This window comes from Lithobates pipiens, unplaced genomic scaffold (assembly GCF_037356315.1).
Source record: "Lithobates pipiens isolate NorthernLeopardFrog02 unplaced genomic scaffold, aLitPip1_a1.2 Scaffold_19, whole genome shotgun sequence".
NCBI classification, from domain to species: domain Eukaryota; kingdom Metazoa; phylum Chordata; class Amphibia; order Anura; family Ranidae; genus Lithobates; species Lithobates pipiens.
This window is the reverse complement of record NW_027507764.1, coordinates 474,160,078-474,232,166: the sequence shown is the minus strand read 5'-3', so window position 1 is coordinate 474,232,166 and position 72,089 is coordinate 474,160,078. Positions and strand designations below refer to the sequence as shown.

The 72,089-nt window shown below is 42.3% G+C and overlaps 1 protein-coding gene across 1 annotated transcript; it reads right to left on the bottom strand.

Moving 5' to 3' along the window:
- Window positions 1-14,182: 14,182 nt before the first annotated feature.
- PI15 (peptidase inhibitor 15) lies at window positions 14,183-61,484 on the bottom strand. Its single transcript, XM_077493957.1, has 6 exons — window positions 61,341-61,484; window positions 60,636-60,974; window positions 22,973-23,091; window positions 17,611-17,743; window positions 17,400-17,515; window positions 14,183-14,690 (listed from the first exon to the last, which is right to left on the bottom strand). The coding sequence occupies exons 2-6, from the start codon at window positions 60,906-60,908 to the stop codon at window positions 14,555-14,557; spliced, it is 777 nt and encodes a 258-aa protein (XP_077350083.1). The 5' UTR covers window positions 60,909-60,974; window positions 61,341-61,484; the 3' UTR covers window positions 14,183-14,554.
- Between the last annotated feature and the right edge of the window lie 10,605 nt (window positions 61,485-72,089).

The following is a 72,089-nucleotide window of genomic DNA, read 5'->3' as shown; positions in this document are numbered from 1 at the left end:
ATATCCACATCTGAGTGCCTCCGTGAGGTTTATTTTTTGTTTTAACACGGGCTCCTCCCAACACCATTATTGTTTTAAATGTCCTCTCACCTCTCGGGTATTTAATAAGGTATTCCACTTTATAATTTACGTCCGGGCTTAAGCTGTATTGCGGGTTATTCCTCCTCACGAAGTAGAGCTCTAGTCAGACATTACTGTCCTACTAGACTCCGCCCACTGCACCCCATCACCAATCTTTCTATTTAAATAACAACACCCTGAGGAGAAACTGCTGATTGGTTGTTGGCTTCTGAATCCTGACCATTGTTCTGTTGCTCTGTGCTTGACCCGGATTGACCCCTGATTCTGTTGCATCCTGATCTTCTGCCTGCTGACTTGATACCTCCTGATCTGCCTGGTGTTGACTCCAGCCTTGCTTCTAACCCTGCTTTTGTATTTTACTGCTACCTGGCTGTGGCTGATTATAGTTCATCTTTACATGACTCCTGTGCTTCACCTGTGTCTGCATTCTGCAGCAGATCTGGTCTGCACATCCACAGCATCTCAGCAGTAACTTTCTTGCCCTCAGACCATCCACTGTGTCTGAACCCACCATAGGCACCTATGCCACTCCACATCCTGTTACGCCCTGTTACCAACTGTAGGGGGCAGGGCCAGCACAAGGAATGGGCAGGAGGGGCGGCTACCTTGGGTGCAATGATTTCTTGTGGGGATGGGCCGCCCTGACCCTTACCCTAAGGGGGGGCACAGTTTGGCATCTTTGCCCTGAAGGACCTTGTCCTGGCACTGCCCGTGGGTACTGGACAAGAGGTGTAAGGAAAAGACCTCACATCAGCTTGGCCTCTACCAGGTACAAGACAGCCCCTCACCATTTATTTGGCACTTGCAGGTTCACAGCATTCCCTGACTACCGGTGTATCTTAATTTTTATCCTCACACAAGCCAGTGCTGGGCACAAATCCAGTTTTGCTTTGTTCCCCCTTTCCAGTGTTGCGTGCATGTACAACAGTAGTAAGGAACCAGGACAAGCAACTAAGGCAGGTAGATCAATTTTTACCAGTGTTAAGTGCCATTTCAGCTCAGATTTGTGCACAGTCATTAGAGGTGAGTTGGTAGATACTTCATAGCTCACAAATGTCCCTCTTTTGGACAAACTGTGTCTGTTTTTGAAACAAATTACATCTCTCCTTCATGTACCTCTTTTCTCCTTAGTTATTCAGCTACGTACAGACATGATGATTTTTGTGAGCATGGATGTATGCACGTACCTCCATACAGACTAAGATATTAAAATAGTTTTGTTATTTTTTTTCTCTTACCTTCTCCAAGAAATCACAGAAAATATCTGGTTTTCAGCCCACTTTAATAAATTCCAAACTTCTTTTAAAAAAAATAATAAACTCTATATCAGTATTGCCCTTTTCCTCCTGACTACCTGGGAAGAATTTCAACATATTTCAATAAGCCTTTCTTTGACTATAATTAAAGTATAACTTTAAGGCAAAACTTTTTTTTAGTTTTGGATAGAGTGGAGAGGGATTGGAATGCCTGTCAGTTTTTATTGCAGCCTGTGACCTCTCTATTTGTCCTGTTTACCAATTTAAATAAAAGTGAAAGTAAAAGAAAATTCCAAATTTTGGTTTGCTCCCAGAAAAGTAATAGAGGGGAATCTTCCAATGGGGACACTAATTCTGGTTCCTTTAACTTCCAGGGTTTTCCACTCACTTCTTGTTTGGCTATGGGACAGAAAGTGAAGGGAAATCTCCACAATTGGTGACAGAGGTTATAAGAGTTTTATAGTAGTGGAATTTTGCTATAATGTCTCTTGGAGGTCCATCTGTTTGCTTCCTTGCTCTACCCAATATGAAAAAGAAAAAGTTTTGCCTAAAGGTCTACTTTAATGTGACACTAAACTCATTTTTTTTTTTAAATAATAATTCTAAATGATCAAGTATAACATGGCTCTACATTCTTTTTAAATCTCTTACCTTTGTTTTTGGGCTTCTTTTTTGTTCTGTGCATGCTCACCACAGTCTGTATGTCTCCCTCTCATAGGCGAACACAATGTTTTATTTTTAATTGGGGCCATCTTTCTTGCATGTTATTGATCATAGAGACTCTCTGGAATGTGTCAAATGTGGGGCTTCACCAGGTGACCCAGTGCACTTGTGGGGTTGATTTTCAGGGGTTGGGCTTGGCCCCTTCGTTCCAGTGAAGAGAGCTTTGTGCAGGCCAGTCAAGTTCCTCTTCCCCCAAAGTTACTCATCCATGTCTTTATGGATCTTGCTTTGTGCACTGGTGCACAGTTATGTTGGAACAGGAAGAGATCATCCCCAAACTGTTCCCACAAACTTGGGAGCATAAAATTGTCCAAAAAGTTTTGGTATGCTGATGCCTTAAGAGTTCCCTTCACTGAAACTAAGGGGCTGAGCCCAACCCCTGAAAAACAACCCCACACCATAATCCCCCCTACACCAAATGATTTGGACCAGTGCACAAAGCAAGGTCCATAAAGACATGGATGAGTGAGTTTGGGGTGGGGGAACTTGACTGGCCTGCACAGATTCCTGTCCTTAACCCGATAGAACACCTTTGGGATAAATTAGAGAAGAGACTGTGAACCAGGCCTTCTTGTCCACATCAGTGCCTGACCTCACAAATGCACTTCTGGAAGAATGGTCAAACATTCCCATAGACACACTCCTAAACCTTGTGGACAGTCTTACCAGAATAGTTGAAGATTTTATAGCTGCAAAGGTGGGGCCAACTCAATATTGAACCCTACGGACTAAGACTGGGATTAAAGTTCATGTGCATGTAAAGGCAATTGTCCTGATAGTTTTGGTAATATAGTATATGTTTATGTTGAGACTTGACACTTTATGTGGCCTTCTGAACTCCAGTAACTTGTGTACTACCCACCATTTATCTATAGTGCCTTGAAAAACCCCTTGACATTTTCCACATTTTGTCATGTTACATCAAAAATGTGAATATATTTTATTGGGATTTTGTGTGATAGACCAACACAAAGTGGCACATGATTGTGAAGTGGAAGGAAAATGATAAATGGTTTTAATTTTTTTTTACAAATAAATATGTAAAAAGTGTGGCATGCATTTGTATTTAGTCCCCTTTACTCTGACACCCCTAACTAAAATTTAGTTGAACCAATTGCCTCCAGAAGTTACCTAATTAGTAAATAAAGTCCACCTGTGTGTTTTTTAATCTCAGTATAAATACAGCTGTTCTGTGAAGCCCTCCAAGGTTTGTTAGAGAATCTTAGTGTACAAATAGCATCATGAAGACCAATAAACACAAAAGACACATCAGAAATAAAGTTTAAAGCAGGGTTAGGTTATGAAAAAAATATCCCAAGCTTTGTACATCTCACGGAGCACTGAACAATCCATCATCCAAAAATGGAAAGAGTATGGCACAACTGAAAACCTACCAAGATATGGTCATCCACCTAAACTGACAGGCCGTGCAAGGAGAGCATTAATCAGGTAAGTAGCCAAGAGGCCCATGGTAACTCTAGGGGAGCTGCAGAGATCCACAGCTCAGGTAGGAGAATTTGTCCATAGGACAAATATTAGTTGTGCACAAACCTGGCCTTTATGAAAGAGTGGGAAGAAGAAAGCCATTGTTGAAAGATAGCCATAAGAAGTCCCATTTGCATTTTGCAAGAAGCCATGTGGGGGACACAGCAAACATGTTAAAAAAAGGTGACAAACACAGGGCAATCTTATAAGAAAACCTGTTAGAGTCTGCAAATAACTTGAGACTGGGGCGGAGGTTCACCTTCCAGCAGGACTATGACCCTAAACCTACAGCCAGAGCTACAATGGAATGGTTTTCCATCAAAGCATATTCATGTTAGAATGGCCCAGTCAAAGTCCAGACCTAAATCCAATTGAGAACTGTGGCAAGACTTGAAAATTGTTGTTCACAGACGCTCTCCATCCAATCTGACAGAACTTGAGATATTTTGTAAAGAAGAATGGGCAAAAATGTCACTCTCTAGATGTGCAAAGATGGTAGAGACATATACAAAAAGACCTGCAGCTGTAATTGCAATTGCAGCGAAAGGTGGTTCTACAAAGTATTGGCTCAGGGGGGAGGACTACAAATACATGCCCCACTTTTCACATATTTATTTGTAAGAAAAATTGAAAAATATTTATAATTTTCCTTCCACTTCCACTTCACAATTATGTGCCACTTTGAGTTGCTCTATCACATAAAATCCCAATAAAATACATTTATGTTTTGGGTTGTAACATGACAAAATGTGGAAAATTTCAAGGGGTATGAATACTTTTTCAAGGCACTGTAAATGTAAGAGGAAGCAGATATTTTGCAGGATAAAAGGGGTAAAAAGGCATTATTCCTCATGGGGATCATCTCTCAGCAGCTACTTGTCTTAGTTAGGTCAGGGTGATGGCTGATCCTGAGTTTTCAAGTCAATCTTCCCCAGACCAAAAATGAGAGCAAAATTAAAGTGACACTAAACTTTTTACATCAATCATTCTAAATTATCAAGTATCCCATGACTCTACTTTTTTCCTCCAAATATTTTTTTTTCCGGCTTCCTTTTGACCTGTGCATGCGCCCTAATCTTCACTGGTACATCTTACCTCTACTAGTATAGAGCGAGCAACTGCCATTATTTATGGTCTAATGCTCCACTCTATGTGTAGTATAATTCCCATAGAGTTGAATGTGCCTGCAGGTAGATGTGAAGTCCATTTTGAGGCAGTAGCGGCCCGGCCATACGGGGTGCACGGGCACTGCCATCCATATCCATGTGCCTGGCCCCCTAATATACATGCGGGGCATGGATTCCAATTGTTTTTTTTTTTTAAGCATGTAATTAGGCTCTAATAGGTTTCAAAAAAGGGTGAACCCACCCAGTTTTTTGACAATAGCGAATTAATATTTGCTTTTGTCACACTAACCCGCCAGTCAGGAAATGAGTAATGAGACCTGTTTGCCAACTGGCTGAGAGAAGCGTTCCAATTGACCTAAGAGTAGGAGGGAGGAGATGCCATGATACAGATGAGCAGAAGCAAGGGGAAGCCGCCGCCTGTGCCATAGATATGGGGTAAGTTCCGGGCTGGGAACCGTCCAACCGACCGTGGGTGGGTGGTTGCGGGTGACCTAACCAGGGGGGAGGTGGCTGTGGGTGCACTGTTTGCCCCCCCAGAAATATACCACTAACTGCCACTGCTCGGGGGTGAGCAGGAAAGGGTGGCTATATTCACATACACAAGTAGGGGCATGAACAATAAATGTAGCCAACCTAGCACAGGAAGAACTTAGAACAGAAGGAAAAAGCTTGCATTTGAGATGAAAAAGGAAGAGAGAAATAGAAGGTACATTCTACTTACATTTAAATATTTAGCATTTATTTTATTTTATAAAATTGGAAGTTTAGTGCCACTTTAAATTATGATTCACAAATTAAACAAATATTTTAAAAAGTCTTAGAACAATTTCGAAATTCAAAAAGTCACAAGCCAGATTTATTTACATCTGTTTATTCTGCTGCATTTAGTTACATTCAGAATTGCTTACATGTCATTGATGGGTAAATGTATTATGTACAAAGGAACTCATTTATCAACACACAGACAAAACTAATACAATGATATTTCCTGTAAAAATAGATGATAGCTTTCAGTAAAGAAAGTACACATTTGCCTTGCTTTGTACTAGTTTTTATGAAAACTTCTTTGATAACAAACATTACAGTTCACGTCTCTAAAGATTGTGGCTTGTGTTACCATATGCATCAACAACAGCAAATATGAATAAGCTTTACAATTCTATAGTTTATAATAATGGCAAATATACAAGTATTTATCTTTTATTATTGGTCTTGTTGGAATGTATGCATTTAAATGTGAAATTTCTAAACCTAATAAATACTTTCTATATAAAAACACGTTTGAACTTAAATACATAACAATACTTATGTCTGCAAAACGTAATTTAAAAAAAGTTTAATGTACAATAAGATTGACTTTCTATACATTTTCTTATACAACACACACACACACACACACACACAGACAGTCACGTACTAATGCCCCTCTAATTAGTCCTGTTAATGACAGGGTAAAAATTAATATGTGTATAAGTTTTTCCATTCTTCAAAAGGTATTACATAACTCTAATGTAAAACGGGACCTACCTAACTAGCCATTAATACAGAGCTCATATACTGTCTTACAGTAACTGATATTTGTATTTGGCAGAATAGTGCAATATTTCTTTAAAGGTTTCTCCATCAGAGCTGCAGATTGTTCTTGCTTCAGTATGAGTTGTCTCTTATAATAGTTATAGTTACAATACAATATACAGAAATCTTTCTCTTCACCTATACCTGCTTAAGACAAGAGACACTTTATCTGGACACAAGTAAACTCTGCAGATGGGTGAAGCGCCCCATTCAAATTCTATACAATCCTTAAAAATTATGCAAATTTTATACATTATTCTTTTGAACACAGTGGGGGAGATTTACTAAAACTGGAGCGTGCAAAATCCACTGCAGCTGTGCATGGTAGCCAATCAGATTAGAAGTTCAGCTTGTTCAATTAAGCTTTGACAAAAAAAAAATGGAAGCTGATTGGTTTCTATGCAGAGTTGCACCAAATTTTACACTGCCCAATTTTAGTAAATCAACGCCATTTTATATATGAACCTTTTCGCAAAAAATTATTTCACAGCCTTGGTGGTTATAAATGAATAAGATGTGAAGAGTCCAACAAAATAACATTAGCAATATATACTATGGGGGTTATTTACGAAAGGCAAATTGAAGTGCAGTCATTGTAAATCTAAGGGGTAGATCTGAAATGAGGGGAAGCTTTGCTGATTTTATCATCCAATCATGTGCATGCTAAAATGCTGTTTTTTTTTTTTTTTTCTTTGCATGCAGTGTATTTGCCTTTAGTAAATAACCCCCTATATGTCAAAAAAATTGTGGACAGGGATCGGGATGGATCCCTTGGTTCAAGTAAAGGGTACTATTAATGCTACAGCATACAAAGATATTATAGACAATTGTGTGCTTTCAGGCAATTAAAAACAGTTTTTGGAAGGCCCCTTTCTGTAGCACAATGACTGTGCCCCAGTGCACAAAGCTTGTACATCAAGACATGGTTTGGTAATTCTGGTGTGGAGGAACTCACGTGGCCTGCACAGAGCCCTGACCTCAACCCTACTGATCACCTTTAGAATGAATTGGAACCATGATTGTGAGCCGTTTTCTCTTCCAACATCAGTACCTGACCTTACAAATGTTCTTTTGGCTGAATGGGCAGCAGTCTTTGGGCCTGCTGTATTTTGTTGGTTAGTGTTTTAGCTGAACCCCAGCTGAAGAAGAAAACACTTACACACACATACCAAATGGAAGACCACTGCATGTTTGGTTAGCATTAGTGCTCTGTCACAACAGGCTCCTCCTCTAAAAGTGCTTAAACAATCAAACGTCAAAAAAACTAACAAAAAACAGGTATTATTTACAATTCTGATTTGCACACAACAAAAGAAACCATGCATCAGCAGTTGACTTTCTTATCCATCTTTCCTTGAAAAGTTATATATTTGGCTTTCGTAATGTAGCCCATAATTTCAAATTAATTCCCTAATTGCAAATAATCATAAATATGTTGCTATTAATTGTGCAGTGTAAACAGTTAAGCAAAGAGTATAAAAAATAAGAGCGCAGTGGAAACTGAAATAAGTGCTTAAACTCACGTAACAATGAGACTTCATGCACACTGGAAGTTTTTTTGACATTTGTACAACATCTGTTTTTGGCTGTAGATGTTTTTTTCTACAGTCATTAAACGCTCCATAGTGTTATACTATGTGTCCATGCCCACATAGGCTGTTATCAGCAGTTTTGGGCAGTGCCGTTTTTGTGCAGTAAAAAAAACAAAAAAACTAGTGGGTTCTGAGAGCCGTTTTTCAGCTGTAAAAATGCTCTAATACTGATAAAAGTCGATAAACGCTCAAAAACTTCGCTCACCAGCTTTTTTATGTTTTTTGATCCATTGAAAAAAAAAGCTAAAAAACGCTAATGCAGAAAAACGCTAAAAAACGCTATTGCAAAAACTTTGAAAAAAGTTGAAAAACTCACTGCAAAGCTACTGATATTTTTATAACGTTATTTTAACGTCCAGTGTGCATGAGGCCTAATCATTTTAAAAAAGCAAAATTATTAGCAGTTACATATTCTCCACCAGAATGATCACCCTGCCAATTCCCTAGGTTTTAATTGACTAGTTCAAGCAGGATGTTGTATCAGCTAGAAAAGAATCCTAGGTAAGCCATCACCACTGCAATACTACTGACAATCTGTAGAAAAGAACATGCTATAGACACCTGAATACGTGGAGTATACAGAAAATGGTTAGTAAATAAGAATGCAAAAGATGCAATTTAGTATTTTCTACAATGTGCTTTAGGAACAAGTGTATATTTGTATTAAAAAAGCCCTTTATGGGCCCCTTGCCTAGGTATTTTACCTTGTCTACATTTAATTAGCTTTCAGTACCTATGCTGCAGTGTACAGGCATGACTATAAGCTCCATAGTGATTGATGGGAGAGATCATCTATAAAACTATATAAGTCATTGAAAGCCAACAGGAATATTTGACTTTTTTTCATTTAGGTGACACTACATATTTAAAAAAAAAATGATTCTTGGCATCTACAGATATTGTCATAACAGATCCATATAATTATCTTTTTCTATGTTGTAGAAGGTTACCATTGGATGTTGCCATTAGTGGCAGGGAACATTTTAAATAAATGAGTTTAGATCACAAGAGGCACCCCTGATTAATTATACTCCAGGAGATGTCAGCATAAATGTCAGTAAATGTGCCCCCAAAACAGGTGGTAACATCATACCTGCATGTCCAATCTTTCTTTTCTATCAGCAATAAGCTATCATTCGGAAGATATCATTAGACATCGTTGGAGACCTACTTTAGTCCCTTCATGTTATATGGTCAGAGGACAGGCATTGTTTCAGAGATTTATCTTTCATTGAATTATATGAACTGTTCCCCATGTAAAGTGATTTCTACTTTAACTAATTACACTACTAATTATCTTTACGTGTTGACCCTGGTGTGTAAATAATTCTGTTTAACTCTTTGCTAAAAATACTACATAAGGAACTTTGGTTAGTTTTCCTTATAAAAAGGGTTTTCCAATAAAATGATGTGGCTCTGAAACATATGGTGAGAGATCCTCGAATACTGAATATGAAATTTTAAACCAACAACTTAAATTATCACACCACATTACCCTTACAATTCAATTGAACCTTCCATTACTCATTGTTTAACAGATGTCTCTTTTAATGAAAGGATAAAAAGTACACTCTTCTTAGGTATTAAAAATAATAGCATTTAGGGTTCATATTTTCTCAGAAACATTATTATTGGCGTAACTAGGGAAATATGTTTATAATATACATGGGGCAGTTATGAAGGAAGATTATTTAGACTAATACATTCCTTGTATATGTGGTTAAAACTGTTTATATGGCCTATCAACAACTGATCATCTCTAATTAAAAGTACTGCATGTGATGTTTTTATACAATTACTGCATCTGTTTTTGTATGTGGTTACTGTAAAACTACTCGTTTTGTCTAATAAGCAATGTGAATGCTGCACATAGGCATTGAACAGCCAGATATCTAATATGTAGATAGATAGGGCTGGATCTGCTCATATACTGCCAATGTAAAGAGTCCATCCGATGTAGGAAATGCATGTCAATTGATGCAAATGCATGTACATGTATGTTAATGCATTAAAATACATGTAAACTTATGCAAATAAAGTGATATAAATCCATGCTAATAGATGCAAAACTGCACTGAGTAAAATTCAAAAACATAGAAACTGAGGTCAAAAAACACCAGGTTTGCTAATTTCTGCAACACATTTCCACATGCTAAAGAAGAGTACTTGGGCTGGAATGAAATGTCTAGATGCAGCTGCATAAGACTTACACATAAGAAAATGTCTATTTAGATATGTATACGCACATAGCACCAGAATTTTTGTTAAGCACCTACTTTAAAGTGATTGTAAAGTCTAGTTTTTTTTTTTCTATAAAAATAATAAACATGTTATACTTACCTGCTCTGTGCAGTGATTTTGCACAGAGCAGCCCGTATCCTCCACTTTTCGGGTCCTTCTTTGGCTCTCCTGGCCCCTCCCTTCTGTTGAATGTCCCCACAGCAAGCAGCTTTCTACAGGGCACCTGAGCCCTAGCTCTGTGTGTCCATTCAGACACAGAGCCCTGGTTCGACCCCACCTCTTTTTCCTAATTGGCTAACTGACTTTGATTGACAGCAGTGGGAGCCAATGGTGCCGCTGCTGTGTCTCAGCTAATCAGGAGAGAGAGTCCAGGATGGCCAAATATTAGGAGGGCTGGGGGGGATGGGGGTGGCTGCTGCACACAGAAGGCTTTTTATCTTAAGGAATAGAATGCATTAAGATAAAAAAAAAATCTGCTTTTACAATCACTTTAACTGCCTGCACCATATTTGATTATACCTAGCTATCAGAGGTCACAATGTTAAAAAATATTAAAATAACATAGACATACTGCATTGCTCAAAATCTATGTCTGAGTATAACATTAAATAACTTAGTTAGCACCTACCAAAATTTATTGTAAATATCATTTTCTTTTTTTTTATGAGCAAACACACATCCCTTCATAATAGTTAAAGTTTGTGCTACATTTTCACATCCCCAAATTATGTAAATGTGACAAATCATTTTGAATGGTTACATCCTCTATGGTGATCTGATTAATGTCTGTATCCCTGATGGAGTATTTCCACTCCCTTCCTATCTTGATGACTGCCTCTCATTAGGACAGAAATCTCCCGGGGACATGTTAAATGTGTTTTAGTCCCATTGGCATCCCAATTTGAAAGATTGACCCTTATTTCCCATATTAGTAATCACCTGATTCATTAACCAGAATATTAGGAAAATTCCCCCAAATGGAGAGACAAACAAAAATACAAATTTTCACTTAATCCAAGGAAGAAAAAAAATGTCTCAAGTTTTACATTTTATGCATTTATAGTTATTATATTTTAACCCTGGTCCAAAGGTTCCAAATGTTGCTATGCATGTTAAAGTTTTTTTTAAACTGTATGATTGGTAGATATAATATTATCTATGTTCAATGGTCAAATATTGTTGACAATAAAATCTAAAAATTAGTAAGAAACAATTCAATAGTACTTTTCAGTTATACTAGTATGGTGTTGTCCCAGTATAAATCACTTCTAAAATATGTGGAAAAATGATGTGTCTTCACAATTAAAAATATACTTTGAGAGGACAACTAAATTAATCACACACAAACCGAATGAGAATACTAATTTTAGAAAAAAAGATGTCTTAGGGGCACCTTTGTTAACATGTTTAAATATATCCAAGACTATTATAAAGATCTGGCAACATAACAGTTTCCTCTATAATTTAGGAAGAAAGAAGGGGACATTAGTTACCTATGGGTCAAAGAAGATTTTACTGTTAATTTAGGAAGGGGTTCTCGGCAATGACAGTGGTTAAGCTTTGGAATGCCTTGTTGCATAAGGAAAATATGGCAAAAACAGAAGAATATTTTTAAAAGCATGAGATAGTTCTTAAAACCAACTACAATATCCAGAGCAGCCCTCAAAAATTGGATTTTGAGGGCTAGCGAGCTATGGGTGTCTGGCAGCGGGGGGGGGGGGACACCGCCGGCAGGTGGGTTGTATGGGAGCTGTTCTCCCAGCAATTGGAGGGAAAGAGAGAGGAGAGCCTCTGCCCAGATGATCAGAGTGCCAGGAACATTACAGTTTTCAATAGCTGTGTGTTACCCGCTGTGCGCTGTCACATACAGCCCCTCCTCTTTGTCTGGGCAGTCTGATAGACAGATCACCCATCCAATCCTGGGACGGGTGATCTGTCTATCGAAGTTCCCCAGACAAGGGGGAGGGGCTGTATTTGACAGGGCCCGGCGGGGAACACACAGCTATTGAAATGAAAGCTGTTATGTTTCCAGCGCTCTGATCATCTGGGAGGCGGCTCTCCTCTTTCTTCCCCTGCATGGGTAGGCTGCACTGGGGACACAGGCTGCATTGAGGACACAGGCTGCACAGGCTGCACTGGTGGGCACAGGCTGCACTGGTGGGGCACAGGCTGCATTGGCGGACACAGGCTGTGTTGGCTGCACAGGTTGCGTTGGCTGCACAGGCTGCATTGGTGGGCACAGGCTGCATTGGGGGTGCAAGCTGCATTGGCAGGTGCATGCTGCATTGGTGGACACGGGCAGACTGCATTGTTGGGCATGGATACATTTGTTGCTAATATTTATTTTTATAACTTAATTCTGCATAAAACAGTTAAGTATCATTTCATGAGATAATTTATGAGGGCGAGTTTAGGGGCGGGGCAGGGTAGAGGTTGGGTGGGGCAACTGGTGGCGAGTAACCCTTGAGGCCTGGCTAGTAGCTCAGGACTTGACATTTTGAGCCCTGATCTAGAGCCATTATTACCAAAGTATAATATGGGGATATTCTGATCTGATTCCACCACATTTTGTGACTTAAGAAGGAATTTGAGTTTTCTCTTGTGTGGCAAAATTGGTAGCAGGAGTAATAGGATGTATACATCAAATAACTATGGCTTTAATCAATTAATACCTAATTATGAAGCAATTTTCAAATAGTGTATCTATGGTTTCTGTTAGTCAAAAAGTTGAATGTTCATCTATGGAACATATACTATGGAACATTTCATCCTGTTTGGAACTTATTTGTCTCTTATACCTGGCCTCTAGTGAAAATAACTGCTTGTAGAAGATTTTGTAGTTGTGGAAGTTATTGTAGGGGAAACAATGGTATATTCATGCAATATCATAGCATAGCAATTAAATTAACGTGCATTTTTTCTCTGCAATTGTCATTTTAAAGTAGTCACAACAATAAGAGATGAATCATTCTAAAACAATGGATAGAGCTTCTAAGTGCTTCACAACAATTTTAACCTAAACATTTTGCCAAATGTATAACAAATTATTAGGAAGCCAGACTGTAAAATCCTTGCACATCTAGACCCATTAGCAGTAACACAGTCTACTATGACTTCTGTTAACTACTTGAGTTGAAAAGTTATGACCTCCTCGACCACAGATTCCTGGATGAAACCTATAGCAACCATATTAAATGCAGAACAAGGATGGAATTGGACAGTGCAGTTTCTTTGTGTAGGCCCTGAATGTAAGTAGACATCTGATATGGATTCCACTCAATTTAAAATTTCCTGTGCTAGGTGGAATATCTTTTAAGCCCAGCCTTTGAACCATGTATAGCAACCTTTAAAAAGTTTCACAATTACCTAAATAAGAAAAATAATTGCTAATGATTAAAGTTACTTAGCCATAATAAGCTAAATACCTGCAGATTTTACATAGTGCAATGATGTCATAAAAATTATTTAGTGAGTCATGAAGCAAAAATTGAGTAAAGATGGAAACTCTTTGTATTCATCTGATGACTGATGGAAGTCTCCATTTTAGGGTCTGTCTTAAAAAAAATTAAGAAACAAAACTGAGAATACAAATGGTATTTTTTCTAATAGTGACCAATCAGGTTTAATGTTTTTTTGTCTATGAAAACTTAACAATGGATTTGACTGGTCACTATGGGATAATAGCTGTTTCCAATTTTTTTTAGCTAGCCCTTCAGAACACAAATCCGGTTATAGATGCAGTCTCTGCAACCCTTGTTCCTGAGCCACTGGAACCGCAATGATGTAAAAATAGAAAATAAGGTCCGACCCCAGTGGACTTCCCAGATTATGTATGACTGCGAACTACATCCCAAAGTGTCAGAAAATGTTAGACTTTAATTTAAAAAGATTGAAAAAACCTGACCCTAATCATCTAAAAAAAATGTTAGCCAGGATTTATATTGGCTTCTCTGATTCTCTGAATGATGTTACCTTCCAATATATATGAGAATGAATTGTAGAAAAGTTTTGACATTTTCATAACTATTCCAAGCAGCCAGCTCATTATATATATATATATATATATATATATATATATATATATATATATATAATCCTTTTAGCCCGTGGTATTAATATACACTTACAAACACCACATAGAATACAATTGGGTTGAGAAACTGTAAAACGCTAAAAAACATACATGTGTTCGTAATAGTATCTAAAAGATCTTTCCTTTTGTATAAATACATATGAAATAGTAACTGAATTCTAACATGAATTCAAAGGTACCTATAATGTACCTGAGGTGTGTTAATACATTGCAACAGTTTCCTAATTTTAGTACTGGAGTGGTGAGGTCTCTAAGTAATTAGAAGTGATACTGATACTTTATGCTATTAAAAATGTTTAGTCTGTATCTTTTCTCGTGATTTATATTATTAAAAATCACGTCAATCTGAAATTGTTTTGAATCATCCTGCGACACAGCAGTTCACTTAAACCAGTATAAGTAATTTGATGTCACTCCTGGAAAGCACTGATTATCTGTACAGGAACCTCCATAACTTGGAGGACAGGCTGAGCAAGGTACGCCAACTTTGTAAGGGGCTTCTCCAATCCAGTTTCCCCTAAGATGAAAAAAAAAACAAGCAATATTTAAATATGAGAACTTTTTTTTTGTTAGTATGTGCATTTATCAACTTGCTAAATAATAAATTAGAGCATTAAACTAAACACCTGGCACATATACAAACACACATGAATTCAACTATGTGTTTATTTGAATAAAAATTTATTTTTAAATGCAACTTGTGTAAATCTCAAATCTGTCTTATGCAGGCCATACATGGTCGAATTTCGAACAAATTTTCTTTTCAAAATCATAAAGTTCGTTTTTTTTTGTGATCCAATGATTGATTTTTGAAATTCGGCCGACCAAGCCTTCAATTTCACCTCATGTTGCTACAGAAAATAATTTTTGTGGTCGGGAATCTTCTTTTCTCTCCGTAAATTTTCTTTTCTTGTTACAATTCTCGCACCATTCTCCCATCATTGATTAGAAAATCGTTTGTTTTTCAAAACATTTCCAACATGTCCGATTCCTCAAATTTGATTTCTGCGCGAAAATCGGCTGCTACTGCAGCCCACTAAATTCGTACGAAAATTCTTAGATACGATTTTCGAAAGATTTTTTTTTCGAAATTCGAACCGTGTATGGCCAGCATATGTTTAAGCCACTTGTAATTCCCACTACGGCATTACACAAACTAGAAGAAGGAGGCTCAGCACTTGGGACCAACCAGATATGCTACATGCCCATTTACTGTACCAACAAGGAATGTGCTGACAGAAGGAGTGAGCAGAGAGATGACCTTATTAGCCTGTTGCTAATCACAGGTAAGAGGCAGAAAGGTGACCTAGCTGAGATGCTTAACTGCGGCAGAGGAAAGGCAGGTCACCAGGCTGAAGGGGATATCAAGATCTCAGGACAGGGTAAACAAAAATACAAATAAGTTGCCAAGTAAAACAACACATATATACAGTATATGTTTTTCAGTTTTCTTCTGTAGTTAAGCTTTATTTGTGTTGTTTCCACACCTCTGAAATGCTTATTTTGTTGTGAATGCTGTTAACCATAGGCCTGGTACACTGCTAGGTGTACCAGGCTTATGCGGGCTGTACAGCGGGCTGAAAGAAACATGACAGCATAGGTCGGAGCCACTGTACTATCAATCCAATGTTACTTCAGTGATCTCCCCCGCAGTTCTATTGTGTTCTGACTGGGGGGTAGCCTTTGGCTGAGAGCACTGATAGGGAGGTGGTTGGCAGACCTTTTTCGGTCATGTCCCTTCGACAAAAGCCGACCGGCTTTTGTCGGACCAGCTGAAGTACACACGGGCCGAATGTCGGACGGTTTTTACTAGCATTCTCCTGTGTCTTCTTCCATCTGCCTGTTTGATGACGCATCCTCTTTCCTTTTATAGTTACCTGCTCGTGTCAGAGGACCGTTTATTGGATAACTGCCAGCTCCTCTCTCCAATCTGTGGTAAGTATATATATATATATATATATATATATATATATACATATATATATTATTTTTATTTTTTATTAACCTTTATTAATCTAACTAATTGTCTCTCATAATCCCATATGTGGTGGGGTGGGGACATTTTATGCCCCACCCCCCACTTTTATTCCTAAGGCCGCGTACACACGGGCGGATTGTATGGCCTACTTAGTCCGTCATACAATCCGACGGACAGTCCGTCATACTTTCGAATGAACGGACTTGACCACACACGGATAGCCAAACAGTCCGTTGAAAGCTTGCGCGATGACGTGTACAGCACGTACGACGGGACTAGAAATAGGAAGTCCAATACACAGCAATGCAACCTTCGGCCGTGTAAATCCTTTCTGAGCATGCGCCATTCTTAGTCCGTCGAACTAGCCTACTCACGAGCGGATTGTCCGCTGAAACCAAAGTATGACGGACAATATTACGGAAATTCCGAAATACTTAGTACGTCAGACTGCACGCTGAAAAAGTCCGCTGAAGCCCACACACGAGCGGACTGTCCGCTGAAATGTGTTTCGGCGGACTAAGTAGGCCATACAATCCACCCGTGTGTACGCGGCTTTAGAGTATTTGACCTCTGAGACCATATTATGTTCAGTTTGGGTGCTGCCATCTTTCTGTAAACATGTTATAAATGGGTCCAGGCTGTTAATCACATCTATGAGGTACAGACAGGAACACAAACCATTGGTGTTATTGAATCAGAGCTAAAAAGTGGGTACTGCTCCGAGGAGATATTGGTGGAAAGCCAATTGTCATCTTCTAGGAGGAAATCAAAATTTGCAGAAAAGGTGCGCTGAGAGTCCACAACTCATGCACATGAGTTACTGTACTAACTAACAACAATACATTTCAATACCAATGACCATAACCTTCTACACAGCTAACTATGTAGAGGTTTGTCATTGAAGCACAATACATTATAAGAAGGCTGATTCTTGCTACTAGTATAGTATGCATTGTTTGCTTGTGTTCTGCCCTGTTAGGTATTCTGTTCCTACATTATAGATGACAGTCTAAGAGCTCAGTTGAGTTCAGATAGTGCAGTGTCATATGGGAAGAACATATACACTGAGGTGCAGATCCAATTTTTGCATTAGCGTTCGAGACCACAATTCAAGTTGCCTTTTGAAGTACAAATATGACTGAAAGTTGGTCAATACTTGGTAGGAAACTGATTACACAAATATAAAATGCTGGTTCTGTCATCAGAACCAGAACTGCTGTAGGTAAATGTGTAAAAAATTGGACTTACTTTGGAGAATAATTGCAGACCAAGTACACAGCTCTTCTCCATACCGCTCCCCAGACGTTCATATTGTAACATGTATTGATTGCACACCCAATTCTGTTAGTTGTTGCCCAAACCATCTGGCCAATAAAACACATACAGCGGAGTGAACATTTTTAAACTAAAAATCAAATCATGCTGCAATATTATTACACATACTGAAAGCATAACAAACCTGTGTATAATGTGTGCACATCGGTCCATAACATCTCAAGGGACATCTGGGATTGCAGTCTTGAGGATAAGGAAATGCATAGTCCTTCACTTCATCATACCATGGTTTTACCAGTTGTAAAATAGATTGGTATCTGCAATAAAATGAGAATGTCACATATCTTTATATTATGTAATGTTACAGTATGTCTTTTCATTGAAGCCAATCCTAATTCCCTCACTGCCTATTCCATGCAATCCCAACAGCATTGGGTCTAGGTATACTATGCAAAGAGCAATGTTTTAGGTTTAACTTTGTACAAAGAGTGAGGTTGTATTTGGACCCCTGGGGTTGGGTAATGCCTAAACTATAACTTCTATTAAGATGGCTATATCACTTCTGGGTTCCGGTACCACATGAGGTAGCTGCATCTCACCTCAGCTCCCGCTCCAGGCACCCTATTCTCGGCCTATAAAACTGACCTGAGCGGCCCCCACATCCCATCCGCCATCTCCGGGTGTCCCCCCTCGCCCCCCGGCAGCAGATGGACCGGTTTCTGGAAAAAAACGGCGCCCGGTCGCACGCGGCCGTGGCGGCCCACCGGACAAGCCGCAAATCGAGCCTCTGGCTTCAGCCTACACCCACACCGCAGCAGACTCACAAGCGGCCAACATGGAGGTGAGTGGAAACCCCTCACAACAACTTATCGCCTCATCCACCATCCCACCTCAGGGGCCAGCTCCACCCTGCCAGCCTCATCAGGGGACTGTACCCCCACCACCCCCGCCTCAAATCACCTAAAGAGGACCAACTGTCCTTCCAGGACCCCTCGGAAGCAGAATCCTTTGTCTGCTCTCTACCGGCAGATACACTCCCTCATACGCCTTCCAAGTCTGCCTCTAGCCTCCACTCTCTGGAAGAGAAGCCCTCAAAAAGACTCTCCCAAATGTGTCTGGCCTTCTGCCCTGGACCATCGCAATCACAACTCCCTGCGTTGAAGATCTTCACACCGCTATTGGACTTCTTCTCCGCTATCACAGGTCCTATGCCTTTTTTTTGACGCACCCGTTGACTGTGATGTTCTGCCCTAAATACGTGTTCTCTTCTGTGGTCACCCAGAGTCCACCTCTGGTCACTGACCCCTGAATGGATCCCCAGGGCTTTTTCCCTCATTTGTTTTAATTCATTTGTTTCTTAATCTTATATGCTCTCAAATGTTTTATATTTGAGCTCGCTGCTTTCAGTTAACTCAGCGTTGTCACCATGCCATCTTACATTCTTTTTTTATATACTGGTCTCCACCATAATTTCTGTAAGTGACGTGTTTGGAATTCCACTTTAATAGCTAGGTGTTTATACTCACCTTTACCTATGCTACCCAACTATCCCAGTCTGACACCAAAACCTATTCAAGTATGGTTGAACATATTATATACTCCATTGCGTCTTACGGTTCAATGCTCACTGCTTTAAAGGACAAATTCCAGGACCAAGCATGCATCGCCTGACCTGTTTCAACAGGTAAAGAGCCCTAAATAGATGTGAAAGTGACTGGATTCTGGTGGGTGCTGCTCACAAAGGAGAACATTCTTTAGCTAGTTGTTGCTCCGATGTGCTGACACTTGTGAAGCATGTGTCAAAGCCTGTCCGACCTATGCAGACGTATGTCCTTGTTCAAACAGACCTATGTCTGAGCTAAGCAAGTAGTAATCTCTATGTGGGCAGACAACAGGTCCAGTCTGGTGACTAATGGAAGCAGTTAAGCAGAGAGGCTGAAACCAAGGCCGTGCTGTCTTTAGGTGGATTAGCGACAAAATAGACAAGAGGCTGAAAGATATTTGTGTTTGCTGTTATGCTAAACAACCCTTGTGTGGGCAGAACACTGTGTTACTTTGACTTTTGAATAAATAAAAATGGGCAACAAGCCCTAAAACATCTTCTTCTGAGTCATGGAGAACACTCTACATTTCAAGCTAAATCTCACAATTAGTGGAGGATGCGAATGGCAAATGTGAAGCTCCTTCTGCTTGGAGTTTGCTGATCCCTTCTGAGAAGTAGGTTTTCTCAGAGGACCCGTGCATGCAATTTGTTACAAGTACAATTGAAAGATATGGTACATCTTGTAGAATTTGTAGGCATGTAAAGATTACAGTAGGGGCACAGTAACCTCAGTTTGAGAACTGAAGAGTCTGTATCAGCAGTGCTTAAAGTGAAAGTGCAATATATTGCTGGATTTGTGCAAATTGATGTGCACTTTGTGAGTATGTCTAAAATATGGGATTCTCCAAAAAATACATTGGGGTTGATTTAGGCAAAATGGTATGTGCACTGCAAGTGCACCCACAAGTGCACTTGCTCTATATCTGAGGGGGACACACAAGGAAAATAAAAAAATTATAGAAATCAGCAGAGCTTCCCCTCATTTCAGAGCTACCTCTCTGAACTAAAGCAACTGCACTTCCAAGTGCACTTGCAGTGCACAGTATATTTTCCTTTAATCAACTTCATTGCTAAAATGAGAGAGATAATTATGTATCTAAAGAGGATTTCAACCACATAGGCAAGTCCCTCCCACCCATACTTAAACTGGATCCGCCAGTTTGGGAATCTGCCATGAACTAGTGTAAACATCATTTGGCAGTGGTGATCCCAGTTACAGAGAGAGCAGGGCAACTGTCAGTGCCTTAAAGAGCTGATGTCTGTCCAAAACAGGAGGAGGGTTCTGCTGCCCATAGCACTGTAATTAGACCAGCTGACTTTATGCAAAAGATATTAATATCAACTTGGGGGAAAAGGGATGTTTAAGGTAGTTCTGACTGTGACATCTGAATTATTTTATCAAGTGACAATAGCCCTGAATTGACTGGTAGAGGTAGCAGCCACAATAAATTTAAAAGCTATTGGAAAAGTTTAATAGTAAAAAATTATAAATATAATATTTTTAACTTCATGTAAGTGGCAAAACAGTTCAGTAGTATAGTCTGTGAGCTTCTTTTTTTGACCTACCACACTGCATTGTCTTTAATTTTGAATAAAATGTCAAAACAGAGTGCACAAAAAAAAACAATATTACATTCTCCAAACCCCCTCCCATCCCCTTATCCCCAATTATTCCTAAAATATTCAAATTTAGACTTCGGGTAGGTGCTTGGTAGGATTTGTCTAGTGTCAGGACGCAAGCCCTCGAATAGGCAGAAAACATAAAGAGACATGTTGGGTTTTAACTTGAAAAATAAATTAGAGTGTATTACTTGAGAGCCAATAGCCACAAATTGTTGGATAGTACAGGTCCAGGTGGCAGCTGACATCAGCATCTTGATCAGGCCAGATGTGTTTATTGCCACTTTAACCACTTGCAGACCAGCGCACGACGATGTACGTCGACAGAATGGCACGGGCAGGCAAATGGGCGTACATGTACGTCCCTTTAAATTTGCCGCCCTGCCATCGGGAGCGCGCCGCCGGCGACGCGCTCCCGCGCTGGTCGGGACCCCCGTGAGTCCGGTCGCGGGACCCGCGGACTCGATCACCGTGGGCATCCCCGCGATCGTCTCACGGAGCGGCCGAATGGAGAAGTGCCGTTGTAAACAACATTTCTCCATTCTGCCTAGCAACTAGTGACGCTGATCTCTGCTCCATGTGATTGGAGCAGAGATCAGTGTTCACTAAATGAAAGCCCAACCCCCCCACAGTTAGTAACACATCCCTAGGAACACTTAACCCCTACACTGCCACCCACTGGTTAACCCCTTCACTGCCAGTGTCATTTACACAGGAATCACTGCATTTATATAGCAGTGATTACTGTATAAATGACAATGGTCCCAAAAATGTGTCAAAAATGTCCGATGGGTCCCCCACAATGTTTCAGTCACAATAAAAATCGCTGATCGCCGCCATTACTAGTAAAAAAAAAAAAATAATAAAAAATTATTAATAAAAATGCTATAAAACTATCCCTATTTTGTAAACGCTTTAACTTTTGCGCAAACCAATCAATAATCGCTTATTGTGATTTTTTTTACCAAAAATATGTAGAAGAATACGTATTGGCCTAAACTGAGGGAAAAAAATGTTTTTTTATATATTTTTGGGGGATATTTATTATAACAAAAAGTAAAAAATAATGCGTTTTTTTCAAAATTGTCGCTCTATTTTTGTTTATAGCGCAAAAAATAAAAACCGCAGGGGTGATCAAATACCACCAAAAGAAAGCTCTATTTGTGGGAAAAAAAGGACGTCAATTTTGTTTGGGAGCCACGTCGCACGACCACGTAATTGTCAGTTAAAGCGACCCAGTGCCGAATCGCAAAAAGTGGTCTGGTCTTTGACCAGCAAAATGGTCCGGTCTGAAAGTGGTTAAAGTCACACCTGGCCAGATTTTTCCTAGTAGAAATGCAGTGACTTTCACTTTATTTTGTGACATCCCTATGCACTAAAGCTCAACATTGCCCATGCCCCAGATGCTGATTCCCTCCTTCACCTACTCCTCCCCTTTATCCTTCATCCATCTCTCCTCTTTTCCCTTCGCCTCATCTTCCTTCTTTGCTTCTTCTTCTTCCACCTCCTCCTCCTCCTTCTACTTGCCCCTGAATCATACATAATAAAGAACTGAAAACAGCCACAGGAGGTGAATGGCAGGCAGGAGCCAAAACTAAGCATACAACACTACAATAAAAATCTGCCTGTCCTTTTCCACCTTGTCTAATAACCACCTTCCTATGCCAGGATTTGCTGGAGTACAAAAAAAATGTCCCTATTCCCCCATGCGCCCAGCATAATATGCAGGGTTGGCACTTCAAATGCTGCCATACCAGCTGCCAAAGCAGCCATCTTCCTCTAGCTCCATCACTGGTCAGTTTCATTTTAATATCTTTACACCCACCATATCTTTTTAGGTTTCTTTTAGTAAAGATTATTTACAAATGTAAAAAATTTTTTAATACTTTTATTTTTTTTCCTTGTAGGAATGCCCTTGCTCTGGTCAAGCAAACACAGACAGGGACAGCAAGGGTGTAACTACAATACTTAAAAGCATTCATTCCAACTACTGGGTGTCAAAGATGTACCACTGGTTGAAGGTGACCCAATATACACTTGAGGCATTAGCCCGCCCTGCTGCACCTGTCAAATCAGAAACAGCCTTCAGTGCAGCAGTGGGGTTACTGATAGAGAAGCTGACTTTTATTAAAATGAATCAGACCTAGATCATAGATGGCTTCCAAACACCCATTGCAGAGCTTACAGATAAAAAAAAAATACATTTATTTTATGTACGTTTAGCTAACAGAAGACCAAAGGAGGGGGTGGAACTTTCACGGTGATATTATGCATTTGCATCCTCCTCCTCCTCTCTAAAGTAAATTAAAAAATATATATTTACCTTCCTGTCCTAACTGAGAGATTCTGACCAAGAAATCTCATCAAGTAAGGAGGTCCATGATCCCAAATGCAAGCGGCTGCCCAGGCTTCAGCGGACTTTGCCAAGGTGTCATCCCAGACCTGGAGGAGGCATAATACTGAATTAGAAATGTTCAATTGCTATAAATAAACATATACAATATGAATTGATGTCCTTTACAGCATTTCAAGGATGGGTCTTGACTGGTTAATATAGTTCCCACTATTGTACCTGCAGGAGGGGTTTATATTCACAGAAGACTTGGCAACATAAGTGGATTAGTAGAAGTTTGAGAGTGAGACAGGTGTCGAGAAATTTTTCAAGCTACTGAAATGTTGAGCACTACTGACAGCTGTGTCTCCATTGGGGGAGACCCAAGAGTTCTTTGGACTGTCATACCTGTTCTGTAGGTGCCAGCTCTGAGTCAGTGAGCACTATCTTGTTTTATTTATGCTGACAACAGGTTGACTTTATTTTCTTTATGCTGTTTTGAACAAAATCCACTTTTCAGTTTTGCTGCTGGACTGAAAGTAGTATTGTGTTTGCCTTTTGTAAAATAAAGCCTTTTCTATGATTATACATCTATTCTGGTGATCCCTGACCTTGCAAACTTTACATCTAGTGATCAGACGTGGGCAACAGCACTGCAGCTGTGAAAGCTGTTTAAGTTGAACTGACATTAAAAGGGACAGAGCATCTGCTGTAGACCAGCCAGCTACAAATACAGGTTAAATACAGACAGAAAGGTATGAGGACCAACAAAAGAGTTCCAGCATGTTGGCTGCCCAGGTTGTTTTTCAGCAAGTATTCATGCATGCTCAAATGACTACCCTGCCAGGGGCACTGCAGCAGCTCTGAGGACATGAGCAGGCAGCCATTGCTCTAGTAACCAGACAACTTTGAATGACAACCATCTGCAAAAGCTAACCCCAACCTATGATGTAGAAGTATTCTTCACCACATTTAGGAGGACAGCGGAAAGAGAGAAGGACAAGAAAAGAGCAGTAGGCTTGACTCATTGCCCCTTTTCTCACTGCAGATCCACAAAAGGCCTACTTAGACCTGCTGCCTGGTGAGGTCAAAAATTATAATTGACTGAAAGCAAAGGTCATGGCCATCCTTGAGGTGACTACAGCTATCCAGGCACAAAGAGTGTATAGCTGGAGCTGATAACAAAATCAGCCCCTGAGGACAAATATGATGACTAGGTACAGCTTGTTAAGAGGTGGCTGCAGTTGAACTCTCTGTCTAGCCCACAAATGGTGGAGCGGGTCATGGTGAACCAGAATCAGAAGTCCCTGTCTGACAGTCTCAACCACTGGGTCAGTAATGATGGCTCAAATTCTGTGGAAACCTTGTGGATTGCTGGAATAAATTGTTTGAATGAATAAAATAGATATGGGAAAGCATGACCACCCCCAACAAAACAATCATAAAACATATCTATCAGATACTAGAGAGAATCATCAATGCCTTTAGTGAAGGAATAAACTGTATTCAGGGTGCTCAGGCTCTGCAGAGAAGATTGTATAACCGTTCAGCCAGTTCCAGCAAAAGGGAATGTCATTTGGGTTACATACAGCACTTACACTTTTCAATGAGCAATGGATAAATCGCTACACTTTTCTCAAAAATGTACCTCAATCTACCAGAATGACATTGTATATTCTATACAGATTGATTCTTTGAGGAGAAGGGGTTTTCCTGTTAATCCTGAGAAATTTGCTACTGGAATGGAGACAGCAAGGTTCCTGGGATATTTTTTCATAATGAAAAAAGAAGATCCCAGCATTTATGGGTATAGATGGGTACAACGGAAATATTATACCCAAGTTCACCTCCTTAGCTGTACCATTCACCAACCTAACAAAGGGCAGAAAGTCAATGATGATTCAGTTTAGTTCTCATGCAGAGGATGCTTCCCCGAAACTTGAAGCAAAACTTCACTCTCTCAATCAACACTATTTGTAAGCCTTATGCTGCTAGCATTAGTAAATAGATAGGAACATGTATGATATCCACTTGTTTAAACTTTTCTTTACTTCACTTCTTTTATTTCTTCAGTTACTTTCTGGTTTGCAGGCCTAGACAAATTATGTCATACATCCCAGGAGTCTTCGGGAGAGGAGGATGGATTTTCTCAGCTAAACACACCCTCCTGCTTGCATGCTTGAGCCAAGAGCAAAAGGATTCCAGTAAATAAATTCTACATGAATTATCTGCCCTTATTTAAGATGGCCATGGCCAGAAATGCTAGGTGGTATTTTCATAATCAATTTTCATAATCAATTAGTTGGCCAATTGTTGTTTTGATTAATTGGATAAAAACCTCAAAAAAGTGTGGTGCATAATCTAGTTAATATGAGAATAACAGAAGAGATATACATATAGGTTGAATCTCATATCATCAGACTCAGAGATCAAAGTTTTTTTTTTAAAGAAAAATAAATAAAAAGAACTAAAACTGTTCTGCAGATTTTCAGACAGAACTGTAATATAATATTATGCATGACAGGCTCCCTTGTCATAGACAGGTAGCTTGATACCAGCTTCCTGTGCCTGCTGTCACTAAGACATTTAGTAACAGCAGCATGCTTTTTCTGTCACCTGTCATGATGGGGTTCAAAGGTACATATACGTATAGTACAAAAACAGCAGATAATCACTACTATAAGGGGTAATGTATACTGTGAAACAGTGAAAGTACCGCATGTATCGGCGTATAGCACGCACCTTTTCCCCCTAAAAATCGTGGGAGCGTGTTATACACTGACATAGTCCTGCCTCGGAGGGGAAAGAGGGAATGAGCACCACCAGATTAGACAGACACAGGGCCTCCTGTGTACTCAGCTCATCTCGGCTCAGCTTGGCACGCACTCACGCCCAGTCCCGCCTTCCTGGACAGATCCTAGCATGTCATATGTCCCAGATGGCGAGCCAAGTGAGCCAAATACACAGGAGATCTGGCTCTGTCTACATCTGCACTTGGCTACATTAACAGGCACTGGTGAGGCTGCATATAGTCACTGATCAGGCTGCAATGATGGGCAATGATGAGCAATAGCAAGGCGGCAGATGGGCACTGAGCAGGCTGCAATGATGGGCACTACTGAGGCTGAAAATGGGCACTGATCAGACTACAATGATGGACAATGATGTAGATGGGCAATGCTGAGGCTGCAATGAGCATTGATCAAACTACAATAATGAGAAATGGTAAGGCTGCAGATGGGCACTGATTAGGCTGTATTAATGGGCACTGATCCTTATTTTTCTTCCAAGTCCATTACTTAAAGTTTAAGTTTTTTTCCTGAAACATTCCTCTTAAAATTAGAGTGCGTGGATATATATATATACAGTATATATGTAGGAAGGCCAGTATGGTGGCCTGAATTTATGGGAGGAGCCCGGAGGGTATTTAACCAGCCCGCTCGCCTGTGGTCTTTGTCGGTTTCCGGTGCGCGGCACTACGTCACTAGGCCGACGGCTCGTGTTTCGTTTCCATGCGGACAAAACGTCTCTCTCGTGGTTTTCTTTCCCGTTCGTTTTGTACAACATCGCCGGCTCTGTACAACGTCGCCAGCTCGACTGCCGCAGGTAAGGGTCTCGATTGACCTTCCTGTACTATTTTTTAGGGTCGTTAAAACCTGAAATATCGAATCGTTCGTTATGATACCGGTTGTTATCACTCAATACGCTCCAAGTTCGCAGCGCCCTTCATTTCACGGGCGTCATTTCGGTAGATATTGCTGGTAGGAAAAAACTGCACTGTTTTAGTACTTGTTATATAGTCTCGTTACCGTGTTCCACAGTCAAAATCGTTGCCAGTCGTGTCCCACGGCACAGCGACTCGTACCTCTGCCATAGCTGGCTCACGTAGGTCATTTCATCATTTCACTCATTTCTGTCACGCACGGCGCTCCGATTCGAAACCAGTCGCATCCGCTAAATGCGCCGTTTCGTTCTGGTGTGCCCCTACTTGCTCGGCCTCATTTCGGTACATGCTCCAGAGCCCGCTCGTTGTTAAAACGACCCGGGTCTCTGTCATGGGAGTCATTTCACCTCACCTATTACGTTCGAATCGAAACCAGTCGCTTTTCTCAAAACGCGCAGGTTCGATCGACGTGTCCCAGTTGCGTTGGCCTCATTTCGGTACATGCTCTAGAGCCCGTTCGTTGACGGTCGCAGGTTGCGTCCTCTCCGATTCGTAGCTCTATCATGGGAAACATTTCATTGTCACATAGTACGTTCAGTTCGAATCCGGTCGCATCCCCGTGCATCGATTCGTCCGGACGGCCCCAGGTTTTTTTTTTTTTTCGGCCTCATTTCAGTACATGCTCCAGATTCCCGTTCGTTGTCAGTCGCAATCGCGGCACGACCGGTTCAGGCCTCTGTCATGGCAAACTTTTGTCACTCATTTCACTGTCACCTACCGCGCTCCGATTCGAATCTAGTCGCATCTATGATGCACCGATTCGTTCCGATGTGCCCCAGTTGTTACGGCCTCATTTCAGTACATGCTCCAGAGTCATAATTCATTGTTGGTTGCAGGTTTCGGTTCTCTGATTCATGTCTCTGTCATGGGAAATCGGTTCACTGTCACGTATCACGCTTCCGATACGAATCCAGTCGCATCGTGCGCTAATTCGTCTCGGCGCGTCCCAGGTATTTTAGCCACATTTCAGTACATGCTCCAGAGCGTACACGGTTAACGGTCAGTCGCAATAGCGGCATGATCGATTCGTGCCTCTGTCATGGCAATCAGAATAATTTCGCCGCCACGTACCGCACTCTGTTTCGAATCCGGTTGCATACGTTATGCACCGATTCGTTACGGTGTGCCCCAGTGCTTTAACCTAATTTCAGTGCATACTCCAGGGTCCGGTTCCTCATCAGTCGCAGTCGCGGCACGATCGACTTATGCCTCTGTCATAACACATATTTCATTAATTTGACCGTCATACCGTGCCCCGATTCGAGTCAGTCGCATCCGTGAGGCACCGATTTGTTCCGGTGTGCTCCAATTGTTTTGTTCCGAATTGGCTCGGTCGCATTTCGTTACATGCTCCACAGTTCATCTCATCACTTTTCGTCTGAAACGTCGGTTATCGCAATCAGCCTATGTCACAGCAAACATTTCACTCATTCCCTGCGCACTCTTGTCACTTGAGTCTAATCCACTCATACCAACAATACATTGGTTCGCACCCGTCATGTCAGCATTATAGGTATCGTTCGCATGTTGCCTGTCATTCCTCCAAGTCCGACACTCACTATAGATCGATCCTTCGTGCTTCGAATTTCAGCCAAGGGTCTCGATTCGTTCGTTAAAACCTTCACCTCACTACTACTCCCCCTGATAGTCGCACAATCCTATGCATCTTGGTTTCCTTTCATACATCTTACGATCGGTTCCTATCAGGATTGTTACATATAGATACAAAGATTCGTGTCAGTTTCATTTTCATACACGCTACAACCCGTTTCAATTCCAGTCGCCCCAGCGGCAAATTGATTCGCACCGGGTTCATCCCGTACTCTCCACAGTCTCTTATATATTAGATTAAATTCATACACTCTAAAACGGATTTTGTCAGATTAATTTCATGCGATCGGCTCATATAAGATTCGGTTTGTTCGACCGATTCATATCGGATTCATTCCATACACATCCAAGAAACAACTTCTTGCAAATCACTGCTAGCATGCACCCAAGCATACGCTCCCTGCAATCATTGCAAACATGTTCCAGGCGCAGATTTCTTGTAGTCGTTGCAAGCGCGCGTTCAAGCATGGACGTCTGGCAATCGTTGCAAACACGCATCCAAGCATAGACTTCGTGCAATCGTTGCAAGTACGCATCCAAGCATAGACTTCTTGCAATCGTTGCAAGCACGCATCCAAGCATAGACTTCTTGCAATCGTTGCAAGCACGCATCCAAGCATAGACTTCTTGCAATCGTTGCAAGCACGCATCCAAACATAGACTTCTTGCAATCGTTGCAAGCACGCATCCAAGCATACACTTCTTGCAATCGTTGCAAGCATGCATCCAAGCATAGACTTCTTGCAATCGTTGCAAGCATGCATCCAAGTATAGACTTCTTGCAATCATTGCAAGCACGCATCCTAGCATAGACTTCTTGCAATCGTTGCAAGCACGCATACAAGCATAGACTTCTTGCAATCGTTGCAAACACGCATTCGAGCATAGACTTCTTGCAATCGTTGCAAGCACGCATTCGAGCATAGACCTCTTGCAATCATGGCAAACACGCATTCAAGCATGGACCTCTTGCAATCATTGCAAACACTCATTCAAGCATAGAACTCTTGCAATCATTGCAAGCAGATGTCCAGGCACAAGCTTATTGCAATCATTGCTAGCAGGCAGTTCTGACTAGCTCAATAGATTGCTTTAGGAAAGCCTGGATACTTTCCTAAATGTACATTATATAACGGGGTACTTATGTTTATAGGTAAAGTTGATCCAGGGAAAAATCCGATTGCCTCTCGAGGGATCAGGAAGGAATTTTTTCCCCTGCTGTAGCAAATTGGACTATGCTCTGCTGGGGTTTTTTGCCTTCCTCTGGATCAGCTGTGGGTGTAGAATTGGGTATGTTGGGTTGTGCGATACTTTGTTTATTTGATTTGTGGTTGGACTGGATGGACTTCTGTCTTTTTCAACCTGGCTACCCATGTATCCTACCATAACTCCTTGCTATCGTTGCAGGCACGCATCCTGGCATAACTCCTTACAATCGTTGCAGGCTCACATCCTGGCATAACTCTTTGCAATCGCTGCAAGCACCTATCCTGGCATGACTCCTTACAACTATGGCAAGCACGCATCCTGGGGAACTCCTTGCAGTCGTTGCAGGCACGCATCCTAGCATAACATCTTGCAATCGTTGCAAGCACGCATCTTGGCATTACATCTTGCAATCGTTGCAAGCACGCATCCAAACACACGTTCAAGCACAACTCCTGCAGTCTTCGCAAAGCACATGCGGTAACACGAATTTCTCAGAGTCACTACGAACACATCTCCAGTGACAAACTCCCGTGCCATTGTCGCAAGCACATGTTTAAACACAACTTTTGCAATCGTGCCAAGGCTCGCGACTTAGCATAACTTCTTGCAATCATTCTTTTGCTAGCACATTCTCAGTGGCCCACAAACTGGCTACACGTTGTCTTCAGCAGCACTTAATTGGCCACTTGTCTTCTGTGACTTTTCTTACAAGCCATTCACCGTTCCCTGTCTGTCATCTCTCCCTTAGGACAGTTGAGTTCAACTTCCGTCCTGCACCGGGATCGTGTTGACACACGCAACTGGCTTCTTCTTGTTACACAGTCAGGCTATACCTAGCCAGCGTTCAGCATTTCTTATCATTACAGGACTCGGAGAGCCATCTGTCTTTACGGCCCATACAGTAAGATCCCCACTACGAGGCATCTAGAGGCATCAGCCCATAGCCAACGGCATACACTCGCCCATCACATCTGCCATCTTTAGGGACACATAAAATCCTCGCACATTCCCCAGTCTGGTCGTCCAAGCGGCCATCTACCGGGCCCTTTGTGGTTTTCACGGCCTACCCAGTTTATCGTTAGTAGCACTGACAGCCAAGTTCTACACAGACACCACCTGACGAATGGTCAAAATCTACAATACGGACCATCCCCCAGGGTCAATCTTTATGCCACGCCTCCTGGTCTCCCTCTCACGGACGCAGGACCCCGCTTAGATCCTTAATTTAGATGCCGTAGCATTAGCAGTCCTATCTATGTCGGAAGGTTCCTTACTGCATGGATTGGTATAGCGATGTGTATACCATCTACGATGCCCTGTCACCCCTGGTAGTGACGGATGCCGCAGCCTCCACAGGCTTCGCTGCAATTTTTGGCCACCACTGGCTTACAGAACCATGGCATCAGGGATACTCCTAAACCCCGGGTTTACCTGAACTTCCTCCCTCTTCAAGCTATACCCGGTCATGACAGCCTCTCGACTCTGGGGTCATGTCAAGACAGGACAGGCCATGGCGTTCACCACCGACAACTGGGCCGAGGTTGATCTTGTTGATGAAGCTAGGTCAGGACCGCTCTCGGTTAGGTCCTTCTACGCAGCCTACACCTCGACCCCGGTCCATAACGTGGTCACTCTTTAGTATTTGAGCACCCTTGGCAGCATGTTGGCCTGGGTCCCAAATCACGTCATTGAGAGACTAAGCAGTTGGAACCCTGCCTACCTCGCCCAGTACATCCCCAATCCTCGTGCGGAAGTGGCACAAGCATTCACCAAACTCGCTCATCTAATTTAGCTAAAACGAATAAAACTACACCCCTACCTGAATGTTTTTGCCCCCTTATTTTGGTATACCGACCATCAGACCAGGGCACACTTCAGGTCCATTTCATGTTGTTAATCCTATGGTAAAGTATATTGGTTCATATCCGTATCGGCCATAGGGCTTCGACCATAAGTAGGAAGGCCAGTATGGTGGCCTGAATTTATGGGAGGAGCCCGGAGGGTATTTAACCAGCCCGCTCGCCTGTGGTCTTTGTCGGTTTCCGGTGCGCGGCACCCACCCTCCCATCCCCTTTTCAGGGCATTTCTCAAATTCATTTCTCTTCACAATATATTAATTTCTAATCTAGGGTATGCCCCCTTATTTTGGTATACCGACCATCAGACCAGGGCACACTTCAGGTCCATTTCATGTTGTTAATCCTATGGTAAAGTATATTGGTTCATATCCGTATCGGCCATAGGGCTTCGACCATAAATATATATATATATATATATATATATATATATATCCAGAAGTAGGTGCTTTAACTGGGTAACTGGGAATCAGACATGAAGCTACATGAAGGGTGGAAGGGGGATATAAATATTTTTTAGAGCAGAACATTAGTTATTATATTATTATATATATTATTATTATATTAGTAAAAAACTGATGTCGACTGAGAGAAACTATGCCGTTTTGGAGCGAGAGTGTTTGGCCATAAAGTAGGCTCTGGAGTTCTTCCTGCAGTGCTTTCTGTTGGGCAGGGTATTTTGCTTGGTATTAGACCATGCTCTCTTGATGAGAAAAAATAAGTAATCAAACACTAAAGTTCCTCTCTCTCTAGGAATAAACACTCACTGGCCACTTTATCAGATACACCTTGCTAGTATTGGAGTGGACCCCATTTTGCCTTCAGAACTGCCTTTATTATTTGTGGCATAGGTTCAACAAGGTGTTGGAAACATTCCTCAGAGATTTTGGTTCATATTGACATGATAGCATCACGCAGTTGCTGCTGATTTGTTGGCCACACCTCCATGATGCTAATCTCTTGTTCCACCACATCCCGAAGGTCCTCTATTTGATTGAGATCTGGTGACTGTGGAGGCCATTGGAGTATAGTGATCTCACTATCATGTTCAAGAAATCAGTGGTGAGATGATTTGAGCTTTGTGACATGGTGCATTATCCTGCTGGAAGTAGCCATCAGAAAATGGGTACACTGTAGTCATAACACTGTATTGTTGGACATGGTCAGAAACAATATTCAGGTAGGCGGTGGCATTTAAACAATGGTCACTGGTACTAAGGGGTCCAAAGTGTGCCAAAAAAAACATCATTACACCACCAGCCATGCCAAGGTAGGATGGATCCATGCTTTTATGTTGTTTATGCCAAATTCTGACCCTACCATCTGAATGTTGCAGCTGAAATCGAGACTCATAAGACCAGGCAACGTTTTTCCAATCTTCTATTGTCCAATTTTGGTTAGATCTTAAAACAGTCTGCCTATTCACCTCTGACCTCGGAAATCAACAAGGTATTTTCATTTTCCTCCACACAACTGCAGCTCACTGGATATTTTCTCATTGTTGGACCATTCTCTGTAAACCCTGGAGATGGTTGTGTGTGAAAATCCCAGTAGATCAACAGTTTTTGAAATACTCAGACCAGCCTGTCTGGCACCAACAACCATGCCAGATTCAAATTCACTTAAATCCCCTTTCTTCCCCATTCTCATGTTTGGTTTGAACTTCAGTGAGTCATCTTCACCACATCTAGATACCTAGATGTATTGAGCTGCTGCCATATGATTGGATAATTAGCAATTTGTGTTACCAAGCAATTGAACAGGTGTACCTAATAAAGTGGCCGGTGAGTGTAGCTTTATGGTAGAGCATACACCCAGAAAACACGATTAAAATAATGATGCTCTCTCAAGTATATTTTAACTCATGGTTCCTCCCCCATCTCTGGGTTGAGGCGGGAAGGGGAGAGGGGATGTATATCAGGGATGCAATATATCTCCTTCTTGGATTATGGTACACCTCCTTTTGAGGCAGTAGAGGGTAAATGTACTGCGTTGGAAGGCGTTTAATTCAGGAAACTCCAGGGAACAGTTAAATTCCATTGATGGTTCGAATTTCGGCTGGTTCAGCAACACTAGCTGTGTTGATAGGGGAATCAAGTCATTTTCTAACCTGCAACCAGTGGTTGCAGGAAAGAAAATCACATCATCCATGTGCTGGTATAGTGGAAGTATGGGAGTGAGACAGGTCTCTGAAAAAATTGATAAAGTTCCTAAATTCTTGAGCTCTACTGAGAGCTGTGTCTTTACTGGCAGAGACCTAGGAGTTCTTTGGACTATTATACCCCTCCTGCGGGTAAAAGCTCTGAGTCTGTGGGACACGCTATTGTTTTATTTTTGCTGAAGACAAACTGACTTTATTATGCTGTTGTGTTAAAGAGCCATCTTTCCATTTTGCTGCTGGAAGCATTATTTTGTTTGCCTTTGGGAAAATAAACCCTTTTTCTGTTATTATACGGCTGCGCTGCGTGTTTGAACAGTTTATTCAAAATGTAGTGGATAGATCAATCAGCAGGAGATAAACCAAAATTGCCTCCTAGTGTAATTTAAGATGAACTAAAAAACAAAGAATTTGAGGTCTACAGTCTTGCACCCAAGTCCCTATTATTTTGAGTATAGTTACAAAGGTTTACATTTAGCCAAAAGCAACTCATTTTCTGCCATTGTATATATTCTTATGTAGACTATGTAGTATTATCTGATCACATTTGTTTTCTGAGTATACTGTATAAAAGAAAACTTACATGTGTCCTTGGAGATCAAGAGCTGCATGACAGGTATGTAATACAAAAATTAAGAGTTAAAGGCTAAGTTCACTCTTTCCAGAAAATAGCCTATGAAGTGAATGAGCCCCAATAGATATTAACAAAAAAAGCTCAGCTTTGTATATTACAAATTTGCATGGTATATAGCAGGTAAGCATTTATGAGTCAAAATTTTGAGCATAGTGAATACAGACAGTAATTTTCAATTTAAAAAACGCCTCAACTCTCGTATGTGACCTTTTCTTATATGTGTTAAAAACGGAATGTAATCTTTTTATATATCATTGTTTTTTCCCTATTTATTGGTTTACTCTCCAGAATATGGCTACTCAAATATTTTGCTTTCAATTAATCCAACAGTAGGTAAAATAGTTTATCTGATTACATTTTAGAAACACTGCATGCCTAGAATAGACTTGGCCTCTTTAGTGGTACCTAATATGTAAAAATGTAACCACAGAACAGTCAAAGCTAAGTTTAAGCCAGAGCTCATGGGGGCGGAAGTATAGTTATGCAACATTAACATTGCTGAAACAATGTATTAAATACAAATCAAAATAGTTAACATTCCGACCAGGCAGGGGCATTTTAGGCCAAAGTTAACCCCCCCCCCCCCAAAAAACCTACTTAACCTACTTGTTCATATAATTAAAAATAGCTTATTAGATAATTTCTGAACAGTGTTTGTAGAACATGAATATTACTATTTGTTTTTGTTTTTCTTAATTTAATTATTCTGAGATGTGTTAGAAAATACTTTTTTTTTATTAGTGGCACCAGATGCTCACTATTTGACCATGATCTTGGAGTATATATTGGCCGGTGTAAGTAGGAACAAAAGGCTGAACCTATGCCAGGAATGGATTTATCTATTAATTACCAAGGGAAACCTGGTGTGAAGAAGGGGTACAGAAGGGGTGCAGAAGGGGTGCAACAACATCTAACCAGATAAGTGTAATCCTCCAATATAAGAAAAGGAGATTAGGTGTTTGACAATGGTTATTGGAGCCCAAACAGAGGAGTTGAGATGTTTTTTTTATATCTCAAGGAACCCTAGTGATGAGCTCCAATAAATCTTAAATGCTAATGAAGTCATTATAAAGTCAAAGCACAAGGTCCTGCTTCACCAATGGATATTCCATTATAATAAATAATCAAATACCTGTGGGGTCCAGCTACAAAATAATAACACAGTCATTAAAGCTTTGTGGGTGGACATGGATTCGCAAACTAGTACAGGTCAACCTTTCCAATGGATTCTCCAACAAAAACAAGAAGCATGAAGGTTATTTAGTCCACTGGTGATTATCCTAAGGGTAACCCGACTCGAACATTGCCTGTTCGCCTATTTGGCGAACAGTGAACAATTTGGGGTGTTTGCGTCAAATTCGAAAAGCCACGGAACACCCTGTACAAGTCTATAGGAGAAATCTAAAGTGCTAATTTTAAAGGCTAATATGCAAGTTACTGTCCTAAAAAGTGGGGACCTGGGTCCTGCCCCAAGGTACATGTATCAATGCAAAAAAAGTTTTAAAAACGTCCGTTTTTTCGGGAGCAGTGATTTTAATAATGATTAAAGTGAAACAATAAAAGTGTAATATTCCTTTAAATTACCTGGGGGTGTCTATAGTATGCCTGTGAAGGGACGCATGTTTCCTGTGCTAAGAACTGTCCCTGCACAAAGTGTAATTTCTGCAGGAAAAAAAGTCATTTAAAATCACTCGCGGCTATAATGAATTGCTGGCTCCCCGTAATACAGAGAACACTCATTGATAAAAAAAAAAGCGTGGGTTTCCCCCAAATTCAATTACTAGGCCCTTCAGGTCTGGTATGGATATTAAGGGGAACCCCGCGTCAAATAAATTTTTTTTTTGCGTGGGGTTCCCCCTAAATATCCATACCAGACCCTTTATCCAAGCACGCAACCTGGCAGGCCACAGGAAAAGAGGGGGGGACGAGAGGGCGCCCCCTCCTGAACTGTACCAGGCCACATGCCCTCAACATTGGGAGGATGCTTTGTGGTCCCCCCCAAAGCTCCATGTCCCCATGTTGATGGGGACAAGGGCCTCATCCCCACAACCCTGGCTAGTGGTTGTGGGGGTCTGCAGGTGGGGGCTTATCAGAATCTGGAAGCCCCCTTTAACAAGGGGACCCCCAGATCCCACCCCCCCTGTTGGAAATGGTAAGGAGGTACAAAAGTACCCCTACCATTTCACAAAGAAAGTGTAAAAAATAGTTAAATAAGACAAACACATGTATGATCTTGGCAACCGTACTGCAGCCCAGTTTCAGGGTCTGGGCAATCTTCTTATAGCCTAGGCCAGTGATGGCGAACCTTGGCACCCCAGATGTTTTGGAACTACATTTCCCATGATGCTCCACTACACTGCAGAGTGTCTGAGCATCATGGGAAATGTAGTTCCAAAACATCTGGAGTGCCAAGGTTTGCCATCACTGGCCTAGGCCATCATTATGTAGAGCAACAATTTTTTTTTTCAGATCCCATTCTTTGCCATGATGTGCCATGTTGAACTTCCAGTGACCAGTATGAGAGAGTGATAACACCAAATTTAACACACCTGGTCCCCATTCACACCTGAGACCTTGTAACACTAACGGGTCACATGACAAATGGCTAATTGGGCCCAATTTTGACATTTTCACTTAGGGGTGTACTCACTTTAGTTGCCAGCGGTTTAGACATTAATGGCTGTGTAGAGTGTACTCACTTTTGTGAGATATTGTATATATATATATATATATATATATATATATATTTACTGAGCAAAATTACAAACGCAACACTTTTGTGTTTGCCCCTATTTATCATGAGCTGAAATTAAAGAACTATAATTTTTTCTATGTACACAAAAGGCCTATTTCTCTCAAATATTGTTTACAAATCTGTTTAAATCTTACTAAGTACTTCTCCTTTTCCGAGATAATCCATCCAACCTCACAGGTGTGGCTTATCAATATGTTGATTAGACAGCATGATTATTGCACAGGTGTGCCTTAGGTTGGTCACAATAAAAGGTCACACTAAAATGTGCAGTTTTATCACACAGCACGATGCCATAGATGTCGCAAATTTAAGGGAGCATGTAATTGGCATGCTGACTGCAGGAATGTCCACCAGACCTGTTGCTCTTGAATTGAATGTTCATTTCTCTACTATAAGCCATCTCCAAAGGCGTTTTAGAGAATTTGGCAGTACATCCAATCGGCCTCACAACCGCAGACCATGTGTAACCACACCAGCGCAGGACCTCCACATCCAGCATCTTCACCTCCAAGATCGTCTGAGACCAGCCACCCGGACAGCTGCTGCAATAATCGGTCAGAAACCATCTCAGGGAAGCTTTGTGCACTGTTGTGCAATCATGTTGGACCAGGCAGGTACCATCCCCAAACTGTTCCCACAAAGTTGGGAGCATGAAATTGTCCAAGATATCTTTGTATGCTGACACGAAAATCAGATGGAAAAAAATTAGTACCGCGAGCTGTCTGCCGATTTTCAGATCCTTAGTACGGTGCTTTCGATAGCCGATTTCACTTTTTCATCAGACAAAAGCTGGATCTGCAGACTCTAAATTTTTTGTCGGATGTGAACTCAATGTCCGATTTTCTTTCTTTACTACGGTTTTCGTACGCAAAAAATATTATAAGAGCAAGACTACACATGCTCATAAACGAAAGAATATATATATATATATATATATATATATATATTTTGTATATTTTAAAAAATCTGAGGCACAGTTTTGGAATAAATTCTAAAAAGCTACTTTAATCCTTTAGATGTGTACATAGATAGTCGGAAATAGTATCAATTATTCTGCAGAGTTCATTGTAAATAAGTTGTATTTTTAAATTTGAACTCCAGAAAATTGAAAAAAAATATCGTGGCTCAGTATTCATTAGTAGATAATGAAAATTATTTTTTTTAAATGAAAGCTATGTGTATGCCCAAATCAGACCAGGTATCCGTCTTTTGCAGTCCCAGCAAAGCTAAGAGAGACAGAGAATGAAGCAGTAAAAGGAGCCATTCATTTCATGTGCTAAGAAGGAGACTGCTGACAGTACAAGAAAATGGTAAAATTACAGGGTCAGGGAAAATGGGTTGAATGATGCTGACCATCATTCAAACAGAAAACTGAGGACACCTAGTGACAGAAAATAAGGCATGCATAGGGCAATTTTGGATTGAAGGTCAGTAGTGCAGCAAAAAATGCTTCTTTTTTTATCTTTTCATAGGCTGTTCATTATCCATTCCTTATTAGAATTCTGCTTTATAGTAATTTGTGGGTGCGTTGATTGCATGACAATTGCACTGAGCTAATCCAACAAAATCATATCCATTTATGGTTCAGAGCCCTATGGCCGGTACGGATAAGGATGACAAACAGGGTTAACACAAACTTACCACTTGAAATGGACCTGAAAGTGTGCCTTGGTCTAACGTACGGTATACCAAAATAAGGGGGCATACCCTAGATAAGAAATGAGGATTAAATGAAATGAACATGAAATTAAGTGAAATGAGTACTCTTGTGAGGAGTATGATGCCTTGAGAAATGCCCTAAAAAGGGGATGGGAGGGTGGGTATCACGCACAGGAACCGACAAGGAACACTGCCAAACGGGCTGATTAAATACCCCTCCGGGCTCCTCCCATAAATTCAAGCCACCATACTGGCCTTCTTATTTATGGTTCAGAGCCCTATGGCCGTTACGGATAAGGATGACAAACAGGGTTAACACAAACTTACCACTTGAAATGGACCTGAAAGTGTGCCTTGGTCTAACGTACGGTATACCAAAATAAGGGGGCAAAAACATTCCGGTAAGGAATAGTTCTTTATTAATTGAGTTTGATCATAGAGTGAGTTTAATAAATGCCTGAGCCATTTCTACTTGCGGATCGTGGCTGTACCGGGCGAAGCAGGCAGACTCCCACCTGCCTAGCCTCTCAACGACATGGTCTGGGACCCCGTGACGGGATGCTTCTGAGGCTGCCCCAATGCGGAAGGAGTGACGGGAGTAACGGATAGGGTTTAGGTGAAAGTTGCGTTGAAGTACCCTCATGTGTTTCATAAACTGACCAGTACTCAAGGGCTTGACGAGAAAGGAAGAAGGGGACTGGAGTCCGACTGTTGGGGGAGTAGTGTCAACAGTTGGTTGAGTGTGGCAACTGTACACCCGCTATTATTGGTTCTGTAAAGTGGATGTCTACCTTGGAGCCTACTTGCTGCTCTTTAGAAACCGCTAGGTGAAGTACGAAGTGATCTTTGTAGCAGACTAAGTGGTGTCTACGTAGCTCTTGGCCTGCTGGATTGCTGCAGGTGAACTTTCCAGGTCGCAGGGACCCGTAGTAGGCCAAACACCTGGCTGCTTGTAGGACCATTCTAGGGGGGAGACCAAATGAAGAGGTAGTCAGAATGGTCGGTATACCCTTAAGGATGTCACCCGTTTGGGTAAGCATTTGTTACTGACCACCGGTTGGAGTTCCTGGACTTCACATAGCATGGCTCAAATAGCGTGGGACATGAATAAGGAAGGTTAGCGGGGTCCCGCAAGGGCAAGAAATGTTGCATGCCGGCTAGGTATAGCCGAATAGTGTTATGGGATAGGGCTAGCTGGGTATGACAGTATGAGAAAGGCCAGTATCTGCTTGATGTTAGGAGTTTCACAGGAGTGGTGTGTCAGGAATTTTTGAAGGCTCTCCAGGCCGTCTGGTTGAGGGTGTTGCGAGAAAGTGAGACATTGATGAGCTTGGTCGCAGTTTGCAGATGTTGTGCTAAACAGGGGTTTAGCTGAGACCGACCAAGGATAATGGCTGATACTGGATCGGCTCCTGGCACCTGTGCAAAGAAGGTGTAGTTAAACACGACAGCGCATCTGCTGTGAGATTTCTCTTGCCCGGGAACAATGTACAGTCAACTATAAACTGAATTTATAATGACAGCTGTACCGACCTACACAGGAAGGACATGACTGCTAGGGATTTAGACCTGTCTTTGCAATAATCTCTGCTGGTTGTCGGTGGTGAAGGCCATAGTTTTCCCTGTCCAGCAATGGCCCCAGAGCTGTGCGGTTGTTACTATGGGACAGAGCTGCCATGACGGGGTGTATCTAAAGAGGGAGGAAATATGGGTAAACCCGGGGTTTAGGAATATTTCTGGAGGCCATGGTCCTGTATACCAATGGTGGCCAAAAATTGCAGTGACGCCTGTGATGGTCGCTACATCTGTCACTACCTGGGGTGATAGGGGCAAGATAGACCGTATGAACATTGATATACCGATCTGCATGGCGGATGCTACTGGACTCGACTGACCTGCAAATATGAAGGCAAAACTTGTTGAGAGTTCCATACCTGTCACAGACAACTGGCTAAAATGGTGACTTTAATGGGGGGTGGTGAGTTTGAAATGAAATGAAATGAAATGAGACAAACAAACACAATGAAACGTTGCCTTAAAATGAAACGTCTGCCATGACAGAGGCGCAACGCAACTGACAGCGACCCGGACTCTGGAGCATGTACTGAAATGAGGCAATTAGTGAAATAAGGCCAATGAGCAAGGCCCCCGACAAAGACAAAAATCAGAGGGTGAGCCCATGATTGACAAATGAATCCTGTCTCTGGAGCATGTACCGAAATGAGGCCAAACAGCTGGGCACACCGGAACGAATCGGTGCATCTGAGAAAATGCGTCAGGATTCAAATCGGAGCGTAATAAGTGACAGAAATGATACGCCATGACAGACAAGAATCAACGAATGGACCGATGATTTGACAAAGAATCCGTCTCTGGAGCATGTACAGAAATGAGGCCAAACAACTGGGCGCACCGGGGCGAATCGGTGCATTCCTGAACTGCGACTGGATTCGTAACGGAGCGTAATATGTGACAAGAAATGATATGCCATGACAAAGACAAGAATCAGAGACTGTGAGTGACTCTGTCTCTGGAGCATTTCCCGAAATGAGGCCGAAAAACTGGGGCACACCGAAGCGAATCGGTGCATCGAAGATGCGACTAGATTCGAATCGCAGCGCGGTACGTGACAGAAATGAATGAAATGATTCAAAATTATTTGAAATGATCTGGACTGATTAGAACTTTCTGACATGATGAGCAACCGCCTGTAACTATAGAAATGATTCGAACGATTCGAAAATGTTTTTTAGAAACAACTAGGGAGTAGTCCGAATGAATGAAATGTCTGCGAAATGAATGCCTGACGTGGCTTGATCGATGTGTCACAAACGAGTGACAACGACTTCGTTCGAGAAGCTAAGGAGCAGCGATGTTTGAGGTAACGAATGCGTGCGACACGATCGGAAATACGTTAGTAAAATGTTTTGTGAGTGGTTCGTGAGTTCAGGATATCGTGTTTTAGTGACATAGTAAAAGCATGAAATAAGAAATGGGAGCCAAAGCCCTACCTGCGACGGCCAGAGCGAATGCGTTGTACGACAATGGCAATTTCGAGTATTGAGACACTCGGACAACGACAACACACAAACGCTCACGAAGACAAGACGGACTGGTAACACGGACTCACGATCGGGACTAACGAACACGGGAACTCACGAACACTGAACTCACAACGTATGGTCTCGAATAGTCGGCCCTAGATCTCTGACGTAGCAGATATTGCGCACAGGAACCGACAAGGAACACAGCCGAACGGGCTGATTAAATACCCCTCCGGGCTCCTCCCATAAATTCAGGCCACCATACTGGCCTTCTTATTTATATGAAGTCAGTTGCATGAAAGCTCACTTCTGATTGGTTATCATGTGTTACTGCAATTTTCATTTTTACTTAATTAAGCACATTTATGTTATGCAATTTAATACTGTTAAAGCATGAAGAACAGAACATCATACATAGTTTGTGCAGGCCGAGGCCTTAAAACAATAAATTATGAATATAATTTAATCTCAAACTCTGGGTATTGTACACAAAGTATTATGAAGGAAAACAGTTATGCAGCAACAAAATAAATGTAAACAATACAGTGAATACAGGAAAATACAGTGCATCTAAGGTTTATATATAACCAAATTAGTTTGTACATCCTCATATTGCACATCCACATGTTTAAACTACAAATAATATAGGAAAAATGTTGGCAATCTTAAACAAATCAGCTTTACCAAACTGAAATGTGTGATGAATCTGTAAAATACACCTTGATAGCTGTTAATTAATAGTCATAATGTGCATTGTGCAACCCTATTCAATAAGAGATATACAGTACAGTACAGTACAGTACAGCTAAGTCTTGAAAATGAGTGTGAATGAATTCAAGACAGGTAAATGTACTTGAAATGTGAATATGATACACAAAATTTAACAGACAAGGACTCCAAGCACAACTCCCACACTGCATGTCACCCTCTCTATCTTCTACCTGTACATGTATATTCCGTAGACCAATGATACAAGTACTAGTGATGTATGTTCTGGGATGGAAATGACATTGGCATGTGATGTCAAACTAATAACACCTTATTATAAATATATCCAATAAAGATAATATGTAAAGCTTTCTGGAATTGTAAAACTGTCAAATATGACATGATATAAGACACTCTCAATTACATTTTCACCTCCTTTTACTTAGCACTTGTCTGCATACTTTGGGAAGTACTGGACCATGTCAAAGGAACAGATGATCATTCCTGACATTCCACTACAGAATTCCCGTGCTTCCGCTGGGATAATTAGCATGCATCAATTCTGCCACACTTTACAGGGCAGATTCATTATGGACAGCGCTGAGCCTTGTTATATGATGCTATAATTCAATACTTTATTATCTGTGGCAAATGGATGCCAGAAACAAGAACAAAATTAGAATATTTCAGCAATAGTTGACTATACAATAGTGTATATAAAGTATTAATATTTTTTAGTAACAGAGGGGTTGATTTACTAAAACTGGAAAGTGCAAAATCTGGTGCAGCTCTGCATAGAAACCAATCAGCTTTATTGTCAAAGTTTAATTAACCTCCCTTGTGGTATGATTAGTTCTGATTTTAGGTGCTGAAAGCGGTACAATTATTTTGCATGGAAATTTGGCGTTTTATATTGCAGGCCTGCAATTCTTAGGAATAACTCTCTTAAATCTGTTCAAACCAGAGTCTAGCAGACATCCCGGGTATAATAAAATTTATAATATAATAAATAATGATAATAAATAATAATAAAAATTCATCATTATTATAATGTAATCAAATCCAAAAACACAGAAATTTGCTCATTTGCAGAATTGTCGCTGTCATTAGATTTAGTGTTTGATGATGAATTTCCCCACAAATCGCTTTCCCTCAATTCTGCAAGTGATTATAATTTATTATCACTGTTTTCTAGTTGGTCAAAAATCACTTTTGACATAAAGGGACAGTTTTTGGTTACTATGGACAATCTCCAAATTTCAGGCAGAAAAAACAGTATTTATAATATAAAAGTGCATGCAGGGCACTGCACAGACCACTAGGGACAAAGGGGGTGTGTAATTTTTTTTATACAGTACTGTAATCTGTAAGATTACAGTACTGTGTGTGTTTTGTGTGTTTTTACTTTTTTGAATTTTGCGCCGATCTCCGCTCCCTTGCGCTGTAACATCGCAGGGAACGGAGCTCGGCGGCACTCGGGCACTGTGTGAATCTAGCGGAGGACAGCTCGATCACACAGCATGGAGGACATCGCTGGATCCAGGGGACAAGGTAAGTAACTCCTCCCTGTATCCAGGGATGCGATCCCGAGATACAGGCTCGGGGTTACCGCTTATGGTACTGAAATCTCAGCCCGAGCCAGACTCGGGATCACCGCCGTGAGGTGAAACAAGTGGAGATTAGAAGCTGATTGGCTACCATGCACAGCTGCGCCAGATTTTGCACTCTCCAATTTTAGTAAATTAACCCCAGTGACCAGCTTCTTGCAAGTTTTAGTAATGTGTGTTAATGTTTTAAAACCTTGTTTCTCTGTATATATACACACAGGCATCCACATGTATGCATTATATACAGTGAGGGAAATCATTTTTGATCCCCTGCAGATTGTTTAAGTTTGCACACTTACAAAGAAATGAAGGGTCTATCATTTGCATCATAGGTATATTTTAAATGATATAGACTAAATATCAACCCCAAATCCAGGAAAAACACATGATACAAATGTTATAAATTAATGTTATGGTTCAGTGAGCAAAATAAGTATTTGATCCCCTACCAACCATCAATAATTCTAGCTCCCACAGACAGGCTGCAGTATGTCCTCATGTGGTACGCAGAATAGTCCTGTCAATTTAAGAAGGTGCTCCTAATGACCACTTCTTATGTGTTTAAAAGATGCCTGTCCACAGAATCTCTTTGTTCCATTCAAACCAACCATCATTGGAAAGACCAAAGAGTTGTCAAAGGATATCAGGTACAATAGTGTAGACCTGCACAAGGCTGGAATGGGCTACAAGACAATCAGCAAGAAGCTTGGTGAGAAGAAGTCAACTTTTGGAGTGATTATTCGTGAATGGAAGAAATACATACCAGTGGCGGCCCGCCCATAGGGGGCGCCCGGGCGCCGCCCTCCCCCTAGGTGTAAAAAAAAAAAAAGAAGACCGGGCCACCACCTGTAAAAGAGCTATAAGAAGGCGCGGTGGCTCGGCAGAAGAACCGAAGAGGGGGACAAGACCCCCGAAGTCGGAAGAAGAGGCCGGCGGCGAGGAAGAAAGCCGGGCTCCTCCGCTAGCAAAAGAGCTACAAGAAGATAGCGGAGGAGTCCTGTGTTGTGTTTTTTTTGTACTTTTTTTCACAGGTGAATGGGTAGGGGTACATTGTACCCCATACTCATTCACATAGGGTGGGGGGCTGGTATCCGGGGCCCCCTTATTAAAGGGGGCTCCCGGATTCCGATAAGCCCCCCGCCCGCAGACCCCGACAACCAACGGCCAGGGTTGTTGGGAAGAGGCCCTTGTCCTCATCAACATGGGGACAAGGTGCTTTGGGGTGGGGGGGCCGCAAGGCACCCCCCATGTTGAGGGCACGCGGCCTGGTACGGCTCAGGAGGGGGGGCGCTCGCTCGTCCCCACCCCCTTTCCTGGCCGGCCGGGTAGCGTGCTCAGATAAGGGTCTGGTGTGGATCTGGGGGGACCCCCACGCCGTTTTTTTGGCGTAGGGGGTTCCCCTTGGAATCCATACCAGACCTAAGGGCCTGGTATGCTCTCGGAGGGGGGAACCCACGCCATTTTTTTTCAGATTACATAAGGGGCGTGGTTTATGAGAAGCGGGAGGGGCCAAAATGATGGGCGGGGTCTGGCGCCCCCCATCCAAAAACTTCACCAGCCGCCACTGATACATACCATCAACCACCCTCGGTCTGGAGCTTCATGTTAGATTTTGCTTCATGGGGTAAGGGGTGAGCATGAGAATAGTGAGGGAATTAGCCCAGAACTACATGGGAGGAACTTGTGAATGCTCTCAAGGCAGTTGGGACCACAGTCACCAAAAAACAATTGGTAACACAATACGCCAGCATGAATTGAAATCCTGCAGCACCTGCAAGATCCCCCTCCTCAAGAAGGCACATGTACAAGTCTGTCTGAAGTTTGCCAGTGAACATCTAAATGATTCAGAGAAGGATTGGGAGAAAGTTATGTGGTCAGATGAGACCAAAACTGAGCTTTTTGGTATTACCTTGACTCATCGTGTTTGAAGGAAAAAAATGCTGGCTATGACCCTAAGAACACCATCCCTACAGTCAAGCACAAAGGTAGAAACATTATACCTTGGGGCTGTTTCTCTGCTAAGGTACAGGTTGACTTTGCCACATTGAGGGACCAATGAACAGGGCCAAGTATTGTAAAATCTTGGAGGAGACCCTTCTTCTCTCATGGATAGGTCTTCTTGCATGACAATGACCCAAAACATACCGCCAAGGCAACAAAGAAGTGGCTCAGAAGGAGCACATTAAGCTCATGGAGTGGCCATTCCCAAACTGCTCTCACAAAGTTGTGAGCATGAAATTGTCCAAAATGTCTTGGTGGTATGCTGACATCTTAAAGCCTTGTACACACGATCAGATTTTCTGAAGACAAAACCTCAGACTTTTGTCCGAAGGTGTGTGCCTGGATTTTGTCTTGCATACAAATGGCAAGGAATTGTCGGCCAACAAAAATAAACGTAGTGATGTACTACGTGGTTTTTCAGCTCTTTAGCGCCACCCTTTGGGCTCCTTCTGCTAATTTCGTGTTAGTAGAAGCTTGGTGAGTGTTGATTTGCGTTTTTTATTTAACACTTTTCATTTTGCGCTTTTCATTTTGCCATTTTTATTTCGTTTCTAAACACCCGTTCGTCAACCAGACATGTTGCAGAATCAGAGGAGATAACACGTTATTTATTATTGGTCTTGGAGTTATTGCTTTGACCCAAGTCCAGTCCCGGAACAGGAGGAGGAGGATTTATTGGACCAAAAATTGGTTGCTTTATTAATTGTGACCAATTATGTCATATGCCTTTGCTGTGGGAGCTTCAGAAGAATAATCCGGGTGATTTTCGGAATTACCTCCGGATGACGGACCCCTGCTTTTACCAACTCTTGCTATTGCTGACCCCCTATATTAAGAAGCAGGACACATGCATGAGGCTTTCATTTTTTTTTTTTGGTTGAATAATAATGATTTGATTTGTTATATTTTCTATATTTTTGGATGCCTAGAATGTACTTTTTGTTTAAGTTCTATTGGCAGATAGCATGTCTAATTTTATTTGTTTTCTTTTTTAATGCACAATAAAAAAAAAATTTGGAAAATAACACTTGGCTATGTGTTTAACTTCAAATGACAGTTTGGGAATTTGCAGTTACACTTAAAAAAATACAATGTAAAATTCACAAGGTACACCAACATAGTTGTATCTTTGATTTTAAAAACTATGGGATAATGGTGTTGTGGTAACTTGCCAAACCCCCCCCCCCGCCCCCCCAAAAAAAATACATAATAATATAATCCTTGATAGCACTAGAAAAAAAAAGTCTTTGAAAATTTGTTTGCAATAACTCAATCAGTATCACCAGCAAAGAAGTTTCATTATTATCCCATTAAAGAAGAAGAGAATGTGCGCTGCATTTCGAGATTTCATAATTTGCCACATCACAAATGTTAATTCTCCCTTACAAACGCTAGTTCACAAGACCGACTGCTTCCAGCTTGTCCTTGCTTCCGTGCATGCGTGTTTGTACTTTGGACTTTTGCCCAATGGACTTGTGTGCACATGCTTGGAAAATCCGACAACAGACATTGGTCCGTGGAAAATTTTAAAGCCTGCCATCCAACATCTGTCCGTGAAAAATCTCACAAAAATTGTCTGTTGGAGCGTACAAACTGTCGGATTTTCTGCCAACAGCATCACACATTTCCTGACGGAAAATCCGATCGTGTGTACACGACTTAAGAGTCTCCTTCACTGTAACTAAGGGGCCAAGCCCAACCCCGGAAAAACAACCCCACACCACAACCCCCCCTCCCCCCTCCACCAAATGATTTGGACCAGTGGACAAAGCAAGGTCCATATGGATGAGCGAGTTTAGTTTGTGGTGGAGGAAATTGACTGGCCTGCACAGAGTCCTGACCTCAACCTGATAGAACAACTTTGGGATGAATTTGAGTGGAGACTGTGAGACAAGCCTTCTCATACAACATTTGTGCCTGACCTCACAAATGCGGGTGGGCCAACTCATGTATTGAACCCTGCAGACTAAAACTGGGATGCAATTTGATTTCATGTGTGTAAAGGCAGGTGTCCAAATACTTTTGACAATATATTGTAGGTAAGTATACACATGAATTTGTACAGAGGATAGGCAGCATAGGTAGCAGGAGGGGTGGAGGTGGAGAAAGAGGAGAGGCCAACATTATCAATGTAAGACCATCTGTACTGTATGGTCCTGTTGGTGGTCTCCGGTCGCAGCAACCTGCTAGCCAGCTGTTGTCACTGCAGCCACCACTAATGCTTAACACATTGTCTGGGGGATCTTTAAAGCATTTCTAGACAGGTAAGAATGTGAAACATCTCAGGCCAGAATGTTTTCAGACAGTTCTTTCTACATTACCACAAACAGCTCTACACGTAGTCCAGGAAACAAGTCATGTTTGGAAAGCATGGTTTCTTTATGCCAACACAAACAATAAATCATAGTAAACAGGGCCGTCCAAGACTGACCAACTTACTGGTTAAACAAACCACTTCTGAAAGTCTGCACTCAGCATAGTACAGTAAGTCTGTATATACACATATATTTAATGTATATCAGAGCCGCAGGATGGGTGGGTGGAGGCCGTAAAAGAGTTATTTATGGGAAAAGTATAAGTGTAATGTATGTTTGTTTACAGTGTTTGTAATTGTCAAAACATGGGGTTATGTGCATGGGTGAATGAATGGAAAATCAGATATGGTAGACAAAACAGGTAAATGAGCTAATTACCATAGATATGATTTAAGGAGACATGAGATGTTTCTTTCATAAATAAAATGCAATATATTGTATGGGATTAACAGTAAGCGAAGTCCTGAAAACATATGCAAAATATTTATTTTTAAAGGAATGTCTGTTTTATCTGAGTTTTTATATTAAATTAATTAGTCACTTATAATACTGTATATAAACCTAGATGATTTTCTTACATCTTGCCTTGCTTGCTTAGTGTTTTCTTTTTCAGAAAAATTAGTTTTAAACCTCTTTCTTGAACCAGGTGTATGTAACATGGAGGTTATCAGATATGCGATTCATTCTGCTGGGTTTTAATGGAAGTGGAGAAGTTGGGTATGATGCACAGAAATAACTGGCAGGTGGAGTGGTGGACTCGGGAGCGCCCCCCGGGAGATCGCTTCTCCTAGGGGGTTATCTGATGTAGGGAGGAGTCGTGAGAGCCGCCGGGGGACCCCAGAATATGAAGATCGGGGCCACTCTGTGCAAAACGTGCTGCACAGTGGAAGTAAGTTTGTAAAAAAAAGGTTGAAAAATTCTAGACACCTGCTGGTTCTATGAGGGTACTGCGACAAGTCATAGCAAGATTGTAATTGCATGACAAATACATTTAGAGGCTTCATCTCAAGACAATACTTCCCCTAGTGGTCAACTGAAGCATGTCATGATCACGTGCTTAAAGTGAAGTTGCACCCAAAAAAAAAAAATTAATGAATGGTCCTAAAGAAAATAAAAAATAAAACATTTGGAAAAAAATGTTTTTTTCTCACCTCTAAATGGCTGTTGCTAGGGGGTCCCCCTTAGTCTGCCTCGTTCAGTGCCTGGGCTGGTGACATCACTTCCCCTCGGCACAGGAAGGGCTCAGCTCTGCCCCCTCCCTCTTGTCAATCATCTGGGACACATGACAGGCCCCAGATGATTGCATGGCCAATCACGGCACGCAGCGCCGCTCGTGCATGCGCAGTGGGTGCCCGGCTGTGAACCACAGCCGGGTGCCCACAGTTACAATGCCGGCACCGCCGAACGGAGGGGGAGACGAGCAGGGCTTCGATCCCCCACATTACTGGACCCTGGGACAGGTAAGTGTCCAGTTATTAAAAGTCAGTAGCTGCAGTATTTGTAGCTGTTGACTTTAAATTTTTTTTTTTTAATGGGCACACCACTTTAAAGAGGTTGTAAAACCCTTTTGTTTTTTCGCCTTATTGCATCCTATGCATTAAGGTAAAAAAACACCTGGCAGCGACCGTCCCTACTTACCTGAGCCCCGTATTTCCATCGGTGGAGACGTGCTCTCCCTCTCTCCATGGGGTCCCGACTCTTGATTTTATAGATTGACCAATCCAATAACGCGGGAGCCTGGGGGTGGGGCCGAGTCCGGCATTCGTGTCTATGAATGCAAATGCTGGACTCGGGAGCGCCCCCCCCCCCCCCCCCCCCCGGAGAGAGCTTCTCCTAGGGGGTTACCTGATGTAGGGAGGAGCCGCGAGAGCTGCCGGGGGACCCCAGAATATGATGATCAGGGCCACTTTGTGCAAAACAAGCTGCACAGTGGAAGTAAGTATGATATGTTTTGCTAAAATAAAAAACAAGGGTTTGCAATCACTTTAAAGAGGAACTGCAGTCTGCTCACATAATTTGTAATAAAAACATCTTTGCCATTATGAAGTTTCCCTCCAACCACTTTGCATATTATTTTATATATTTTGTGATTCTGTACTTGCCAAATATAGTGCAGAAATCTCCCTCCATTGAGTCTGGCTGAAACCATTTTGACTGTGGGCAGCTGAAGCTGCTGCCTGTTTACTTCCTGGATTTACACAGACACACAGGAGGCACACCTCCAGCTCTGCAGCCCTGCAGTTCTCCTTGGCCCGCTTATGACTCATCCCCTCTCCCTTCCTGGCAAGCTCTCACAAGAGTATGAGAGAGAGCTGTGCATGATGTGATAAGTCTAGGCGTTTTACCAGACAAGAAACAGGGAGTGGGCTGTATAAGGTTTTCACTGGCAGAGAAAAAAATATTTTACTATACAAAGTTAAAGCAACAAGGGCAGAAGATTTAATAGATGTAAAGTTGAAAAAATTACTGAAGGTCCGCTTTAAGAACCCTTGTTGCATTTTTTTTTCCGGGGGGGGGGGGGGGGGGTTTGTGCTTTTTGTTTTCTCTTAGAACCCCTGTTTGTTTCTGCTAAATAACTATATACCTACATACAATATGCTTGTATTTTTACCAATATATTGGACCTATTGTATAATAATGAGCTATGTACATGTTTAAGGATTCTTGCACATGGCTTAGCTGAGCCTGTTCAGGGTAATTCCCAGCATATTTCCTCTGCTCGCCTAGGTGCAGCGTACAGCCTGTCATTGACTGGCTGTGTGTTGCTGTAGTCATGTATGCTGTGGTGCTATCATAAGTACTTTTGTGCATAAGTCCATACACTGTACTCGTGTTTATGATAGCACTGCTATACACAAGTACAGCAAAGCACATCCATGTAACTCAATGACAGGCTATATCCTGCACCTGAGCAGCCACAGCAGAAGAAATACACTGGAAATTTCACTGAATGGACTCAGCTGGCTCATGTGCAACAGCCCTACTAGTTAAAAAAAAGTATGGCCAAAGCTTTTTTGGCCATACTTCTCTTCTGGGTGACAGGAGTGCACTTATTTTTGCACTCTTGTTACCCAGATTCAGCTGACTGTGAGTAAAAGCCCGCTGTTAGATAACATCATAGAGCTGCTCCATGCTTTGAAAGGATCCTGACTTTAAGGTCGGAATCCACCAAGATCCTGAACGGTAGCTGTCTCAGTCTCTCAGCATACTGTTGAGAACCTGAGCCAGCCTCTCCCGCCCCTTCTGCAGCCCAATGAGCCTCCAATGAGCACTGAGAGGGCAGAGCAGAGAGTGGTGACTGACAGTCAATGCTCTCTACTCAGTGAAGACTGAGATTTGAGTGATCAGCGATCATGTGATACTGATTTTTCAGCTTTAGACCCAGTCAGGGACAGCTGCAGCATTGGACCGATGCTGCAGCCATATGGGTGAGTATATATGTTTGTCCTTTTGATATCCTACATTTCTCCTTTAAAGCAAAAACAGCCCAAATGAAAATCTACAATCCATAAAACCAAAAGTGTGTCTAATGTCAACTTTTATTTTTGTTTTGGACAGGGAAGGCAAGAGTTAAACCATCTGTCAGGTTTTTATTGCCGCCTGTGTTCCCTCTAGGAGAAGCACCCCTGTGTTGGTCCTGGTAACCATTGTCACTATTATAGAAAGTGATGATAAATTTACCTTTTGTGGTTGTCACTGGAACAGAAGGAGGGATGAAATCATCCAATGAGGTCACCTGTTCCTGTGGCAACTGTCTCAGATGGCATTTTCTCTTACTTTGGAGAGATTTCCTCTCACTTGTTGTTTTGCCTCCCCATTAGGAAATGAAGAGCAAAAAAAGAAATTGACGCGTTCGCCTTTAGATGTACTTTAAATATGACGGGCATAAAATGCATATAGTAAAATACTATACAATAGCTGTGCCATACAAGCTGCTGTGCTTAGCTTTAGTGCTCAACTATCCATCCGTAATAGTAAAAATGGTCGCTCATTTTTGCAAATAAAGGGCATACAGCATGCATAAAGCATAAATAACCAGTGTAAGGTAGCCACAGGTGCACCATACAGCGTCCCATTGCAGTGAATGGCTGTATGGCCTTGCATAAACTCATGCATGTGCAAGAGCGTACAATCCTGGACACAGTTTGCATTCAGCGTTGTACATCTATGATCATGCATGAGTAAACACTCCATTTATTGTAATGAGAGGTTGTAAGCTGCAATAGTGTTTCCCTTACGCCAGCTATTTATACTTCTTGCACGCTGTCTACCCTTCTGCGACTGTGTAAATGAAGCCTAATAGTGATGGACGAACTTCCGACGGGACGTTTCGCGAAAGCGAAATGCGAACGGACCCAAACGTTCGCGAAACCGAACGTTCGCCGCGGGCCCCATTGACTTCAATGGGAGGCGAACTTTGCAAACCTTCATGTCGAATTTGCGGCCACGTGGTAATTATTAGGGGGTAAAACGTAGTCCCACCATCTGGACAATGACATAATACATGTATGAGGTGAATTTGGGATCGATAACTACAAGCATTTTTATTTTATTTGGGAAATTGTTCTAACAATTCAGGACTATGGAGCTAATGAAGGCAATGGAGGAGAGGGAAGGTCAGGGACCAGGGTAGGCAAAGAAGAGGGTGCAGGAGATGATCACCAGCAGCGTGACATACCGGAATGACACATGCACCGTGATAGAGGCATCTGACAGCAGCACCGTAATACAGAGCACTGACAGCAGCACCGTGACATACAGCGCTGACAGCAGCACCGTGACATACAGCGCTGACAGCAGCACCGTGACATACAGCGCTGACAGCAGCACCGTGACATACAGCGCTGACAGCAGCACCGTGACATACAGCGCTGACAGCAGCACCGTGACATACAGCGCTGACAGCAGCACCGTGACATACAGCGCTGACAGCAGCACCGTGACATACAGCACTGACAGCAGCACCGTAAGCAGCCCCAGGAGGAAGTCAGCACAGCACAGGGATGGTGTGATCCCCTCATAATAAGAACCCCCAGGAGGAAGTCAGCACAGCACAGGGATAGTGTGATCCCTTCATAATAAGAACCCCCAGGAGGAAGTCAGCACAGCACAGGGATATCATAAGCAGCCCCAGTAGAAATATGACACCGCTCAACCTCTTCAAAGAGGAGGGTAGGGGCATATAGTACGGTGTGCTTTTTTGGGTCAAGGAAGTGAGCAGACTGTACGTCAGTCCCTATACCGCTGAAGGACTGCTGCAGTATAGGGCAGCGGTCAGCAGTGGTGCACGTCAACCCTATCTATTGTGGACCTATAGCGGTCCTTACAGAACAGCAGACTGTACCGCACTCAAGCCTATGTACCGTAGCACCCTATACCAAGTTACCAGTCCTTATAAGAACTTTTGTGGACCAAGCAGGTTGTGTATTAGTGTTTAGCAGACTGTACGTCAGTCCCTATACCGCTGAAGGACTGCTGCAGTATAGGGCAGCGGTCAGCAGTGGTGCACGTCAACCCTATCTATTGTGGACCGATAGCGGTCCTTACAGAACAGCAGACTGTACCGCACTCAAGCCTATGTACCGTAGCACCCTATACCAAGTTACCAGTCCTTATAAGAACTTTTGTGGACCAAGCAGGTTGTGTATTAGTGTTTAGCAGACTGTACGTCAGTCCCTATACCGCTGAAGGACTGCTGCAGTATAGGGCAGCGGTCAGCAGTGGTGCACGTCAACCCTATCTATTGTGGACCGATAGCGGTCCTTACAGAACAGCAGACTGTACCGCACTCAAGCCTATGTACCGTAGCACCCTATACCAAGTTACCAGTCCTTATAAGAACTTTTGTGGACCAAGCAGGTTGTGTATTAGTGTTTAGCAGACTGTACGTCAGTCCCTATACCGCTGAAGGACTGCTGCAGTATAGGGCAGCGGTCAGCAGTGGTGCACGTCAACCCTATCTATTGTGGACCGATAGCGGTCCTTACAGAACAGCAGACTGTACCGCACTCAAGCCTATGTACCGTAGCACCCTATACCAAGTTACCAGTCCTTATAAGAACTTTTGTGGACCAAGCAGGTTGTGTATTAGTGTTTAGCAGACTGTACGTCAGTCCCTATACCGCTGAAGGACTGCTGCAGTATAGGGCAGCGGTCAGCAGTGGTGCACGTCAACCCTATCTATTGTGGACCGATAGCGGTCCTTACAGAACAGCAGACTGTACCGCACTCAAGCCTATGTACCGTAGCACCCTATACCAAGTTACCAGTCCTTATAAGAACTTTTGTGGAACAAGTGAGTTGTGAATGTTTAGCAGACTGCAGCAGAAGGGCAGCAGTCAAGTATAATATCCTTTCTATATTTGGAAGAAAGAATATTATACATGTACAAGCCTATTACTGTACCACTGATACCAGTCCTGAAAAGAACCTTTGTGGAACTAATAATAACAGCAAGTCTTTAAAATTACCCTCACTGCCTGACAACACTGCTTCCTTCCTGTCCCTATACAAATTGGCAAAAAAAGAGAACGATTAGTGGTTACTGGAACAGCTCTTTTGTGGACCTTGATAGTAACAGCTAATGATGATGATGATGATGATGATGATGAAAGACTAATCTGGCTGTCCCTGTAGCATACACCGTCCTTTCCCTTTCTCTAAACTAACAAAAGACACTCAGGCTGCTGCAAGAATCAGCAGCACAGCAAACCTATCAACACCTAACACCTATACCAGTCCTGAAAAGAACTTTTGTGTACCAAATAGCTAGTGGTTTATCTCTCCCTACTCCACACAGGAACCTGTCCCTATCGTAACAGAAGAAAGAATGTAAAATGGCCACCGGATCGGGTGTATTTATAGGTTAGGGGGAATGTCCAAGTGTCCATGTGCTGTCATGTCTCAATTGGCTGTCCTGTATCACATGATAAACGTGTCACCAAAGGTTAAAGTTCTTGTATACATTAAACACGTAAGTCCGCCGCGGCGAACGACGGAAAAAGGCGTTCGAACGTGCGGACCGCGAATGTCGGAAATTCGCCGCGAAACGACCGCCGGGCGAAACGTTCGTCCATCACTAAAGCCTAACACATGATCGAACTTCTTAATAATCATTGTTAAAAAGCAGCACTGTATAACCAATATTATTCATGGAGAGTATTGTTTAAAGGAAACCTGTATTGAGAACGCACAAAATCTGACACAGTAGACCTTCCCATCTGGAAATAATGAAATTTCCTACCTGTTCTTCTGGTCTAGTGGCTTTGATACCTTCTGAGTCACTGACCCAGAAGAAATAGATTGGAAGCCCTGACATCAGGTTGACTTTCCTAATCTAGACACTTGTCCTAGGTCTTCCTGGACCTCTCTGCTGCTTTTGACACAGTGGACCACCCCCTCCTCCACTCCTTTGGACAGTCTCCATGACTGTACTCTTCACTGGTTCTCATCCTACCTATCCTACCGCTCCTTCAGTGTCACTTACAACTCTACTTCCTCCTCTCCTCTTCCTTTCTCCATCAGTTCCCCCAAGGTTCTGTTCTTGGACCTCTCCTTTTCTCAATCTACACCACCAACTTGGCTCAGTTGATTGCCTACCATGACTTTCAATATAATCTCTATGCTGATGACACCCAAATCTATCTCTCCACCCCCAAGCTCTCTCCCTCTGTCTCCTCACGCTTCACCAACTTACTAGCAGACATATTTGCCTGGATGTCACATCACTTCCTCAAACTCAACCTATCCAAAACCAAGCTCATGATATTTCCTCCCCCAGGTGGCACTTCCCCTGATTTCTCTGTCAATATCAATGGCTTAACTATCAACTTGTCCCGCCAAGGTCCTAGATGTAATCCTGGACTCCAAACTAACCTTTCGGCCCCACATCCTATCGCTATCCAAAATTTTCCACCTCAACATCTCCAAGCTATGCCCCTTCCTAACCAATGTCACCACAAAGCTTCTAATCCCTGGTCATCTCCCGCCTTAACTACTGCAACTCCCTCCTCATTGGCTTACCTCTAAATAGGCTAACCCCACTTCAGTCCATCATGAACACTGCTGCCAGGCTCATCCACCTCACAAACTGCTCAGCGTCTGCAATACCCCTCTGCCAATCCCTCCATTGGCTGCCACTCAACTATCAAATGAAGTTCAAGATACTAACAATAACTTACAAAGCCATCCACAACCTGGCCCCCAGCTACATCACTAACCTAGTCTAAAAATACCAACCTAAACGTTCTCTTCGCTCCTCCGAAGACCTCGTGCTCGCTAACTCCCTTGTCACCTCATCCCATGCTCACCTTCAGGACCTCTCCAGAGCCTCTCCCTTCCTCTGGAATGCTCTACCCCAATCTATCCAACTTTCTCCCACATTGTCTGAAAATGAATCGCTTCAGGGAAGCCTATCTAACAATTGTACATTTATTTTCTCCATCAGCACATCCCTCACAGTTTTTACCTCTTGTATCTCTTAACCTTCCCTCTTAGATTGTAAGCTCTAAGGAGCAGGGCTTTCTGATTCCTACTGTATTAAAGTGTATTGTATTTGTACTGTCTACCCTCAAGATGTAAAGCGCTGCGTAAACTGTTGGCGGTATATATAACTTCTATAATAATAATAATAATAATAGGTTAGTGACTTAAAGTATGATAGTCAGAGACAGCCATGTAACTAGCATTTTCGGAAGTACGTCAGCATTTTAAGGCCTCTTAGCTAGGTTTCCTTTAAGGCTTAATGTACACGGGACATTTTAAAACCTTTCCTGAATGATTTAACTTGACAGATAGTAACTAAGATTTAAAAATGTCTGTTGTGCTACGTTTACATGCGGCTTTTATTGTTTGCTTTTAGAAGCGTTTTTTTTAGTCAAAGATGTATCTCCATTAAAAATGTCTGTAAACAAAATGCGGCTGAATGCGAGTTACCGCGTTTAGACATGTTTACAAGCAGTTACAGGCATTTCAAATGCCTCTGAACATCCATACTGAACCCATTTTTTTGCTTTCCAAAAAAATGCTTCTAAACTCAACTGCCTATAAATTACTATAAATGACCCTGTGTACATATCCTGATAAGATAACATAGAGGAGAGTTCAAGAGCAGCTGAAAAAATGCTCAACTGCTTCTAAACATCCTTTTACCAGCAGCAGTGTACATGAAGCCTAAATAAAACTAAATTAAAATAAAGATTCCTGATACAACCAATCAGATGTTTGCCCTTGTATTCTCCCTCACAGTAGAACAATTATAGATAGAAACTACTTCCACTGTTTCATTTTACAGTTTTACAGGTTTTTATAGCCCAAACCATTTTTCAAACATTTACCGTATATACTCGAGTATAGGCCGACCCGAATATAAGCCGAGGCCCCCAATTTACCCCCAAAAAAACTGGCAAACTTATTGACTCGTGTATAAGCCGAGGGTGAGACATGCCTGTCCATCCCTGTGTGTGTGTCCGTCCATCCCTGTGTGTCCGTCCATCCCTGTGTGTCCGTCCATCCCTGTGTGTCCGTCCATCCATCCCTGTGTGTGTGTGTGTCCATCCATCCATCCATCCCTGTGTGTGTGTGTCTCCATCCATCCATCCATCCATCCCTGTGTGTGTGTGTCTCCATCCATCCATCCATCCATCCATCCCTGTGTGTGTGTGTCTCCATCCATCCATCCATCCATCCCTGTGTGTGTGTGTATCCATCCATCCCTGTGTGTGTGTGTGTCTCCATCCATCCATCCATCCGTGTGTGTGTGTCTCCATCCGTGTGTGTGTGTGTGTGTGTGTGTGTGTGTGTGTGTGTGTGTGTGTGTGTGTGTGTGTGTCCAGCCTACCTGTGTCCCGAGCCTTTGTCCCGAGCCTCCGTCCCGTGTCGTGCCTTGCCTTCGTCCCGTCCCGTCCCGTCCCGTCCCGTCCTGTCCCGTGCCGTGCCTTGCCTTGCCTCCGTCCCGTGCCCTCTTCGTCGGCGGCCATTGTAAAATTCAAAAGCCGCGCCTCCTCCTTCGCCTGTGATAGGCGGAACACTGAATTTCCCAGCAGCCTGTGTTCCGCCTATCACGGACGTCGTATCATCCTCGTCCGTAGTACGAGGATGAGAAGATGCCCGTGATAGGCGGAACACAGGCTGCTGGGAAATTCAGTGTTCCGCCTATCACAGGCGAAGGCGGAGCCGGAGGCGCGGCTTTTGAATCAGAATGGCCGCTGTCTGTCTGCTCGACACGCTGATCGAGCGGGTAGACAGCGATGACTCGAGTATAAGCCGAGGGGGGCACTTTCAGCCTCAAAAAAGAGGCTGAAAATCTCGGCTTATACTCGAGTATATACGGTACTGTGAAATAGTACACATTTCATTTAATTTCACATTTTTTTGTTATCTAGTAATATATAAAACAAACTAATTTATAACTATAACTATAAATGCAAGCTTGTATGTAAAAAAATATATATATATATATATATATATATATATATATATATATATATATATATATATATATATAGTACATAGTCATTTAGATCACTTCGCAAATATGTAAACAATGTCTAATAACCTACAGCAACCATTGAAAGCTATGACAACTCTAAACTGGCAATTCTGAAATTCTATTGGTTGGCATGGGTAAGTACACATTATTGGCCATTACATTCAAAACTGGGTGGGATCAAATGACAACATTTCTGTATCCATTGCTATCCACATAGACACAAGAAAGGTATCATGCATATACTTGCAATTTTAGTCACCACTATTCTAAATCCATCGAGGACACAATAGGGTTAATTTACTAAGGGCAGATAGACTGTGCACTTTGCAAGTACAGTTGCTCCAGAGCTTCGTAAATGATGGGAAACTCTACTAACTTCAATCATCCAATCATGTGCAAGCAAAAATGCTGTTTTTTTATTTCCCTTGCATGTGATTGGGTATTTAACCACTTAAGCCCCGGACCATTTTGCTGGCCAAAGACCATAGCACTTTTTGTGATTCGGCACTGTGTCACTTTAACTGACAATTGCACGGTCGTGTGTGACGTGGCTCCCAAACAAAATTGACGTCCTTTTTTTTTCGCATAACTAGAGATTTCTTTTGGTGGTATTTGATCGCCCCTGTGATTTTTATTTTTTGCGCTATAAACAAAAAAAGACGACAACTTTGAAAAATAATGCATTCTTTTTTACATTTTGCTATAATAAATACGCCCCAAAAATATATAAAAAAAAAAATTTTTCCTCAGTTTAGGCTGATACGTATTCTTCTACATATTTTTGGTAAAAAAAATCGCAATAAGCGTTTATTGATTGGTTTGTGCAAAAGTTATAGCTTTTACAAAATAGGGGATAGTTTTATGGCATTTTTATTAATAATTATTTTTTTACTAGTAATGGCGGCAATCAGCGATTTTTATCGTGACTGCGATATTATGGCGGACACCTAGGACAATTTTGGCACATTTTTGGGACCATTGTCATTTATACAGCAATCAGTGCTATACAAATGTACTGATTCCTGTGTAAATGACACTGGCAGTGAAGGGGTTAACCATTAGGGGGGAGTGTAGGGGTTAAGTATGTCCTGGGGAGTGATTCTAACTGTGGGGGGTGTGGCTACGTGTGGCATGTCACTGATCTCTGCTCCCGATCACAGGGAGCAGAGATCAGTGACACTGTCACTAGGCAGAATGGGGAAATGCTTGTTTACATTAGCATCTCTCCGTTCTTCCTCTCTGTGAGACGATCGCGAGTATCCCTGTGGACATCGAGACTGTGGGACCCACTTCCCGACTCACGGAGCTTGCCGCGGGCGCCCGCAGGCCGCCTCTTAAAGGGCAACGTACAGGTACGTTAGTTTGCCTGTACAAGCTCTTCTGCTGATGTATATCGATGTAAGGCGGTCGGCAAGCGGTTAAAGTGAAACCTTGCCTCCTTTACTAAGCTCTTGAGCAACTGCACTTGCAAAGTGTACAGTCTATTTGCCTTTAGTAAATCAACCCCAGTGCTTGCTTTACAATTGGAAATGATCATGTTTTTTTCCACAGGGAATCTAGCAAAATACAAGTTAGAAGATGCCAACTTCTTTTTGAATGTGCAAGTTCCAGAGCTTTCATCACCCTTCCTTCATTACTCATTGCCCCTGACCTAGAACATGTGCATATCAGGTGTCTTGACACCTAAGCATATTTTTTGTTCTGGATCAGCAAGTCAACCAATAGCAAAAGAAAAAAGCAATGATGGGAAATCTGGAGCTTGCATCTTCAAAAACAAGTCAACCACAATAGCCCCTATAGGTATCTTTACACTCCTATGGTTGTATATTGCAGCATGGATAACATGTCTTGCTTGTATCTCTGATAAATAAACAAATCACCCACCATGTATTCCATATTTGCTGCAGGTGGAAAGACTTTGCTTCTGACTTGGTTATGGTATTCAAGGATGGCGATCATATCATTTTGGGAAATGTAGCGCTTCCTTCTGGCCTTGGGGATACTTGCTGAGTCCAGCTGAGCAATCAGCTCTGGCTCTATGATGGTGGAATTGCTGGCTGATAATAATACGTCTGTGGAATTAGGTAAGACTAAACCACATGTTTCACAGAGGAGAGAGAATAGAAAGGCTGCAGCCACAAAGCACATCTCAATCATGCTTGGAAGGCAATGCACAGACTTCAGATAAGGCACAACGATTTGGAAAATAATGCTTCTTGCAACCTATATAAAAAGAAGAAAATTTATAATAAATATTAAACATTAAGAATTAAATGTATTTTACAATATATATAAAGTAAAATAGTGATATTTTAATAAACTAAAGAAAAAATATTCATACGTACAAAGTACTATAACTGAATAATTTGATTTGTTAAAAAAAAAAAAAAAAAAGTAAAAATGTAATCAAACATGTATAGTAACTGTAACTGTTGCTCAAAGTAATAGCAATTATTATTTTGAGAAATATTATAACATAAACCTACAAGCTCAAGTTAAGAGTTATTAAGACAAAATATTAAAACTTCTGGACTGTAATGGATTAAACTCTATTTGGAGTCCCCATAAAGAAATTCACCCCAATCTTACCTTTCAGCAGTTTGTCAGTCTTGCACCAGTGAGATTTCTATTGCTCTGCTATGAAGTGTACACAGCCTTGTAAGGGAAGGACATATCCTGTTGTAAATTCAGTGAAAGCAAAACTCTGCTTGCTATGAACTTCTGGCTGCAGGATTTAAGTGATAACAGCTTTTTATATGTTACAGACTGGACTCTCTTGGCAGACCCTGGAGAAGCACAGCTTGCAGAGGAGGGGTTTACAGTACAGTACAGTGATTGGGTGGCATCATATCACAGGGCTGGTAGGAACAATGGCATTTCCAAATTCAATCACAAATTAGGAGCAGATTACCTGATCTCATTTTTTTTTCTTACTATGAGCAAAACTCAGATTTAGTGTGACACAGGGGTTTCCTACCATTAGGAGTTCATTGAAAGAGTTCAGCCAAATAAAAGTAATATATTAAACTGGTGACGTGGGTACCTTGTACCACCATGGGCATAGTAATTCCAAAAAGAGAGCGTTGGTGTTTTATTTATTTCTTATTACAAACATGCTATAGAGTGCACTTTATTTACTTTCCTGTTACAAACATGTGATGGCGGCCATACATGCGTTGATAATCTTTTCTGATTAATCTCTTCCCAAAGAATAATCAATCTAAAGTTGACAACACATTATCACACACGGGGAACTGGATTTTGACCGATAGTTGAAAGATACGATTGCAAGTTATTAATCGCAATTCTGTTTACATCATGCAGTCTCATAATCTGACTACTCGAAATACGATCGGATTCATGAACAAAGTAGCTCACTGCTGCCGATCAATAATTTTCCAATCTGCCCAATCAACTCCAAAAAATCCAATCAATTTATATCCAATACAAATCAAGTTTAAATTGTGCGAAATGGAAGTTATACCTGTTTGATTGTTTTCAGGTTTGATCATTTTGATTGGATAATAAAACCAAAGAGTATGTGGCTGACATCAGAGTGGGCACAACACTTTTTTTTTTTTTTATTATTATATATGTGTTATAGAGTGTTCAATGTATCATTGGGCTATGGGCATACTTAAAGTCATTGTAAACCCTTACAAACCACTTTGACATACAGGTAAACCTAGATTAAGGCTTACCTGTAGGTCCAAGAAATATCTCCTAAACCTACACGGTTTAGGAGATATTTACAAAAAGAGAGGCACCGCTGTCTACAGAGTGACAGCTCCCGTGTGCATGCGCAGGAGTGATGTCATCGCTGCTCCGGGCTGTGAGTGGCCGGAGCAGCGATACCCAGAAGAAGATGGACAATTCGTGCTACAGGGGACAGCGGTGAAATCGCTGGCTCCTGTGTCAGGTAAGTGACACATAATGGGCTACTATGCGATGTATAGTAGCCCATTATGCTTTACCTTTGCAGGGAGGCAAAGAGGAAGTAAACCCATCAGGGTTTACTTCCTCTTTAAAGAGCTCCAGGCCCCCCCAAAAAAATGAAAAGTCAGGAGCTACAAATACTGTAGCCGCTGAGTGTTAATATTAGGGCACTTACCTGTAAAGGCTTCCAGCAGTGTCCTCTTCCGAACTGATTCTTCAATCGGCTATTGGGTGCTGCCCATGCCATCTTGCCTTGTGGTTTCACATCTGGTTTTCTACTGCACATGCGCAAAGCGTGCTGCACTTTGGGAATGGGCCACAATTTTCTGGGGCCCGTGAAGTGTCCCAGAAGGCTGCAGGGGAAGGAGGGCGAACTAATCCGGAAGTGGGAGCAGGCACCTGTCAAAATCAGGTACCTGCTTTCCCCTCCCCCCAAGAGGTGCCAAATGTGGCAGAGGAGGAGGAGGCAGATAAGCAAAACTTCCCCTTTTGGGTGGGGCTCTGCTTTAAGTGCACGTCCATGCAAGGGCTAAGATGTCACATGCATCCACATGCAGGTAGTCTCATTCATATCAAGTGGGACACAGGGGCTGCAAAAACACAGCCACTGCTTCCAATATGACGTCCATGTGGGTGCATGTCCCCGGATGCAGATAGTGTGAGTTTGGGTATCCTCATCTGCACAGATGTCAAATTGGGAGCAACGGCTGTGTCTGTGCAGTTGCTGCTCCTAATTGATCAGACTGCCGGCAAACAAATACATGGGACACACTTGTGCATTCCTGTGTGGACAAACACAGCCCTCACATGGGTATTCGTTTTAAAGGAGAAGTACAGTTGAAGAACGTTTGGCTGTACTTCCTCTGTGCAGTTCGTTCTGGACTCCTGTGACCCATTTTCTGCCGACTGTTAGTTGATTTCACAGAGCCAGTCCAGGCTGGGGAAAGTTTGCGGCCATATGGTCGGGATCCACCCAGAATCCTAGATTGACACCTTGTTCAGGCCCTCTGTGAGTCAGCTGCTCCCGCTCCCGACCCTCCATAGCCCAGCGCTCCAGAGTGGGGGGCAGAACAGAGGGTCGGTGACTGACAGTCGCCAGCTCTCTGATCACGGAGCACTAAGAACTGAGCGATCAGCTGTCTTTGATCGCTTAGTTCTTACACTTAGAGCCACTGGGGGACAGATGCTGCATCCACCTAGGTAAGTATTATTTCTAAAAGAAAACTATCCATACTTCTCTTTTCGGTACACTTGTGTGAATGAGTCCTAACAATTAAATACAATATAGAACTGCATTCATTTGTGTATTTTATAGCTGCCTGGAGTTCCGCTTAAGAGTCTGTTGCCTAATGATTACACAATAAATTTGAATAGGAGATGTATAACACAATGATACATTGCTTTCACAACAGATCAGCTCAAGTCCAAACCCCACATGTCTTTCAGTCACATGCGTCAGTTACGAGGTTTAAACAATGGTCCCTGCATTGTTTTGTACCATTTCTTGTAAACCAGTCATTATGAAAAAATAATAGGACATATTTCAGAAACAGCTAAAAGTTACATAGATTGGCAATAATTTGATATTGGTCAACAGATTGCTAAACACTTTTAAAATTAAAGTACAGCTAAACCCTAACTGGATGACATTTAGTTTGGTAAATCATTGTATGTCATGAGGAATTGCCATGGTTTTTTTCTTCATAAAATACTGTTTTCACCTTTTATTTATCCCTTTTGTATCGAATGCTGCTGATCTCCCGCAACCTGTTTCTGATGCTTCCTGTCTACCTGCTTTCCCTCCAGTTTTGGCTACATACCATTGCTCTGCACCAGCTTCCTGATAGTTGTAATGTTGGACCATGCCTGTGCAATGTGTATCAGCATAGTTTTCACCAGGAGCACATGTGAAAGGGTGTCAACACAGGAGACAGTTGTCACTCCAAAACAGGAAGAGCCTTTACAAAGACCTCCAGGACTCGATCACAAGACAATAGCTATTTCCTTTAAAGGGCACTTAAAAGATTGGTGGATATGATATGTTGGGAAAATGGAGTGTAGAAAAGGTAGTCACTACTTCAGTAATTAATGTTTAAGCATATTTGGAAGTGTAATGTTAACCCCTTCTCAGCTGCCCTCCGCGGTCCTTTAACTGGGTGTTTAGTTCTATGTATCAGCATAATAAACCTTTTCTTTGCAGCAGCCCCCCCCCCCCCCCATGTTTACCTGAGCTCCCTCTCTGGATCCAGTGATGTGCACGGCATCAGCTCTCCAGGTATTCTCCATTTTCATTGGCTGAGGCAGCAGCGGGGGGCCATTGACTCCCGAAGCTGTCTGAATCGACACGCAGAGTATCGGCTCAGGAGTATGCTTGCTTGGGGGCACCCCATTGTAAGCTTATTTTCTCTGGGTGAACTTGACAGGAGAGAGAGGCCAGGTGTGCCAGCAGGGGACATGAGAAGAGGAGGATTGGAGCTGTTCTGTGCAAAACTGCTGCACAGACAGATAAGTATGACATGTCTTCTATTTTTTTTTTTTGTCTTTAATACCACTTAAGAGCACAACTCTGGACAAATATTTTATTTCTTATTTTTTTGCCACTAGTTCATCCCGTAGTTTTAAGATAAAATCATTCATTACTTGTTCTACGACGGGGTTGTCTATATGCTACAATGCCCTTGTTGGCTCCAATATGTGGGCAGGACCAAGTGGGCCTTACAGGTGAGACTGAATGAGCATATTAACAACATTAGGAAAGGCTTTCCAAAGCATTCAGTCTCAAAACATTCTGCAATGGTACACAAAATACTATATTTATCGGTATTGATAGATACAGCCCACAATGGAGGGGGTTCATTGATTAGGGAGATTTCACAGCTCGCGATGAAATGAATTAATAAAATAGGATATCTCTTCCCTTTGGGCCTCAATGTGGATGTAGATGTTGATGCCTTTATAGACAACTCTAAACTAGCTATACGTAAAAAATTTTTTTTTTATATGTATGTGTTTGTTAGTTATATATTCTATAATGAATAATAGGGTATTTTGTTTTTAAAAAAATGTACTAGCTGGGCATTCAAGATAATGTACTCCAGTAGGTTTATTGTGTTACAGCTAATTATTATGTATTACAATTGTACTGTTTGCAACCGGAGGGACTATCTGGACCCCAGTAGAATAATCAAGTTTATCTACATTTTTTCAACTTTATGTTTTAGTAGAAGAAAGTTAAATCTTAGTACCTTTTTGTGTTTATATCGCATGTAAGGTGCAAAACAAAGGGCAGCACACATAGTGTCTCCTTAGCCATAAATTTTCATACTTCTGGTTAGAGTAATGCAGATTTATGTCTATGTTCTGTTTAATTTTAGTATTTAATTATTTTTATTTTGGTAGGATTTAGGATATCTAGATAGTATTTATTTTACGGAATATGTAGAAATACTACTGCTGTATGTTTGCTAGTAGGGATGAGCTTGGAGTTCGAGTCAAACTCATGTTCGACTCGAACATTGCCTGTGATTTTAATAATTACTAAAGTGAAACAATAAAAGTGTAATATTCCTTTAAATTTCATACCTGGGGGGTGTCTATAGTATGCCTGTGAAGGGGCGCATGTTTCCCGTGCTTAGAACTGTCCCTGCACAAAGTATAATTTCTGCAGGGAAAAAAGTAATTTAACCACTTGAGATCCGCGCTATAGCCAAATGACGGCTACAGCGCGGATCTCCTTTTCCGGGACGACGTCAATAGACGTAGTCCCGTGTACGAGCGGCCTGCGCGCCCCCTGGGGGGGCGCGCGCGGCGTGCTCTGTGATCGGCGAGTCCATGAGACTCGCCTGATCACCGATCCGTGCAAGGGGTCGATCCCGACCCCTTATCACGTGATCAGCTGTCAGCCAATGACAGCTGATCATGTGATATAACGGAGCCGGTAATCGGCTATTATTCCTGTCAGCGCGAGGAGAAAAAAAAAAGCCGATCACCTGCTAATGCCTACCTGCCCCCTGCCAGTGCCCACCTGCCCCCTGCAGTGCCACATGTACTAAAAGTAAGTGCCCCCCGTCAGTGCCACCCAGCAGTGCCCATAGTGCCACCCAGCAGTGCCCATAGTGCCACCCAGCAGTGCCCACAGTGCCACCCAGCAGTGCGACCCACAGTGCCACCCAGCAGTGCCCACAATCTGCCTCAAAGGTGCTGCACCCCAGTGCCACATATCCGTGCCCATCAGTGTCATCTACCAGTGCCCAGCAGTGCCGCCCATCAGTGCCCAGCAGTGCCACCTATCAGAGCCACCTATCAGTGCCACCTATCAGTGCCCATCAGTCCCATCTATCAGTGGTACCTATCAGTGCCCATCCGTGCCACCCATCCGTGCTACCCATCCGTGCCACCCACCCATGCCATCTTATCTGTGCCCATCTTTGCCCATCAGTGCCACCTTCATCTTTGCCCATCAGTGCCACCTTATCTGTGCCCATCGGTGCCGCCTTATCTGTGCCTATTGGTGCCGCCTTAACTATGCCTATCAGTGCCCACCAGTGCAGCCTATCAGTGCCCACCAATGCAGCCTATCAGTGCCCACCAATGCAGCCCATCAGTGCCCACCAGTGCAGCCTATCAGTGCCGCCTAATCAGCGTACTTCAATGAAGGAGAAAAATTACCCGTTTGCAAAATTTTACAAACTATTAAAACATGATTTTTTTTTTTTTGCATCTTTTTTTGTTTGTTTAGCAAAAAATAAAACTCCGAGCTGTAACTAAATACCACCAAAAGAAAGCTCTATTTGTGGGAAAAAAATGATAAAAATTTCATTTGGGTACAGTGTTGTATGCCTGCGCAAGTGCATCAGCGCTGAAAGCTGAAAATTGGTCTGGGACTGAGGGGGGTTTAAGTGCCCAGTAAGCAAGTGGTTAAAATCACTTGTGGCTATAATGAATTGTCAGCTCCCCTTAATACAAAGAACAGTCATTGAAAGTCATTGATAAAAAAAAAAAAAAATCGTGGAGTTCCCCAAAATTCAATTACCAGGCCCTTCAGGTCTGGTATGGATGTTAAGAGGAACCCCGCATCAAATTTAAAAAAAAATGACGTGGAGTTCCCCCTAAATATCCATACCAGACCCTTTATCCGAGCACACAACCTGGCAGGCCGCAGGAAAAGAGGGGGGACGAGAGAGCGCCCCCCCTCCTGAACCGTACCAGGCCACATGCCCTCAACATTGGGAGGATGCTTTGGGGGTCTCATCCCCACAACCATGGCTGGTGCTTGTGGAGGTCTGCGGGCGGGGGGCTTATCAGAATCTGGAAGCCCCCTTTAACAAGGGGACTCCCAGATCCCGGCCCCCCCTGTTTGAAATGGTAAGGGGGTACAAAAGTACCCCTACCATTTCACAAAGAAAGTGTAAAAGAATGTTAAAAAAGACACACACACCGTTGAAAAAGTCCTTTATTAAAAATAAAAAGAATTAAAAAAAAGATTCCAGCGGTGGTAATCCACTCTTGCTATGAGCGACGCATGATCATCTCTCTGGGGTCCAGTGATGGCTGATCTGATCCAGCGACGGGTGATCTCTCCCTCCAGTGCAGCGCAGTCCATCCATCCTCTGTCTCCACTGGCGGAGACACTATGGGGATCCCGGCAGCCTGACATTTCTTATATGAGGAGGGCAGAGCCACCCGTCACCTGACCCCGCCCCCTCTGACGCAAGTGGGAAAGCCTGGCTTCCCCAATGACGTGTGGGTGACCCCGCTCCCTCTGATGTACCGCAGGTTTCCGTTACATCAGAGGGAGGCGCGGTCACCCACACGTCATTGGGGAAGCCAGGCTTTCCAACTTGCCTCAGAGGGGGGGCGGGGTCAGGTGACGGGTGGCCCCCACCCTCCTCATATAAGAAAGTGTTACTGGCCTTATCCAAAGGTTCACTACTGCTGCTAAGCAGGCATTTTTACTCTTGGTGGTGGTTTGTGTGGTGTCCAGTCACTCATTGGATTTGGCGTGACTGTGTGTCACTGGGACTGATATCTACGTGTGGAATACTGTATAGGACTCATTCTTTTCTTTGCTCAACAATCACCTTCCTGCTTTAAGTGGACTGTACTTCTCATCTATCTGATGTTTTTTGTACCTCATAATAATTGATTGTTATGTGTTATGTCAGTTTAAGCACGACTCTGCTTTTAACTAATTAAAAAAATTGTACCTTGCAATGGGGCTGTACTTGCACTTCAAAAGTTCATTGCTCGTTTAGGTCTAGGGCAGCAATAAAAGATTTACCCATACCTCTGCTCCCTTGCACCGCTAGACTCCTCCCTAGACCAATGCTTCTTCTCCCTCATGGTTCTGTTGTCTAGGGTCCTGACATCATGAAGACCAAAGTAGGGCCTATAACCCTACACTGGAAGTGATGAAACCAAGGAACAGGCCACTACCGATCTCCATCTGCCAGGGAAGTAGAGGATCAAGTAAAACAGTTTTTTCTCTCTCCTAGACAAAACTACCTATCAACCCTCGCAATGTGGTCGCAGTTTCGCTGCAAGGGATCATTTTTTTACTGTCCAGAGTTGGGCTCTAAGGTTGGGGTGAGACAGACTACTCAGTCACTTTACCACTGTTATTGGCTGTCAAAGGGGTCACATGATTGGGAGCCAGCCCCACCGACTCCCGATCTAGTGACAAGGAGCTGTGGGTGACAGCTCGGTCACTGTGCTGGGTGAATACAGCAAGCACGCTCTCATCAAAGAAACTTTAGCCGGCATGGAAGCATATGCGCAGCTTGTGGGCATTAAGGTCCATCCTCCTTACCACCACAAGTGGTTGTAAAGGCAGAATATGCATTAAGATGAAAAACCTTCTGTGTGGATAAGCCCCCCTAATACTTACCTGAACCCATCTCTATCCAGCGATGTTGCAGCAGTGTCTTGGCTGTCCGATACTCTCCTCCTCAATGGCTGAGACAGTAGCTGCAGCTCGGCTTGGGTGCCACATAGCAAGCTGTTTGCTGTGGGGGCACTCATCGGGGGGAGGGGCCAAAGAGGGACTTGAAAAAAGGAAGATCAGGGCTGCTCTGGGCAAAACCATTACACAGAGCAGGTAAGTATAACATGTTTTAAAAAAAATAGCCTTTAGTATCACTTTAAAGAGCAATTCTAGGCAACAGGTAAAAGCATTCAAGTAGTTCTAAAGGCAGAAGGTTTTTATCTTAATGCATTCTATGCATTAAGATTAAAAAAAACCTTCTGTGTGCAGCAACCCCCCTAATTCTTACCTGAGCCCTATCTCGATCCATCGATGTTGCACGAGAGCCACGAAGTCCGTAGACCCCCCTTCCCGAATTGGCTGAGACACAGCAGTGGGAACTGCTTGCATTGACACCCGCTGTTGTCAATCAAAGTCAGCGAGCCAATGAGAAATGAGAGGGGGCAGAGCCAGGGTGGGGCTCTGTGTCTGAATGGATGCACAGAGCAGAGGCTCAGCTCGGAACTCCCATAGCAAGTTGCTTGCCGTGGGGGCACTCGTCAGGAGGGGGGGCCAGGATCACCCTGTGGGGACCCAAGAAGAGGAGGATCTGGGCTGATCTATGCAAAACCACTGCACAGAACAGGTAAGTACATGTTTGTTATTTTAAGAACATGTTTTTTATTTTTAAACATAAGAAAGGACTTTAGTATAAGCTATTAAAGCAGAACTTAACCCAAAATGGGAGATTCCGTCTGTGTGCATCCTCCCCTTGCTTGTGTGCATTGAAGAATTGGCTTGGGCGAGGAGATCTCTGGATCCCTGGGCAGGTTAGTGTCCTTATATTATAAGTCAGCAGTTACAGTATTTGTAGCTGCTGAGTTTTGATTTTTTGGAGGGAGACTGGAGCTCCTCTTTAATACTACCTAGTAAACAAAGCAAACATGCTAAAGTTAGGAGATTCACTCAAAGTACTTGTATCTAAGTTCACTAAAACCCACTATAGAATAACCACATACAGTGCCCTAAGGAGGGCAGTTGGAGCGCTTCCTAAAGCATAACTTACTATCCTGTTTCCTTTGTCACCAATCACATTCACACTTTCAAGGCTGATTTTCATCTGTTTTTTTAAGAAAAACAAATCTGTTTGAAAGTATTGCTGCCCACTCTTACAAATACTTTATAACATCTGATGAGCTAACCATTTTTAGCATTAGGGATCTAAGGGAGCATACGCACCCATCTATTGTACCAGCAACCAGCTTAGTGGTCATTATTTACTTAGGAGCAGGTGGCAATGCCAGGGCCAAAGAAGAAATCCAGTCCTTGCAACTAATATCTCATAAACTAATCTGCACTGTGGATGACCCATGTCTAATCCTTACTGTTCACTCAATGTACCTTAATCTAAGGTCAGCATAACCCTCTGCCAAGTAACCACACAAAGTCTCAGAGAGTCAATATAAGGGCAGTAGGACCATACTTTCTAAAGTGTGTGCAGTTTCCTGCTTTGACAATCACATTCACACTTTCAAGGTTTATTTGAATCTGTTTTTGAAGGTAAAAAGTTTGATGGTAATACTGCCTACTGGTGCAATTATAACATCTGATGAGCTGACTACTTTTTGTACTAAATATTTAGTGGAGAATAAGCCCCTATCTGTAGTAACAGCAATCAGCTTAGTAGGCATAGTGCCTTTAAGAGCAGGTGACAATAACAGGGCCAGAAAAGAAACCCAGTCCTAGCTATAACATAAGGCAACTAATTGTGAGCCGTGAATATATATAAAACAAAAAGTATACATAAAATATATAATATAAAATATTGCAATTCATTTATATGAGGAATCGTATTTTTCCTTTACAATGAAGCTCATATGTGTGAGTTGAAGGTAGTGTAGTGCTGCTAGCATATAAAACCTTTGACTTTACTCAACAGGCTTATCTCATAGCTCAAAGCAAAACATTAAACCCTTGAAGATTGAACTAATTCCAAAAAACAGATGCTGCCAACATGTTTACGCAACTCAAGTAGTGACCAGAAACAGACCATGGGAACTACACATGTATGAGTTCATTGCAGTGTTATGAGGCGGACTTCTTAGCAAAGCAAAGCACTCTGTGTAGATAAAGCGTGCAGCAATGGACATTTCAGCTGATGGGTACTGTGCTGCAAGGCAGCTCTTTTATGAGACATCCTCGTGAGTTTACGGGAACTTGTCTTGTGTAACTATACACGAGACATTTTCTAATATACTGAATGAACTATACAAGGTTCCTGGAATATGTTCACTTTAGCCTAACCACACTGGAACACTTGCTCCTTTTCCAATGTCAGACAATTAATAAAAATATGACAGATGCAATTAGAACTCAAACAAATGTAAGAAACAATAACAGTGTCTTTGTTTTTGTAGAGATGATGACCTTTATACGTATAA

Coding starts and splice junctions, on each gene's coding strand:
- PI15 (XM_077493957.1), bottom strand. CDS start 60,908: ATGATTGAGATGTGCTTTGTGGCTGCAGCCTTTCTATTCTCTCTCCTC. Junction 23,092..60,635: donor CAGCAAATATGGAATACATG/GTGGGTGATTTG, acceptor TGCCTCCTCCAG/GTCTGGGATGACACCTTGGC. Junction 14,691..17,399: donor GTCTGCAATTATTCTCCAAA/GTAAGTCCAATT, acceptor TTTTCATCTTAG/GGGAAACTGGATTGGAGAAG.